This window comes from Struthio camelus, chromosome 28, assembly GCF_040807025.1.
Source record: "Struthio camelus isolate bStrCam1 chromosome 28, bStrCam1.hap1, whole genome shotgun sequence".
NCBI classification, from domain to species: Eukaryota; Metazoa; Chordata; class Aves; order Struthioniformes; family Struthionidae; genus Struthio; species Struthio camelus.
This window is the reverse complement of record NC_090969.1, coordinates 2,962,729-3,032,043: the sequence shown is the minus strand read 5'-3', so window position 1 is coordinate 3,032,043 and position 69,315 is coordinate 2,962,729. Positions and strand designations below refer to the sequence as shown.

General features: G+C 51.7%; 3 protein-coding genes across 11 annotated transcripts in view; all 3 read left to right on the top strand.

The window, feature by feature from the left end:
- The window catches only part of HOXC6 (homeobox C6), a 14,473-nt gene extending 11,154 nt beyond the window's left edge, over window positions 1-3,319 (top strand). For 2 of the 8 annotated variants that reach the window (XM_068921612.1, XM_068921616.1), the window contains 2 exons: window positions 925-1,149; window positions 1,888-3,319. In XM_068921612.1, coding sequence (XP_068777713.1) covers window positions 996-1,149; window positions 1,888-2,201 — 468 coding nt within the window. In that variant the 5' untranslated portion in view covers window positions 925-995 and the 3' untranslated portion in view covers window positions 2,202-3,319. Of the gene's footprint in view, window positions 1-38; window positions 1,150-1,863 lie in introns of those variants that run through there. The other 6 variants (XM_068921614.1, XM_068921615.1, XM_068921611.1 and 3 more) reach the window with 4 other exon arrangements.
- Window positions 3,320-5,213: 1,894 nt separating this feature from the next.
- On the top strand, window positions 5,214-7,953 carry HOXC5 (homeobox C5). Its single transcript, XM_009677046.2, has 2 exons — window positions 5,214-5,839; window positions 6,570-7,953. Exons 1-2 carry the CDS (start codon window positions 5,371-5,373, stop codon window positions 6,782-6,784), a joined length of 684 nt encoding a protein of 227 aa, XP_009675341.2. The 5' UTR covers window positions 5,214-5,370; the 3' UTR covers window positions 6,785-7,953.
- An 18,838-nt stretch (window positions 7,954-26,791) lies between these two features.
- HOXC4 (homeobox C4) lies at window positions 26,792-63,973 on the top strand. Of its 2 annotated transcripts, none has more exons than XM_068921606.1 (4): window positions 26,792-27,260; window positions 27,760-27,856; window positions 31,619-31,672; window positions 34,095-35,612. In XM_068921606.1, the coding sequence occupies exons 1-4, from the start codon at window positions 26,816-26,818 to the stop codon at window positions 34,096-34,098; spliced, it is 600 nt and encodes a 199-aa protein (XP_068777707.1). In that variant the 5' UTR covers window positions 26,792-26,815; the 3' UTR covers window positions 34,099-35,612. The 2 variants fall into 2 exon arrangements, with proteins under 2 accessions (XP_068777707.1, XP_068777706.1); XM_068921605.1 differs by lacking the exon at window positions 34,095-35,612 and adding an exon at window positions 62,444-63,973 and having other exon boundaries at window positions 26,799-27,260; window positions 27,760-28,096.
- Window positions 63,974-69,315: the final 5,342 nt, after the last annotated feature.

Genomic DNA, 69,315 nt, shown 5'->3' with positions numbered 1-69,315 from the left:
AATGTTATGTTTCTTTTATTTTTTTTTCTCTCTCAAAGACATACTTTAGGAATGCTCTGAAACACGTTATCAATTCAGAAGTCGCCATATTTCCCCCCCTCCTCTTTCTGCAATATTTTCTCATCAGGAACCCAACCATTTGATTCCGTAATATTGACCAATGCTACATGAGAACAAGAAAAAAAAAATCAGGATAATTTATGGCTTAATATTCTGTGGACATCTGAGATTTATGGCTGTGAATTCTGAGCTATTTTACTACAAGATATTAAGCAAGCGTTTCTTACCAAAAAAAATAAAAAAAAAAATCACTGTGCTTCCAAACCTTCCATTAGCAGAGTGAGGGGTGGGGGGGGAGAGAAAAAAGTTAAGGTTGGGTTGTGAAATTTCCAATTCCCTTCCAGCTGCCTCACCAAATAAATACAACAAGCGATGACTCTGGGACTTCAGCCTGCCCATGGTCTGACACTCCCCCCCCCCCCCCCGGCCTTCGGGGCTATTTTGGGGGGTTTTGGGGGTGCAGGACTTACTTTGAATGCCCACTTAGTTTCAACTAGGGAATCAACAGAAGCAAAAGCAATTTTTCCCTTTTTGACACCCGCCTCCCCATTGGCTCCCCCCGGGTCAGCTGACTTTGTCATTTTGTCTGTCCTGGAGCAGAGCCTTCCCTATAACAATCTAGTTCAGACTACAAACTGGAGACAGAAATAAATATTAAAGAAATCACACAGCCAGGTATAGAGGACGATATGAATTCCTATTTTACAAACCCATCTTTATCCTGCCATCTAACCAGTGGCCAAGAGGTGCTTCCCAACGTAGCCCTCAATTCAACTGCCTATGACCCTGTCAGGCATTTTTCTACTTATGGAGCAGCCGTTGCTCAAAACCGGATTTATTCTTCTCCTTTTTATTCACCGCAAGATAATGTTGTGTTTAGCTCCAGCCGAGGACCTTATGACTATGGATCTAATGCTTTTTACCAAGAAAAAGACATGCTTTCTAGCTGCAGGCAAAATTCTATGGGACATAATACACAGACATCAATCGCACAGGATTTTACCAGTGACCAAAACAGGAACACTTCGCAAGAACAAAAAACTAGCATTCAAATATACCCATGGATGCAGCGTATGAACTCCCACAGTGGTAAGTTTTACAGCTTGGAGATATAAATTAAATAAACTGAACCATCTTTACGACCTTCTCCCTAGCAGAACAGGCTGAGCGACTTTTTATGGCCCCATAAAAACAATAATATAGCTCCTTCACAGTTGCAGCTACAGGCCTTTTATTTGTTAAGTTGTTGCAAGCAAATATGGCTTGTTATGCTCTTTCTAATTAAAAGACTTCGAGAGTGTAAAATATCGATAATAAAGTGCAGCGAGCTCTGCTCGGGAGTTAAGCACCAAAATATTACTGGGGGTGAAATAAGTTTGAATGCTAGGGGAGAAAGTGGTGTACGGTGGTGGGTTCCTCGCAAAAACAGGAACCAAAAAAAAAAAAGAGAGAGAGAGAGGAGGGGGGAATACTCTTGCTCCCCCCTTCTCTTCCATAAAGGCTTCAATTGTGAGATTGGCTTGCCCTAAAAAAAAAAAAAGGAAAAAATAATAAAAAAAAAGGGGGGAAAGGGTGTAAAGGAGTAAGGAGGGGGGGGGGGGGGAAGGAGTGGGTTTAATCTTTTATTTTTCCAATGGGGGGGGGGGTTGTGGCAAGGCAGGGGGCAGGCGGCCGGGGCCGGGGGAGGAGTGGGGCGGGCGCGGGGCTGCGCGGGGGCGGAGGGGGCGCGCGCCCCCCCCCCAAAAAAAAAAAAACCCACCACCCTTTAGCCCCTTCCACGCTGCTCCTGCTCACGATTTTTAGTCTGTTTTGTCTCGGCTTCCCTAGGAGTGGGCTATGGGGCCGACCGCCGGCGGGGCCGCCAGATCTACTCCCGCTACCAGACGCTGGAGCTGGAGAAGGAGTTTCACTTCAACCGCTACCTGACGCGCCGGCGCCGCATCGAGATCGCCAACGCGCTCTGCCTCACCGAGCGCCAGATCAAGATCTGGTTCCAGAACCGGCGCATGAAGTGGAAAAAAGAGAGTAACTTGAGTTCGACCCTATCGGGAGCCGGCAGCGGAGCGGCCGCCGCCGCCGATGGCTTGGCCGCCAAGGAGGAGAAACGGGAAGAGACAGAGGAGGAGAAGCAAAAGGAGTGAAAAGGAGGGGGGGGGGGGAAGATAAAAAAAAAAAAAAGAAAAAAGAAAGAAAAAAAAAAGTGACAGCTCGGCACCCCCTCCCCTCCCCATCGTGTATTTATCACTGGCACAATTGAGATGTTTGGCTCCATTAAAAAAAAAAAAAAATCTAATGTGGACATCCTCCCCCCCTCCCCGTCTTCTGCTATTACAGTTCATAACTCCACGGGTTCTCCCGTGCGGGCTGTGCCCCCCCCCCCGCCCCTCCCGTCCCCCTGCCTATTTATCTAACTCGGAATAAGACTGTCTTGAAAGCCGCACGCTTCTCTTCCTATTATATTTAAAAAATAAAAACAAAAAAACAAACAAACAAACAAAAAGGGGCTCGCAAGAGGCGCACGCACCCGCCCAGCCGTGCTGCCTCGGTGGGTCGCGTCACCCTCGTAAGATGGACTCTACCCCGGGGTTTTCTCTTCCTCCAAGACGAGCGAGTTTTCCTCCCCGTGATGCAAATCTCACCCCCCCGAGAAAGCTCCTTCCACGTAAATAGAGGATTTTTTTTTATTATTATTATTTGGGTTGGTTTCGAGAGCATCCTCCTCGTATTTAAACCTGGGCTCATCGCTGCATACTACAAACTGTGACAGTTTCTGTGTGGATATTTTTAACTGTGTTCGTGGTACCTGTATTTATATTTATGTTTAGCACTGTAATGTTCCACGGTATAAAGTGAATGGAGTTCTATAGCGGTAGAAAAAAAAAAATTCTTGTGTTACACCCTCTCATGTATAAAGGTCATGTCCAGAGGACTATGTTGAGTATTTAATAAAAACTGAATATTATTTTTAAAGTTTATAGAATGGCCTCTGAGCTTCAGTCGAAACCTTTCGTGTTGGTAACAGCCTGTTAGAAAGTTCACTTAGCTTCTGTGTGTTGTTCCTAAAAAATCAGCTCCCTCTCTCCTTTTTCTCCCTGCTTCATACCTCTCCCATTCAAGAGTATTCCCAAAAAAAAAAAAAGGTGGGGAAAATACATTTTGCTATGTCTCCTTGAATTAGTCTTGTTACTGTATTGTTCGGTGGCATCAGGAATCTATGCCATACCTCTCGCTTCATGATTAAAATGGATTTCCAAAGTTCAAAACAGTATATATTTCTTATTGCAATCCTCCTCAGCCAAATACCAGGTCGATGGTTTTGAGTTTTTTATTCTGATTTAATCTGAGATATCCAAAGCTGCTAATCAGCCAGCTCCACGGAAGGACACACTTCTCCCCAGACTTCTTCCAACCTAATAAACCTTTCCAGGGAGGGGGGAGTCCCTTCTCTACAGAAACTGATATTCAGGAGAGCGGAAATTGTCGATATAACGCCAAGAAATAAACACTACTGATGCGAAAGTGCTGTAGGCTTATATATAATCTCTCACGAAGGCTGGATAGGAAAGCGCATTTTCTCTTCTCTTTGTCAGGGCTCTCATATTTGCTCGGCTGTTCAGTAGGTAGCGCTTAAACAGGGCTAATGCTGCCCTGGAAGCAGCTTAGTCCCCTTAAAGTTTTTAGGAAACAGGATTCAGTGTTAAGTGGCCATAACCAGGAGAGAAAAAAAAAAAAAAAGAAAAAGGAAAAAAAAAGCCTAGGAAGAATTTTTTCAGATCATCCTTTGCTCTTTTCCAGCCTGGAATGTGCAGGCGATTTTTGAAAGGCGCAGGAAAGATGAACAAAAAATCTACCTTAAAACGAAACAAAACAAGCAACCAGCAACAACCAGAACCCAGGAGCCAGGAGCCTTTTGCACGGAGTGTAGCGACCTGGAGAGAAAGCAGGAGACTTCCTGCGCAAACCGCTGTGTGCCCATTTTGGAAAAAAAAAAAAAAAAAAAGAGCCTATACCCCCCCCCACCACACATGTATATGTACATACAGAGAGAATGAATGCAGTCTGCAGTGTGCAATGCGTTCAATATATTGCCTGGCTATTGAAGGAATATCGGCTATAAAGAAATGTGCTCAAATCAGCGATTTAAAGCCCAAATGCGAAGCAGAGGAGGGGGCTCCGTATTGCTGCCCTCTCACTGCATCCCCCCCCCCGGGCGAAAGGGAGGGGTAAACATTCAGATCGGGGTGCATTTATTTAATCCGAAATGGCCTTTGAAAAGAGAGGGCTTATTTCTCCGAAAGCAGCAGGCGAGGATCTCCAGGCTTCTCCGAGCAATAAATTGTGGTGGTAAAGGCAAAAAAAAAAAAAAAATTGTAAACTCGGTCGTATTGGAGGAGCTACACGATGGAAACAGCCCGCGCCTACTGCTCCGAGCTCCCCCACCGCCAGCGCTCCCCAAAACCACCGGGGACAACGCGGGGATGGAGTTCCCCGGCCCCTCGGCCGGGCGATATTTTGGGGGAAGGTAACTCCACCATCCGCCTCCGCAGGGTGCGGGGCGCTCCGCAGACCCGCCCGGCAGCGCTCCCGCACCCCCGGAGAAAATTGGGAAAGCCTGAAAAAATTGGGAAAGCCTGAGGGAAAGCAAAAAAAAAAAAAAAGAAAAAGTGCGCGCTTCCCCCCCCCACCACCTCCGCCTTGTGTGCGCGCAAGCGTGTGTGGCGGGGGAGAACCGCGCAGCTTGCGCGGCGATGCGCGGAAAGGCGCTGCTGGCGAGAAAAGGGGCTGCGCGCTGCGCTCGGCCCCCAAACCTCCTTTTGGAGGGTTGGGGGGGGGAGGCGGTGCGCGGGGGCTGCGCGGGGGGGCGCGGAGCGGCGCTGCGGTGCCCCGGCGCGGCACTAGGTGCCGCTGCCGTCCCGCGGCGCGGCGCGGCGGGGCCGCGGCTGCGCGCTCCCCCGCGCCTGTGCGCGGCGCTTCGCGGGCGCCCATCAATAACCCGCCCGGGGTCATCAAGCCCCAAATTTATGACTGGCCGGCGCCGTCACGTGACGCCCCTTAAAACAGCCCATATTTGGGCAGCGCGAATTGGGGGAAAGCAAGAAGAATCCCCACCTATAAATTCTGCACTTTAAGAGGAACAAAACGCCCCCCCCCCCACTCCGAACTTCAAAGGGCCACAAATCAAGCTAATCAAAGAGGTGCAAAAAAAACAAACAAAAAAAAAACAACAAAAAAAAAGAGAGAGAGAGAAAAGAGAGAGAGAAGAGAAAAGAGCCCCCGTCCAAAAAAAAAAAAAAAAAAGGATTTTTTTTGATGCCTTCCGACATGAGTTCTTACGTAGCCAATTCGTTTTATAAGCAAAGTCAAAATGTTCCTGCCTATGCCATGCAAAGTTATGGAAATTATGGAAGTGTGGCTGAGGTTCAGTCCTCCAGGTATTGCTACAGTGGGTTGGATCTAAGCATCACATTCCCATCCTCGGGGGCTTCCAACTCTCTGCACGCTTTGGACATGGCTTCAACCCCCCGAGCTAACCCCGAGCGACCTTCTTGCACAGTCATGGGCTCTTCAGGGCATCCTTTAGCCAGAGACGACCAGGCACCTTTAAACCCAGGAATTTACAGTCAGAAGAGTGGTAACACGGCGCTGGAGGAGAGATCTAAGAGCTCTGGCGAAATCAAAGCTGAGCCCGTGCAAACAACACAACCAGGAGGACCACAACTGCAGCAGCAACAACCTCCACAAATTTATCCGTGGATGACCAAACTACACATGAGCCATGGTAAAACTTTCACTTCTTGATTTTGTTTCACAGGATTTGCCTTGGTTTTATAGGCCATACGGGGCAAATAATAAAAAACCTGAGGTCGTAAATTTTACGACTAAGGCATCAATTGCTCGTAAAACTGTCCACTAAAAGGCTTAGAGGCTATATACGCCCAAATTTATGACAGCATAATTGGATCATAGAAACAAAACGTGTATAAAAGGCAATATTCCATTTTTTTGGGGAAGGGGGGGTTAAAAATAACTTGAAATACACATGTTCTTTTAGGGTGAGCTTTAAAAAAATACACCAAGAAAGAAGGTGGAGGGAGAGAGTCACGGGCATATTTTTTCCCCTCCACCTTCCCAGGGCTGAAGAAATAAATGATCCCTCAGAAAAAGATGTTTCCCTCCTTTGTACACTTCTTTATTGTCTGAGAGGAAACAGGTTCACTTCTGACTAATCTACATGCGTTTGATCTTTTCTTTAAAAAGGAAAGGGGGGGGACTTTAATCTAAAGGTGTTTGAGAATGAAGGATTTCAGGCGAGCTCCCTCCCAACCTTCCTCTGTAGCCAAAAAAAGCAACTGCCCGAAGTGCCCAGCAAACTTCTGCCTATTCTTTCATTGTATCCCGATTTTATCATAAAAAAAAGAAAGAGAGAAAGAAAGAAAGAAAAAAGCAAAGGAAACAAAAAAAACCCCATCATTGCTTTGGCTTTTCATATGGTGTCTCTCATTTTCCAGAAACAGATGGCAAACGCTCCCGAACCAGCTACACTCGCTACCAAACTCTGGAACTTGAAAAAGAATTTCATTTTAACAGATATCTCACCCGGCGGAGGCGCATTGAGATAGCCAATAACCTGTGCTTAAATGAAAGACAAATCAAAATATGGTTCCAAAACCGGAGGATGAAGTGGAAGAAAGATTCCAAATTGAAAAGCAAAGAGGCTCTTTAAGGAGGAGGGTGCCTCTAGATGAGGGTCGAATTATTTACACCAGTTCTGTTGTAATCTACCTTGCGAAAACTTTTCTTTTTGGGGTGGGGAGGGCGGGGGATGCTGAATGGAGTGTGTTACATACCCTCACAAATCCATCAGACAAAGGAGTTATCTTATTAGTATGCAAAAAAAAAAAATGCTGTTAGCTTCATGCAAAATTTAGTGTATCGCTCTTTAGATTGTTACTAAGTGTCCTAACCTGTGCGTTCTTTGGGGGGGGGGTGAAAAAATTACCATGATGTTGCTCAAAAACAGCAGCAACAAAAAATATATATAGACATGTATATATATATATATACATATATATATGTCCGCAGGGTGACTGGGTCATAGTCAGCTCTAAAATGGCAATATTCATAGCAAACGTGAGCTGCCGAAGAAGAAGGAAAAGAAGGAGAGGAAAAAAAAAAACCCAAGAACAAACCCCCAAATGCCAAGTAAGTTGTCTAAAGTCACAGACTTTTACTGTCTGCTCGCCCTTGTGGGAGAAGGAAATTGCTGCTCTATTTTGCTGTGTGGAAGGCAACATCTGCCTACTGGAATTGTCCAGAAAAGACGCTCTGACACCTCCACTTTGCTCTCTGAAGTCGGAAAGAAAATGTTTACCCTTGCTGTGGGCTGGGAAAACCCACGGCTGGTTTCCTAAATGCACTTGTCCTCAGACCTAGCAAAACCTCCGAGAGGACTTGGTGGGGGGGAGGTTCGCGTCGTTTGTTTGCTCGTTTCGTTTGGGGATCTAGAGGGCATTATTTTTATTTTTTATTTGCATATAAAAGCAATGAATAGACTGAGAGACACCGGCTTGCGCGGATCCTCCGAAATCTCCGTGCAGGAGAGTGTAGCATGGGAGGCGGGGGAGGGAGAAATAGCCTCTGGACCTAATATTATTGTGTATTTATTTGTTGCGTAATTAATGTAGATTTGCTAAATGCTAAAATATATATTAAAAGAGGAAAAAAAAAAGCCAAGACGAACCCCTATTTGTACATCTTTGTTGAAATTCGGTCCATTGCAGTATTTTTTTTCCCCTGCAATAATGTACTTGGTATATTTATTGGTTGCCGTTTCGTGTGCGAAAGGACCAGGAAACTTCTATTTTGTCATATTGAATAAACAGCGAATAATCCAAAAGTTTGCGTGCCGGGCAGATGGCTTTCTGTGCTCGTTCCCCGTCTCGGAGCAGCTTCCAGCTCCTCCTGCTACTTTGGCAAACTATTGATTTTCTTTTATTTATTTATTTTTAAGCAGCTTTCAGGAGAGAAGTGGGTGGAAGGGGTCTTTTAGCTTAGAGCATCCCTTCTCCTTCCCCCCCCCCCACCCCGAAAAGGTACGTGCTGCTCCTATTTCTCAGAGCTGCATGGGGAGGGAAAGCCTTTTTTTTTTTTTCTTCTTTATTAACTCCTCTCTGGGCCTTTTTTAAGCGCTCCGGTGAGCGGCTCTCTCCAACAGACTGGTAATATCTCAGCTAAGACTTAGGCTTTTCACTCGAGGCTGGGGGTCCTCGGCTGGCAGATGGCATTTTCATAGGAATATCGGGTTAAAATTACCCTCTCTCTCCGTCTCCCCCCTCCTCCTTCCTCCCCCTCCCCAAATGTATAGCCGGCAGGAAACGTTTTCTGCCCAAAGTCTCGCAGCCGGTGCCTCTTTCGGCGGGTTGGGCAGCACCTGGACCCGGCCAAGGAGCTCCCAGTGTGGAGGTGACGGGGCTGGGCTGGGCTGGGGGGGTGGTCGGGGGGGGGTCCAAGCCCCGTTGCATCCCCTGGAGAGCCGGGGACACCCCGGTGGGGGGGGGGGCTCGCTGTTGCAGGAGGAAGAGGAGGAGGGGGAGGAAGGCAAGGTCTTCCTTCTGGCCTGGGGCACAGGGCTGGCAACCTGCTCCCTCCTCGCCTTTCTGCAGGAACAATGCCCTGAAACACCTTTATTATTATTATTATTATTATTATTATTATTATTATTATTATTATTATTTCTGACTTTTTAATATTATTATTATTTGTTCCCCTTGTCTTTCTAACGTGCAGGGCCTAACGCGGGCCGCACGGGTGTGCATCGCTCGCCGCCTCCGCCCGGGCCATATAGCGGCTGTGCATACGTCCCGCAGGCTCACGCTTAGGCACCTATAGACTTTCTCTTGCCTGCCGGCATATGGCACCGGCGCGGGGGTGAGAAAATGTGGGTGTACGGGCTGTGCGTTTACACACGTCCTGGCTGCACGCAGCTGGCCGCAGACAGTTATATCCCCACTTGCACCCCCTATAGAGGTGTGTGCCCACGTATATATGTGCACTGGCATATTTGCATACATATATGTACATATATAATGTATGCATGTGTGTATTTTACAGGCGAATGCCTCTGTGCACACCAGACACACACACTCAGGGTCGTTCCTCGTACGAGCTATTTACTGTAGAAGCAAACGCCTGGAGAAAGTCAATAAGCTCCATAAAACTTTATAGTATTTCCTTTACACATCGGAAACAATGGAACAATTTCCTGAACCGGGAAACAAAAGTTTCTCCTAGTAGCAGCCCTGGATGTCTTTACGGGCACAATTAGCCCAGCGTGCTCAAATGGGGGCATCTCGCTCTCTATTATCCGAGGCGTCCTGCTCTTGGAGGGCTTTTTATATTTTGTGGATGGTGTGTTATGAGTATTTGGCAAGTTGCGAGCTGCAAAGAATGTTTGCCCAAACCCAGGGACTTTTAATTTCGCTGTAATTTAACAGTCAGTCGAAAATCTCCATTTCTTTCATTTTCCTTTTTTTTTCCCCCCCCTGTCTGAACTGTCAGTTTTACATCCAGTTGGAGTGAAATACTGCAAAGCAAAGCCACGCTCGCGTTGTACATTTATTTTCTGCCTGAACCGGTTTTTTTGCTCACCGCTGGGGCTCCATGACTACTGGGGCCTGGGGTGATTTCAGCGAGGCTGGTAGGGCTCATAGCAATTCCAATCATTTTCTTTTAAGGTCTTTATTTTTTACCCATGCTGTGTAAATCTATTGACTGGCTGTTCAGGCACAAAAACCTCTTGGCGTGTACTGGTAAATGCTCATTATTCCATTCTATTTTCTCTTAAACAATGTATAAGCCTCACTCACTGTTCTTATTGCCTCATCACTTTATTATAATTATTTGCATTCCTAGAACATTTTGCACTGTAACGGCACCTTTCCTTTCCTTTCTAACTGGTAAGCTGTCAAGGCATACGGTTTTTTGGTAGAGGCAAGGGTTAATCAACTCAGAGACACTCGTGTTTTATCTGAGCGAGCAGCAGCCAAACTAACACTTTAAATTTCCAACTTTCGCATTTCCATCAGGCGGAGCGGAGCGGACTTACTTATGATTAATTATTCACTTATCCTGCCTTGGGGAGGGGGGAGAGGGGGGGGTCGTGGGTCTCTTTGAACCCCTTATCCCCGTCTTCTTCAGAGGATATTTTTTCCTCGGGACTGGTTTATGTTTGGTGGATGTTGTTGCTGGTGCTGTCTTGAAGGAAATTCCCTTTTTTATTTCCCCTCTCGGCTGCTCAATCCCTTCCCAAAGACCTCTGCAGAACAAGAAGGAAATATAAAAGGACTTACCTTGCCCCGTCATCCGTGTCAACCCAGTGAGAACTTAAAATGGCCCAAAAACAACAAACAAACCAAAGTTCCATGTTTTATATAAATCCAGGACTTTTTTGTTGTTGTTAAAAAAAAAAAAAAGCAACCGTCTTTTAGTTTCACTGAGAACATGAGAACATTAGCAGAAATACTCATGGCTTCTATGTGAATTTAGTAGTTTAAAACTTTTGAAGGTTATTTATGTGGATGGCCCTAAGCAAAAGCCCTGAATGGCTCTCCGGGAGCACGTGATGTCATTAAACTAAGTTTTATGGTTTGGGGGAGCTGACAAACCCACAATATATTTACATCATATATAATCTTAACTGTCCACCATCGCAGCTGCTAGAGCTGTTTAACGCCGGGACAGTGGGACAAGGCGCTTAGTGCGGAGCGCGGCGGCTCCGGGGCTCCTGGAGGAGGTGCATCTTCCCGCAGGATCCCCAGCGACCCTCAGTAAGTTGGTCTTGCTCACACTTCTCTCTGGGTTTCTCCCTCTTTTTTTTTTTTAAATGTGGGATATGGAAAAGTATATATAATATATATATGTATGTATCTACCTATGTCCCCCGCCAGGGAGGCTGGTGATAATAAGGGGCTGCTGGGTGGGCTGGGTGCGCAGGCGGGGGAGAGGGGGCCTAGGGTGCTTTTTTTTTTTTTGCTGGGGTGCGAGCAGTTTTGCAGGACGAGGGGCAAGTGTCTTATCAGGCAGAAATATCAGCTCCTCTCCCCTCCCCACGCTCGCACGCCCAGGGCTTGCAGGAAAGCAGATAAGGCCAAAGAGGTCTATATATGACTGGTGCAGCAGAATACCCCCCCGCCCAAGCCTTCCTTCCAAGCCCCCCTCCTCCACCAGCCCACTCCCCCCACCCCTCTTCTCCAGGCAATGCCAACCTTTGCTGCAAGGCAGGCGGCTGTTTGGTTCCCCCCCCTTCCCACCCCGCTTTTCCTAGGACGGCAACGAGAAAGTTGCAAGGTCTGCCGCCAAAGGGGGTGGGTTGTGGGTTTTTTTTTTTTTTGTACGTAGCATTTATTTATTTATTTATTTATTTATTTATTTTGGACGGAGTTTGGCTTTGCAAAGAGAGGAGGGAAGGAAAAGAAAAAAAAAAAAGAAAAAAAAAAAAGGAGGAGAAGCGGCCGCGTCGGTGGGGAAGGGCATGCGCGGAGGGGCGGGCGGGAGCGGGGCCGGTGCAGGTGTGCGCAGGGAGGGCGGCGGGACCCCCCCCACCCCGGGCCTGCCCCACCGTGTCTCGGTGTGTTTGGGGCTCCGGGGGATGGGGGTCGGGGCCGGGGGAAGCTCCTCGCTGCAGAGCTATAGGGAAGATGAAAGATCGGCAGGTCGGGGAAGGGGGTTTGGGGGGGCAGCCCCTCCATGGTCGGGCAAGGGGGGAGGACATGAATGCCCCCCCCACCAGGGTGACAGTGGTGTGACACATAAATTTGAGGGTGGCTGCCCATCCTGGGCCTATCTGAGGGGGGGTCCTGGGCATCACCCCCCCCCCAAGCCTCTCCTCTAAAGTGGCAGCGAGCGAGGGGGAGGGGGTCTCTCCGGGGCTAAACCTGAGAGTGGACCCCTGGGTGGGGTGGGGGGGACAAGGAGAATGGAAAATATGCTGAAGAGCCCTGCGTGGAAAGTGGCCTCACCCCCTTGGCCCCCACCCTGGGGTGCCCTGTGCAAGGAGCAGATCCCGCAGAGAACAATGGGACCCCCCCCTCCCCTCCCCCTCCCGGACAATGGAGAATCCCCCATTGTTCTCCGCGGGCGCCCTGGGTGCTCGCTCACGGCTTTGGGTGCTGAAGCGGGGAGGCGGGCAGATGCTAAGCTTTGGGTTAGCCTCCCTCCCCCTTTCCCAGCCCCCCCAGGTCCAGATTTGGTTTATTCCAGGCCTACATCTGTTTTATTCCAGGCCTAAAGGCCTGACCTTGCTTAGGGGATATTGCTCTCTGGCGGGGGACAGCTTGGGTCATTTATTACTTTTTCTGGGGAGGGAGACGGGTGAAGGGGCTGGGGGACACGGGCAGAGCAGGGAGCAGAGGCCCCCAGGTCCCCGCCAGGACAAGGGTTGTCATGAGCTTGGTGGCACCAGCCGGGACAGGTATGTGGCACTAGGACAGCGAGCTTGGGCTGTGCTTAGAAAAGAGCCTCTGAGGTGGCTGGAGGGGGGTAAACCAGTCCAGGTGGGGGTCCTTCTGGTGTGGGGGGGCTCCTTTCCTGTGCCTGGCAGGGAGGAAGAGTCACTCGGGGTTTCAAGAGCTGGGGGGGACACTGGGAAACGATTTCCACCCTGCGTGGCTCTTGGGCGCACCAGAGTCTGTGGGTGCCCATGCACACATGCACGGACAGGCACACGCGTGCCCACCCACACCCACGCACGCACAAATGCACGCACACACCGATGCAACCACAAACGCGCCCACACAAGTGCAAGCACATGCACATTCACGCCCATGCAAGCACACACGCACAAGCGCACGCGCACACAGAGGCACGCACCCACGCACTCGCAGATGCCACGCTGCTCCCAGTGGGATGAGGGCCCTCCAGGCCCCGATCCCCCCCCCCCAACCCAGGGACCCCTGTTACCTGCCTGCGATGTTTTGCTTGCTTTCATGCAAGAGTTTGCAGGAGGGGGTTGGTACCCCCCTGTCCCCTAGGGATGCTCCAGGGGCAGGGAGGCAGCCAGGCTGGACCCCACTTTTAAGCACAAAACTTGGGGAGAAGGTGGAGTGAGCGAGGCGGGGACAGGATGAGGCAGCCAGGGACCCCCCAAACTTTCCCTCCTCTCTCTCTTATGGGAATTCATACCCCCGGGTGACCCCCAAAAAACACAGACGGCTATCTAGCAGGACATATAGTGGCAGCCCTCTCGGAGCCTTTTGGGACACCCAGGTGGACTTTGAGACCCTCCTGGAAGTGCTTTATCCGGAGTCCCCCCCCATCTAGGGCTGTCGCATCCCGGGGGCTGAGCATCTTGGGGGGGGGGGAGCAGATTTATCCTGATGGAAGGGGGGCGATGGGGTCATTTGGGAGATGGGTTATTGGAGGGGAGGGGGCTGCTCTCCCGCATCACCTCAAGACTGCGAGAGGCCTTGTGAACACCCCCCCCGCCGCAACCCGCCCCCCCCCACCGTGGTTTGCGCCCCCGCCTAGGCACAAGCGCCGCCCTTTGCGCCGGACCCATTGCCAAGAGCATCGTTGCGGGGCGAAGCGGGTTTTGGGGGGCGGTTTACGGCCATTTTGCTCGTGATTTTTCAAGCGGGGCGGGGAAGGGGGGGGGCGCGGGGGGGGCACCCCCATTTTCCTCGCCTTGCCGCCGGTTTCGCCGTTGCTTTGGGCTTGGTTTTTTTTGCGGGGGGTGGAGGGGGGGGGGAAGGGGAAGGAAAGAACCGGCGCGGCGAAGGCGAGGACGGCGCTGCCTCCAGGAAGCGCAAATAAATCCGCAGCCCCAAACCGGATCTCGCCCGAGTCCGGAAATCTCCTTCGTTATCATCGTTATTTGCGTTTCCCAAGTCCGCTTGGACGCGGGGCTCCGCTCAGCGGGAAACCCTTCCCCTCGCCGACCCGTCAAGGTCTCATTTAGCTTCCTCCAGAGCTAAATATTCCCGAGGTCTGGCCATAAATACCAGGCTCGGGTTGGAAAGCCCCTGTTTTATTCTCTGCCGGGCCATTATTTTCCCGAGGCTCCACGTGGGCCGGCTCCCTGGTGGGAAACCTCGCGGGGCAGATCTACCCGCACCTCGGGCAACATCGGCGCCTATAGGGCGCTCTATAGGTTTATATATGGCTCGGTGGTCCGCCGGGCTCCGCGTCTGGGGCACGCACTCCCTCGAGGCACCCTGCTGCCCTCCGCCATCAGGCCGTCTCCGAGGATATGTCAAAAACTAGCAGGAGAAAAAATATATATATTTATATTTTCTTATTTATGTTTTCTTCCCCCCCCCCCTCCCCGCAGTGTGATGTCCCCAAGGTCCCTTGCCGGACCCCGGGTGGGTCCTGCCCCGCTTGTGCTCGGCGCTGGCCTCGCCGGTGCCCCCCGCCCCGGGGTGGGTGCCCAGGGCCGGGACAGGGCGCTCCGTGCACTGAACAGATCCGGCACTTGGAAGAAGTAGGGGAAAAGGCTGAAAAAAACACTGTCACCCCCCACCCCCCGGTCGCTAATTTTAAGTATTCCGTGCTGGGGAAGGCGTTATAAAAAAGCAATTTCGCGCACGACTTAGGCAGCTCCGTGCCCAGCCCGCCGAGGGTGGCGGCGGTGGGAGCCGGGGGGGGGCCGGTGCCCTGCTTCGGGGGGCTGCGGGCCCCGGAGCCCCCCAGTTCCCCACATCGCCCTGTCACCCCCGGAGGGTCTCATTTAAAAGGCTTGCGAGGCTCCTTTAGCATGTGTAATAAAGTCGCTCTGTGCTTGCGAGCATCCAAGGGGACAGCGGGCTCTGGTGGGGTGGCACCCCAAGGCTTCACCGTGACACCCCGAGAGCCCCCCCACCCCCCCGGGGCACGACTGGAGGATTTTCCCCTCCTTTTCGGGGATGAGCGAGGTCCCCACCACGCCTGGCTATGGCAGGGCTACGAGGGCTTCACCAAATCGGGAAGGCGGAACAAAGTTGGGGTTTTATTTTGCGTCCGGCGTGAAACTTGCCCGTTTCTTTCCATGCGATCTTTCATTTCCTAACTCTGCCTGGCGGTGATGGATGTGAGAGCCATTAAAAATAAATGCAAGGTAGTAGCTGGCGGACTATTGGCATTTCTTCAGGATATTTTGGGGTGTTAGCTGGAATATTGTTGGGTTTTATTTTCAATGCTGCTTGCGTTTGCCTACGACCAGGAGAAAGTCTCCCAGGTCTGTTTGTCTAGTCTGTGAATTACGAGATAAAAAAATATAGTTCGTATGAAATCCCCCTTTACGGTAGCAACAAAAAATAATTTTCTGCTTAATTGGACAGGAAAAAAAAAGGAGTCAAAAGAATGACATTGGGGAATATAATTTCCTCTCCTCTAGCTTGGTGCATGACTGGGGCTGGAAAAATGTGTTATTGGAGGGTGAATTGGGGGACTGAGGACCTCCAGCTAACATAGGTGTAGTCCAGGAGGGAGATCACTTTGCTTCCAGTTGATGATCTCGTTTTTTTCTCCCCGTGGTGGAGAAGAGAGTTTTTAAACCTCGTCTTCCATTTTCCCCCTTTCCATTTTCGAGGAGACAGGCTGCAGTGCCCGTCTGTCTATGCAGATTGTATTGATGGATTGATTTTATTGATTTATGATCCAGTGCTCAAAGAGCATCTCTATCAAATGATGTTTTGATCTGGGTTTTCCCGGTCAAGAGTTGAATCCCGAGTTATCGATTTCTTTCTCCCTTTTTTTGGTTTACTTGCGATTTTTCTCTTGCCTGGCAAACAGGAATGCTGCGATCCTTCTTTCCCCGGCAAGGACTAGAAATACCCATCCTTTCCCTTCTCTTTCTCTTCATTTAGGAAGGAAGGAAAGAGGGAAGGCGGGGAGGAAGGAAAATAAACAAATACACGTTACTTTCACTTCATTGTTCTACTGCTCCGGCACATGTTTTATATCTTTTTATTCCAAAGCTTGTTTCCTTCTTTGCAAACCGGGGGGAAAAGTAGCAAGGTCTGGACAGAAATGAAATCTCATTTCCACGCTCAGAGTTTTTGCAGAAATCCGTGGTCCTTTTCTTCCTGCTTGAGATGCGCCTATGTACATCTTCACATTGCATATAACCATACGCAGAGAGATTATGTTCATGCATAGTACACAGGTGAATGCCTGCATAGGGACACGTGCATGCACGCACACTTATGTAAACAGACACGGATATATTTAAATGTTAATGTTTTCCTGGCACTTAGCGGATTCCTCTGGTTCACGCTCGACAGTAAAATAATCACAAGGGAAGGCGAAGCGGCTACTGTTGACCTCTTGTATTTATTCGTGTTCACGGCAGGATTAGAGTCTGCTTGAGTTTGGGTAACATAAACTGAAATGTAAGCTCCCAGGATCCGCAGCGGAGGCTGCGAGGAATTGGAGCCAGCTCGCAAAGTGCCCTTAGCATTTATGGGTGATCCTAAGGGAAGAGCCTCTGTGTGCCTTTCTTAAACAAAAAAAAAAAAAAAAAAGGTGAGGGGAGCTTTCTTTCCTGCACGTATGGCCAAGGTAAAAAATTAGAGGGAGTCAGCAGTAACTAATGCCATTTTGTATTTTATTTGCAAGACACCGCTTCCCCGCTTCCTCCTGCCCTCCCCCGAAATCAGCGCCTTTGCTCTGTCACTTCAGGGGCTGGGGTGGCTCAGCGGCCGTTTCATCTCCCACAAAAGGGGCTGGCTGGCTAGACTTTTATTGCAGGAGGGTTTTTTTTTTTTTTTTCCTGCCAGGATGAGGGAGGGCCGGGCGGAGGGGTCGTAAACGCAGCTAGGTGGCCGCTGTGATGGCAGGAAGTGGGCAGGGGCCGGGGCGGCGGGGCTGTAAATGTCCCCGCGCTGCCGGGCGGGTCCGCACGGCCCCAAAAGTGTCTCCGAAAGAGGAAGGCGGGGGGAAACAAACCCCAAACCAACCAACAAACAAAAAAACCCAGCAAACGGCACCAAAAGATCTCTTCTGCCCTGCCCTGGGTATTGTCGAATACACCTCTTTCCTTCTTTATTTCCTCCTTTCCTTCTTTATTTCCCCCTTTTATTTTTTCTTCTCTTCTCTTCTCTTCTCTTCTCTTCTCTTCTCTTCTCTTCTCTTCTCTTCTCTTCTCTTCTCTTCTCTTCTCTTCTCTTCTCTTCTCTTCTCTTCTCTCTCTTCCTCCTTCTCTCCCTTTCTTTCCCCCCCTCCTTCTTCACTTCTCTTTCTCCCCCCTCTCCTTCTGTCCCTCTATTTTCTCTCTCTCTTTTTTTTTCTCTCTCTCTCTCTTTCTCTCTCTCTTTCTGCCTGTCTTTCTGTCTGTCTGGTCTTTCCCCCTCTCTCCTATTTCACCACCTTCCTTCCCCCACTGCCCTTCCCCACAAAAGCTAGCTTTCCAGCCCAAACCGAAGGCGCCTCGCTGGCAGCCCGCGAAGCTCATTTCTGCTCCCGACCGTAACGCGGAGCAAGGAGTAACCCCCTGGCAAAGCAGACCAGGTCAGCCAGGAGCCTTGGGATTTGCGGTTTTTTTCTTCCCCTCCTCTTTATTCCCATTCCCTCATTCCTGCGTTTATCTGCAAGGTCTCCCCACCTCCCTCGCCGTCAGTCCTTCAGCAGGTTTGTCCTCGGTGCGGACCCGAGGAGGCTTCCGCAGAGGTCACATCCGCGCCTCCTCCGCGGTGCGCGGAGCAAGAGCCGTCGCTGTCATTAGGGTTGGCATGGCGGGATTAGCTTGATGGGTTTCTGTCATTAGCAATGAACCAGCTACTCCCCGCTCGGCCCCCACCTGCCTTCCTCCCCAGCCCTCCTCTCCTCGCACCCTCGCGGCTGCCAGGCACCAGCAGGAGAAAAGCGCAGCTTGCCCAAACGAGCTGGATTTGGGATCTGAGGAGGCTTCGCTGGAGCAAAAACAGAAGAGCCGGCCCAGCGCCGGGCCCCCACGGCTCATTGACAACCAAACAGGTTGTCCAACAGAGCCGTTTTTTATGCCCCACGCAAAACTCCTGGGTGCGGGGATGCGCGCGTGGGGGAGGCTCAGCCTTCCTCCCCGGAGCAGCCCAGCCAGCCTCCCCCTCGGTCTTCCTCTCCGGTGAAAGGTCTCTTCTTTCTTCAGCAGAGCCTCTGGGCTCTCCAGGCACATGGGCCCGCAGGAAGCGGGGGCTGTTTTGTGGGCAAATGTCACTTTTTCACGCGTGGCTCTATGTGTGCCCCCGTGCCTATATGCGCCTCTATACGCGCGCTTTGTAGGCGGGTGGATGTATACGTGTGTTCATGTGTGTGCGCCCCTGTGTAGCGCGCTGAAGTCCAACCTCTTGCTGCAAGGCGGTGTGTCGTGGTGAATGAATTGCCTACTAGTGATCCTGCAATTTAAAAGCAAGCAAACAAAAATCCCTCTTTTTTCCTTTTTTTTCCTTTTTTTTTTTTGTCTCCTTTCCTGGCACTTTCGAGAAGAATAAAGCCCTTTGCATGTTGGAGGTAGGGAAATATTTACCTGCAGACTCGAGCTGACACTTTACATCTGTGTCTGCTCCTCTCCGGTACCTGTCTCTGTCGAAATTAATTCCCTGCAATACTGTGGAGAAATAGGAAGCTTTAAAAAATAGGCTCGGCTCCGAGGCGCTGGGTCATGCGTAAGGGAAGAAGTGGAGTATGAACAAACCTATATTTTACGGGCGGCTCGCAGCGTGCCGCACGACTCCTGAACCGCCGCCTAAGTCCTCAGCGCTCATTCCAATCGGGATGCTTAAAATAAGAGGATGGGAGCCGGGATTTTCTGCCCCTCGTAGGGCTATAGCGAGTCCAAGTCACCCCTGAGCGTGTCCTGCGGGCAAAGAGGCTGCTCTCCTTCTCCTTTTTTCCCCCCCTCCAAAAAACTCTCACCTTTCCCAGCTAACCCAAGGCTTGGCCGAGATCACCTTTTGGGGAGGAGGTGATTTCCCCCCCCCGCCGCCCCCAAGGCATCCGCGACCCAGGCGAGGGGTCTCTTTTTCTTCTTTCTTTCTTTCTTTTTTTTTTTTTTTCCCCCAAGAAAGCAGCCGATTTCTTATCAGGTCGGGATTGATGCTGGCGGCCTGCTTCTCTCTATCATCCCTGCGGCTCCTCTTGTTCAAGCCCGGCTCCTTTTGCTCCTGGGGCTTTGAGTGATGGCTCCTGCAGCTCCCCATGCCTCCGGAATCCTAATGGACCCGCTCCCCGCCCTTGGCCAAATTAGGGAGGAAGAGCCCCAAATCGGGGCCGAGCCCTGCCGGAGACCCTGTGGATGGAGGCGCAGCGCAGGACCGTTTTATTAAAAGGTTTTGATGGATTCGCCTTGGGGATTAACTAAGATAATAGTTTATTGCGCTGCGAAAGATTAAACTGAAAGTACCCTAGTGAAAATAAATAAATAAATAAATAAATAAACAAACAGCAGAAGTAACAGTGAGCGCCTTTTCTAGCATTATATCCGCTGTTTCCAGCCCTAAAAGGGGTCCCCGTGCTCCAGGGGACCGCTTAGGTTTACGTGCTGTCTTTCCGGGGCACGATTATTATTATTATTGCTGTTGCTATTAAGATTTAATCACTGATGGCTCGGCGAAGCGGCTCGGCAGGCTCTGGGCTCTGTTGGGGGAAGAGTTGCCCCCTCCACCCTCATCTCCCTTCCCCGAGTCGAGCTACGGGGGGTGCAGGACTAGCAAAATCCCCCCCCCCAAATAAAAGTTGTCCTGACTCCCTGCGAGCTGTCAAGGCTCCGGCGTCCTCCTCCCTGGGGAGCTGCATGTGTGTGCCGGAGCCAGCGGGCGTAATATCAGGTTGAAGAGCATGTTTACACCCCTCGGGAGTGCGGGACACGGCTTTCAACCATCCTTTAAAGCATCCCGCCCTTGATCCGGAGCCCCCGCACCTGCACGGCCGGCGCGACGGCGCTGTGTGCCCTCCCCGCGATGCCGCCGGGGCTCCCGCCGGGTTTCTATAGGGGCAGCCCCACATATGCACCCGCACCTCGCCTGTAAGCCGCCCGCACGGGCTGTCCCTCCGCCCGGCCGTCTGTCCATCCCTCCCACCGCCTGGGAGACCGCAATAGCGGAGGTGCCTCCCTTAACCCCCATCCAGAGCGAGGGATACCTGCAGGTTTTAATAATAACCGGCTATCGATTTGAGCTTTCAGCAGCGTATAAGGTGTATCGACGGGGACTGGGTATCTCATTAGACACCGTGCGGGGATGTATTTGCTAAGAGCGATGCGGCCATTTGAACAGGCGGGCGGAAAAGGGAGGGTTGCTGCTGCCCTTTGCTTAAAAAGTGCTCGGTGATGAGGTTGTGTCCCCCGAGACGGCCACGGCCGGATTGATTTTTAATTGCAAAGGGTGTCAAAAGGGACGAGCCCAGCCTGTTAAAGCCGGCGCTTCGTGTTTGCCTGGGAGGACTTCAAATGAGTGGAAAAGGCAGAGTTTTCGCTGTGCAGTGCGGGGGAGGGGTATTTTATTTTATTAGTCCCCCCACCTCACCACCACCACTACCAACTCTCATTCCCGTGCCAGGCTAGCCAGGAAAGAGGTCTGGAGCAGGGGATGGAGCTTTCTGCCTCCCTGCTGCACATGAAGCCTGAGAAATCCCCGGCAGGCGTTTGCTCTGGAGCTAAGAGCAGGACTTTTTTTTTTTTTTTTTCCTCAAATTCCCAGGTATAAGCGCCCAGCTGGGGCTGGATTAACTTTCTGGGCAGCGTGAAAGAAGTTCATCCTTACGGCCCTTCAGTGGCTTAATCCAGAGAAACTTCTTCCCTCCCCCCCTTTCCCCCCTTCCCTTCTTGCTCGGTCCCAAGCAAGCTTGCAAGAAGGGCTCGGGCGTTATCGAGGCTCCGAAGTGCATTTGTAAACACGAGGGGGGTCTGGGGGAGGCGGGTGCGGGTAGTGGCGGGGGCGACGTTAATTATTAATATTGTCATCCTGGAGGGAGGTTTCCAAGGGGTGAGCAGTAAGTACCACTCAAGTGGAAGCCCTCTGCAACAGGAGAGATCAGGGGCAGCCTGAAGTTTGTATATATTTACACCCCTTACAATAACAGCTATAGATCTGTTAATGGGCTCCCTTTAGCCTCCCTGACCACTTTCCCCTGCAACTTTCTCTTCTCCCTCCGACCCCAAACCGGACCAATGTTTTCTTTTCAACTTAACCTATGGTTCAGCAGTTATCCGATGGGTCACTATAAGTATTCTTTGTCTTGCAAAAGTCAAGGAGAAACCTTAGCTCCCGCATATATGTCACTTAAAAGGCTCCCTCCGGCAGAGTCCGGCTCTGCTTCTGCCTCTCCTTTCCAGGCTCGGAAACCCCTGTCAGCAGAAAGCCCTGACCGCAGTTCACATAAATGTTTTCAGGCTAAAAATGGATCTGAAGAAAGCAAAGGAGGCACCCCCTCCTTCCCAGGCCACCCCCCTCAAATAAAAAAAAAAATAGAGGGAAAGAGTCCAGAAGATATAGCTACATTAAACAGTGCAAACAAATGAAAGCCCAAGGAATAAAATTCCTACCGAGTTGAGCTTTATTGCCTAAATTCAATTTCTAGCTGCTCTTGAAGGGTTTGATTTGCTGCTTATCAGAGATGCAGCACAAAGAAGGGCCTTTTCAACCGCTTTGAAACCGCACGAGAAGTTAGAGAGACTCGAGCTACAACTTGATTATGGGTTACTTTGATTTATTTTAAACAATCCTTAAAAAAAAAAAAAAAGTAAAAGTGTGTTTCCTACCAAGAAGCAAGTTACACTTTTGCTGGGCTCTCCTCTCTGCCAAGTCCCAAAGAGTTCACGGGCTGAAACGCCAGCGCCAATTAAAATATAAATAAAATAGCAGATATTTATAACACAGACAAATCTCGGCTCAGCTGAAAGGGATCTTCGCTCAGACCAGATATATATATGTATTTTTTTCTTTTGGCGAGGGAGAGAGGGACAGAGCAGGAGGTGAGAGGAACAAAAACCAACAATTTCTCCAGCATAAAAATGAAACATCAAATTAGTTTGCCTCTGGGCTTCATTTTTCCCCTTCTACATTATAACTAGTTATTGAACTCGCTAGAAGATCTAAAGGCCATTTGTGAGGAGAGAAATTTCAATGGAGTTCCCCCATCAATAACTCCTTGGCAGTGACCTATTGGATCAAGTCAAACAGTTGAGGTGAAATTCAGGTCACGCTGTCTAACCAATATTAAAATGCGCCCACTTTTTAAAAAGCCACTTTCAACGAGATTTGAAGAAAATTGAATTCCTGGGTGGGGTGAGAAGGGGAGGGGGGAGGGAGGGGAGAGAGAGATTGAGAAACTGGTTTGCATCTCTCTCTCTCTCTCTTTTTTTTTTTTTCTTTTGCAAACAAACAAGAGGGATTCGTCTTTAATATTTTAAAATGAAGGGAAAAATATTTACATTATTCGTTTCTTTGAGACGAAAGAGGCTCACAAGAAAAATGTGAAGGCTAGGACTTTGGGTGACAGGCTTTGCTTATTAAAATCGTTTTAGGCCGATTCATTACTTTAACTGACAACAGATTTAAGAAAAAATCAATTAAACATTTGCATATTTCTTTGCATAAATTAGACCTGTCTATTTGCATTATGAAGGAACAAAAAGAAAAGGTCTCTTTGCACTTACTGCTTTCAAGTTGTGAGAAAAAATTAAAATTTAATTAATTACATGTCGTTGCATATGTTAGAGAGAACCCAACTATTTTTTTTTTCCCTGAAAAAAAAAAATCCGCCTTTCCTCCCCCTACTACCCATGTAGCCATAATGCCATAATCACCTCCAAACAAGCCCTTAAAAGCTCGGAATAAAACTCCACTCCAAAATTTATTTCCACCTTCCGAGTCTCGAGCAGGCAGAGTTCATACAACGCGAGGTTTTTTGCCGTTGTTTTACTATTATTATTAAACACTGAATAACAAAACCCCAGTAGATAGGTACTTCATTTTTTTCTAGAAAGCACAGATTGCTAATGGGCTGAGGTACAGGTTACCAAACGGTCAGTATGGTAATAGCTAACACAATGAATCCGGAGAGACAATGCATACTTATTTTTCTTCAGTACTGTCAGAAAGGCGCTTTGTACTTAAAAATGTTCCTGCAATGGGAACCAGATATATATTTTTGCAGCCTGGTTCCTGGGTAGTAAAAGGAAATAAAGCCCAGAAATGATTTTTTTTTTTTTTTCCGTCGAGGTGCTGCATTTCTCTTGGCATTGTCACTCCCAAACTGTTTATCGACATTGTGGTGCTGGTGGGGGGACGAGGGATGGAGAGCGGTGGGAGGGCTGCTTTATAGACAAAAGAGTCAGATTCTTGTACAACTATTCTTCACACGTCCTTACAGACTTATTTTATGGAAAGCAAAAGGGGGGGGATAAATAAATTTAAAAAAAAAAACAAAAATCGCCCAAACACTTCAGCAAAAGGCACAGCTCTGAAATCCAGTTTAAAAAGAGAGGAAAAGAGGTGGGGGGGCGGGGGGGAAAGCTTTTCCCCAGCCCAAAGAGAGGGGAGAAATGGGATTTTTGTGCACTTGGAAGAAATTTGGGGCAAGCCACACACACACACACACATACACACACACAGGGACTGAATGCAGACTGACAAGGGAGAGCAACAGAGAAGCGAGGCTCCCACTGAGACCTCCAAAATACCTATTTGGGTCTGGACCAGGGGGGTGGAAGAAGGGCAAACGGTGCAAATCAGGTTGCGTTTTCCCCTGGCTCATCCGGAGGAGGGAGAGCAAAGAGTTTAGGGACTTCCAGTTTGGGGGTTGCAAGGGGCAGGAATGCGTCTGGGTGACCTTCACGCCTTGCTTTTTGTTTTTTTTTTTTTTTAAAAAGCTTTTGATTGCTGCTGTTTTGTTTTGCGTTTTATTTTGGTTTTTAAACCCATCTACCCAGCCTATTCTTAAGAGAACTACCTGTGGATATTTATTTATTCTGCTGGGGCTTATTGAAAATCATATATTCTAAAGGGGGGGAGGGTGTGCGTAGGTAAAAATTACTTTATTAACTCTCCATCTTTATTCAATATTCCCTCAGCCTTGGAATAAAGTTGTTGCATCAGTCTGAACTATAAATGTCAAAGCCCTGCATGAGTCTGAGGTGTTTGGGCAGAATGAAGTATAGCTGGGGAAAAGGAATTTATTGGATATATTTAAATCAATGTTTTGGGTTCCGGAATACATTTCTATTCATGTCTTTTCCTTACCTCTGAGCTCCCATCCCCCTTCACTCCCCAGCTCTGAAACTATTCTGGAGCGAGCAGGAATTTTACCTGCCATGTATGTATATACATATAGATACCTAAAGTCCTCGATATATAACTTTAGGAAGGCATCAGCTTTGTCAGGGCACGGGGGGAAGCAATTAGTCAAGCCCTGCGAATCAGATGCCAATAAAAACAGGAACTGCTAAGTAACAACCAAGAGAGCAAACGAGTTATTCCCTGTCTGAGTGCCAACATATATATAGATACACATATATATACATATATAAAACGCACACACACACACATGCATATGTATATATATGGGGCTGGCTCTTTGCTTTCGGAGGGGATTCCACCATAAATATGCCAAGCCTCCCGAGCCTGTGGCCAGCTAAAGCAACGTGGTCAATCAGTGGCCTCTGCGTCCTCCTTCGGCCGGGCAGCGTGGTTTTTTGGCAGCCCCTTGCCCTGCTCAGCAGCCCTTGCCCCAGCCCTCCCGTCGCCTATATGTACCCTGTAGACTCGAATTTGTGTGAGCGTCGCAAAGTCACAAATTCGTCTCTAGGGGAATATATGGACGATGCCAGAGCCTTGTAAAGTTCTGCTTGCCTTTGATGCCTTTAATTGCAGCCGTCCTAATTAAATTCGCAAAGCCGGGTTATGTCATTTTAAAAGGTAGTTATTCAAGTGCGGAGCGGCGTTTGCCGTTTGCCAGGGCAGCGCCGGAGCTGGCTTGTTAAAAGGTAGAGTGAAATAACCGTGATGATTGGGGGGGGGGGGAGTGATAATAATCAAAATAAAATCCCATTATTACTTTTCATCTCCAGAAGAAACAGCAGCTACCGCAAACACAACTCTCAGCCAAGAGCACAAAGAGCCCCGACCATTTCGCAGTGACTGATTTATGGCGTTTTACAACCCCATAAAAAGCTGTAACAACCAGCCAAAAGCCTTCGACACCGCTGGCACATTTAGTCTAATAAATAAAACATAAACAGTTAACTTTATGTGTCACTTTTATTGTTATCAAGTAAAATATGGCAATGCCCTGCAAGCTATGATTTTCGACTATAATTGTTATCAAGCCCAAGAAGGGAATACCCCACCTCCCTCCTCGGCCCCTCTCTTTAGTGCTAGCGATAGATAAAAGCCCTAATTGAAGGAGCTCCGCGCAACTCCCCAAAATGTTGCCATCCATTTGCAGCCTCCCAAGCTGCGCAGGGCGCATCCCTCCCCCGGGCGCGGGGAGCCATTTTCAGCTGGGCAGAGCATCCCTCCACCTTGCCCCTTTCGCCTCCGCCCAAAAGGAAAAAAAAAAAAAAACACAAAAAGGGGAAAAAGGAAAAAAGAGGGGGAAAAAAAAAAAGAAAGAAAGAAAATCGGCCTCAGCAAAAAGCAGGTTGAATGCCCAGCCCAAGGGCAGGCTGGCCTGGGCTGCCCGCCGGTGCGCGCCCTTGTGCGTGTGGGTGGGTGGCACCTCCGCAAACGCAACCCCCCCCCAACTCCTTAGCCCAGGAAAGGAGAAGGGGGGGGGGGAGACAGCAGCAGTTTGGGGAGGTGCTGGGAGATGGATAGAGGGGGTGCCTGCTGCCCCCCCCCCCCCCGAGAGCGTGGGAAAGTCGGGAGAGCATCGCCTGGCCGGGCAGCCCCCACGGGAGCTGCTGGCGAGCCGGGGTGGGGGGGATCTCCCCCCCCCCCGGTAACTCTGCGAGGATTTAGAGCCCGGTAGATAACGCCTCTCTCCTCCGCAGGTAACTTCCCCCCCCGCCCCGCCCGCACCGAGAGATGCAGACAGTGTTTAACCCCCTCCCCTCCGTTTTTTTTTTTGGGAGGGGTGGGCTTTTTTTTGGGGGGGGTGGAGGGGAGTGGGCACAAGTCCTGGCAGTGCCACCAACCTGCCTTGTGTCCCTCCCTTCCCCAAATTTCCCACCCCCCCACCAAACACACGCACAGCCGGGGGTGGGGGGGTGCTGCTGCAGAAGGGGGTGAAGGGGCTGCGGGCTCCGCAGGGCGGGCGGCCGCGGCCCGCTCGCACTCACACTCACACTCACACCGGGGGGGGGGGGTGTGAGTGTGTTTGTGTGTATAGGTGTGTGTGTCCCTCCATGTCCCCAGCTCAGCCCCTCGCTGTAGGGGCGGTGGGGGGGGGGACACACGGGGGATGCCCGGCGCTGCTCGCCCCGCGCCCCCCCCCCCACTCACACTCACATCGGGGGGGGGGGATGGAGGTGGGGTGTCCCTCATTGTTCCCAGCTGAGCCCAAACCCGGGGTGAGGGGGGCGGGTGGTGGGGGGGGGACACCCCGAGGGGGATGCCCCGAGCCCGCGGCGGGGCCGCGGCGCCCCGACTCGCGGCCGCACTCACACTCACACTCACGGCCGCACAATTTGGGTACATTTTTGCAAAACCTTTTGGTTCCTTATCCGGGGACTGGGCTGGCGGGTGTGATTGGCCGGGGGAGTCACATGGTGAAACTAACTTTACGGGGTCGCCAGCTAGTAGGAGGGCTTTATGGAGCAGAAAAACGACAAAGCGAGAAAAATTATTTTCCACTCCAGAAATTAATGATCATGAGCTCTTATTTGATGGACTCTAACTACATCGATCCGAAATTTCCTCCATGCGAGGAATATTCGCAAAATAATTACATCCCAGACCACAGTCCGGAATATTATAGCCGGACAAGGGAGTCCAGCTATCAGCATCACCATCAAGAGCTGTACCCAGTGCCACGACCCTCCTTCCCCGACCGCCAGTACAGCTGTGCTAGTATCCAAGCTCCCGGCAACCCGGCCGCGCACCAAAGGGGACACGGGCAAACTCCAGGAGGCCAACACCTCTCAGAGAAAGCACAGCAGCTCTGCGAGCAGGCTGCTCTTTCCACCTCTTCCTCCACTCCTTCCCCAGCCCCTCCAGCCTGCGGCCAGCCAAACCCCGAGCATCCTAACAGCACAGCTTCCAAACAACCCATAGTGTATCCCTGGATGAAAAAAATCCACGTCAGTACTGGTATGCAACTTTTATTTTCCTCTCCGTCGCGCTGCTCGCTGATTTTTTTTTTTTCCTTCACCCCATGCTCTCTCTCTCTCTCTTTTTTTTTTTTATTTCCTTCCCTTCCATGAGAGTCTTTGGGTTAGCACAATTGAACTGGATTTACGACTCCGAATGGGTAATTACACCCACCATAAATTTTATAGCCGAGCTACTGTGGGCAGCCTTAGCCATGTGGCTCGTTCTGTTATGTATGTGTGAAACTCCGAAAGCTTTGTAAGGGGTGCATAAATAATTCAGTCTTTTGAGCCAGGGAAACCCCTTCCTATTAGAATAGAAACTCTTGAGCTGCCCAAAGTTCTTTATTACCTATTTAGCCTAATACTTTTCCCTCTCAGCTGCTCCAGTTGCCTCTCTCTCGTGTCTCTCGCTCCCTCTCTCTTCTATTCATGCTAATTTTGCTGTTTTGTTTTGTTTTTTCCCCCCCTCCTTTTATTTTTTTTTTTCCTTCTCCCAGTGAATCCCAATTACAATGGAGGCGAACCCAAGCGCTCCCGGACAGCTTACACGAGGCAGCAGGTTTTGGAATTGGAAAAGGAGTTTCATTATAACAGGTACCTGACCCGGCGACGGCGCATCGAGATAGCCCACTCGCTGTGTCTCTCGGAGAGGCAGATCAAAATCTGGTTTCAGAACAGGCGCATGAAATGGAAAAAAGACCACAGGCTGCCCAACACCAAAGTGCGGTCGGCGGCGGCCAGCGCGGCCGCCCCCGCCGCCCCGGCGAGCACGGCCGCGGGCGAGGAGCTGCCCTCCGCCGCCGCGCAGGACCCGCGCACAGAGGATATCACCAGGTTATAAACACCCGCACACCCGCACACAAATGACTCTGGATTATTTATAGAATCTAATATATATATATATATATATTTTGGTTCTTTTGTCTTTTTTTTTTTGGGGGGGGGGAGGTGTCTTCCCTTCTCTCGTAGTTTTATTATTATTATTATTATTATTATTATTGTTATTATTATTATTTCCTGTGCGTATAAAAAACAATGGGTCTCCGTAAGACCGCAGGCTTTAGATGCATGTCAGATAGCATGAGGCCAGGTGTCTGTACCTGCAGGTTTTTTTACGCCATTTCAGGGTTTTATTTATTTTTTAAAAGGGGGGGGGAGGAGGGCGGGAGGGCAGGGTGGGGGGGGGAGGAAGAGGTGAATGTTCTGTTCGACGAATTTAATGAAGAAATGCTGATAATATTGGCACCAGAGACAAAAAGCGAATGTAGGTATTTTTTTCCCCCTCTGCATTACAAATGCACAATGGTCGAAGGAGCTATGAAGTTCTTTTGTAGAAATGTGGAAAAAGCTTAAAAAATCACGATTTTAAGAAAAAGAACAAAACCAAATACGAGACAGCGTACAAGGGTGGACGAGTCTTTGCTGGAAAATTGAAAAGAGAAAAGGTAGAGAGAGAGAGAAAGAAAGAGCGGCATATTAAAAAAAAAAAGCAGAAGGTTTTAAAAAAAGTCAGTAGCTAGTTTTTTTTGTCGTGGTTATTTGTGTTTTTGGACTGATTTTACATGATCATTGTAAACTTGCAATAAAGAGTTTTAGTGTGTATGTGAAAGTCCCAGTGTTCAATAAACCAGTCAGTGTGAATTAGTTTTACTTTCATGTCTGGTGACTTATTTTATCCTCACATTTTCCCCCCTTCCCAAACTCGCCCAAAATAATAGTAATAATAATAATAATAATAAAATCCTGGGACGATATATAATGAATCCCATGTGCACGAGTTACTGCTCTAAGTTAAGTTTAAACAAACATAAAGATAACTCTGTACTCCAGATTTTATGACATCACGAGGCGGCCAGTGACTTTAAATCTCAGACCCTCCCAACCCTGTATTGGGGGCGAAAAAAAAAAAAAAATCTGGTTTTCAGACAAGAGCAGCGCTGCAGATTGGGATTAGCTTCCATTCATGCCTCTTTATTTTGTTCTTTCCATCCAATATGAAATTGCCTGTTTTAACCTCGTCTCCCTTCTTTGAACTTTCCTGGTGTTTATTATTATTTGTATTTCGCTGTCGTGGCGTGGTCAGGTCGGTTCGTTTACCCATGAAAGCCAAGAGGGCGTAGGTAATTTTTTAGAGGCAATGAAAAGGCTGTTAAATAATAATAATAATAACAATAATGGTAATAATGGTAGTAATGGTGCTAATAACAGTAATTCATCGCTCTTGGCCTTTGGAGGAAGTATGCAAATTGGCAGCAGTGGGGGGATTTTAGAAATAAGCTGTTTCCTCCCCCCGGTGCAGGGGGTTGTGGTTTTCCCTGGCAGCGCAGGGAAGGGGAGCAGCCCCGGGTGCCTGGAGGGGGGGGGGCTGAGGTTGGGCACCCCCTTTTTTTAGGCCCTGGCTTTTGGGGAACTTTGCTGCAGGTCCCTGCTGCAAATCCCTGGCGCAGGCAGAGAGGCAGAGCTAGGCCTGCTTGAAGGCATCCCTTCCCCAAGCCCTTGTGTGCTTGCTAGGTGAGAGCAGAGTCCTCTGGAAATTAAAATAAATAAATAAAAAAAAAGAGAGAGAGGGAGAATTAGAGTGAGGGGCTTTTCAGTCATCTTTATTTTTATTTCCCCCCCCCCCTCTCTCAAAAATCGATTTAAGCTGCCATTAAACAAATCATGGTCTCCAAACCCTTTGTGATAGCTGGGGACACAGATCTGTAAAGGGAGAAGCAGAGGGTTATAATTTATCCTGGGGAGTCTGTATGTAAAGCTCATCAGTTCCCTCCCCCCCCCCCCCCATCCTGCTTAGTGATATTAATATAAGGACGAGGCTGGAAAGATAAAACATATCGCCGGGACCTATGGCCATCAGTCCTCTTTAAACATATCCTCCACAGAGCAGAGCAATGTGGTAGGAGCCAGTTGTGATTTTTTTTTTTTTTTGCCTTTTCTAGTCACCTCCCAGCTCGCACATCTCAGGCACGGGAAGCCAAATAAAGCACAGCCCTATAAAAATGAAAATAAAATAAAAAGCCATTCAACAAACAACCCCCAAGGCTCGGCCCATCCCATGGCGTTGGGGCTTTTTAAAATATCCTCCCATATAGACAGGAAATAAAAGGAGAGCAGAAACCCAGTCTGGCCTGGAAAGGGGGAGAGGGAGGTTTAAACCAGCAGAAAGCAGGAAACCTGCTGGAAAACAAACAAACAAACAACCCCCCCCCCAAAACCCAGCCCAGAGCCTGGCAGCTGGGTGCTTCCCCAGAGCAGCTCCAAAAAGTTGAGCTGGTGCCTCCGAGCCACGCAACCTCCTGAGTATCCAAAATATCCTCCGGATTGGTGTGTTGGGGGGGGGGGGGGCAGGCTGGGCATTTGCACTCCTGCAGGCTGGAGGAGGAGGATGGGGAGGAAGTAACAGCGCCTGAAGTTTGATTCCCCCCCCCCACCTTCTTTTGGGGGGATGTGGAAGAGTTTTTTTTTTTGGGGGGGGGAGGAGTTGGAAGTGTGAGTTTTGTTTTGAATGTGTGCTGGGGGTCGCTGCGCCCTCCCCAAGCTGGGTGCCCCCCCCCTACACACCTCTGGCGGTGGGGGTGGTGGCAGGGGATGGCACCCGTGTTGGTCCCTTGGGTGTCCCGGGCGACATCAATCACGGCGGCAACTGCACCGTGCGGAGCCGGGCGGCGGGGGGGGAGCCGGGGCCGGCTCAACTTTTTGACTTCTTCCCACCTCTGCGCTGCTTTAGGACGGTTCCCGAGCCCCCCCCTTAGCCTGTAGACTTGGCCATGACACAACTCCGGGTACGGCGGGCGGATTATGAATGCGCTGTACAGCTGAGGCAGCAGGGGGAATAAGCCGCGGGGGGGGGGTTATATATAAAAAAGCATGTTCCTAGCTCCAAACAGCCTGAACCATGGTCTCTATATCTCTGTGTGTGTGTGTGGTTGGTTTTTTCTTTTCTTTTTTTTTTTTTTTTCCTCTTGACGCCTCCATGTAGAGAGGCTGAAAGCAACTTTATTGAAGTTGGGGTAAACGGCAAAAACGGGTTCATGGAAAGGCCAACTTTTCTATCCCAGCAGCTCTATTCGAGGCGAGCAAGCTGACCTCTGAGCCCTCCTGACCCGCCTCGGTCTCCCAACGTGTACCTTCTGTGTCTGCCGACATAGATTTAGAGGCACCATCGCTGTTTAGCCTCTTTGTAGGTTTTGCCATAGTAATGGATTGGGGTTGGGGTTGGGGGGGGGGAAGGAAAGGAGAGATGGGGGCAGATGCAATGCGTGTTATAGCATTGTGCTCTCCACCAAAATAACCCCGGGAGAAAAGGGGAGAGAAGGGTGAAGTGGCGGCCAAACTTCTCTCCCTCTTTTCCTCCAGAGCTTCTTGGCCTCCCGGCTGGCCCAGCATCGCCCCAAGAGCGCTCCCATCCACGTAAGTAACCGGCACTGCAAAGAAAAAAAAAAAAAAGAGAAAAAGAAAAAAAAATAAGAAAAAAGAAAACTCGCCCGAAGCAAAAAGACCCCTCCCTCTTTAAAAAAAAAAAAAAGTTTACAGGCCAGGGATTAAAATCAGGATGCAAATACAAGGAGACAGAAAATTAGGATGCAGGAGCGAGAAGAGCAGTAACCCGGAATGGGGTGGGTGGGGGGGAGAGATTTGACTGTGGGCAATGATGCAAAATAATGCAAGTTTTCTCTAGCAAAAAGTAGGAAGGCAGGTAGGGTGGATGGGCATGTGGGTGGGTAGGTAGGTGGGTATCTACATAGGTAGCTACATACATAGGTAGGTAGATAAATAGGTAGGTAGATAAATAGGTAGGTAGGTGGATGGATGGATGGACGGATGGATAGATAGAGGAGTGTTTTAATGAGCAAATAGTCCCCCCCGAGGACTGAGGGCTTGCTCGTCCCTGGGCTATATGCTCCAGCTCTAGCCCTGGCACATATAGATTTGGCTTCGGGGCTGAGCTTCCTCCCCACCCCCTCTGGCTGGGTGCTGCATTGTTCGCTGCTCGGATAATTCGCTCGACTTTGATTATTGGGCTATAAAACTCACAGCAACAACATGTTTCTGGAGGCTCAAATTAACAGCTGAGGTCAGTTTTTTTTTTTCTTTTATGTTCTTCGAGTCCGATTTGTTTGGAAGTTGCCTGATAAGTTTTACCGGTTCCCTTCGCAGCTAGTTTTTTTTTTTTTTTAAACCAGCTTCTCTAAGGACTCGGTCGTTTTACGAAGGGTTTAACCAGCAATAAAAAAGCCTGAGGAAGTCTTTGTACACAGGGCCTGCGAGGGATGGTAACCCCTCTTAAATTTAGAGCAGGAGACTGAGAAAATTAGCTTCCTGTATTGCCTGTTAAAAAAAAAAAAAAAAAAAAAGCTCCAGAGATGCTTTGGGGAGATAACTCCAGCCAGACAAGGGCCCTCAACAGTTTAAACTAAGTGGCTTCAGTTTTACGATAACTTTTTTTTTCCCTCCAGTGTAGATACATTATTCTCACCCTTTTTTGCCCCAGGGCTCTCCTGCATAAGTGGCGTGGTTTAGCTCGCAGTTAAAATAGCATTAAAGGGCTTTGCAGCAATTTCGTCCAGCCGCTCGGAGTTGGAAAAAATTCATCCGCCGCGTTAATTGTAATTAAAAGACAAACACGCACTCGGGGTTAAATGAGTGAGTTACTGGTTCGCCACAGACCTGACAGCACCGCCAACGTGTAACTTTTATTTATTGTGGTCTCGTATATCATTATCCAGAGATATAGTTTTATGCACTTCCTAATCTGTCGCTGTGATTAATTTTGATGGGCAAGGTACCAAACTAAACATTTTGGGTTTTTAGGGAAAGACTCGTATTTCCTTTCGAAACAGCCAGCAGCTGGTATGTTGTTGCTGTTAGCAATTTTCAAGTATCACCTCTTCCTAGTTGTTCGTGTGTTTGTTTCAGTGCAGCCGGATTCTTTTCTTTTTCAGAGGAAAAAAAAAGTGTTTTTTTTTTTCCTGAGCGTTTTTTTTCCTTCTGGAAAATAGATGCACACGGGACAAGCTCCAGGCTTCTGGAGTGAGAAAAATAAATAATAGGTAAATAAATAAATCATCCCTTTCTGTGTAGGGAATTAAATACTGCTTTGTAAATGATTAACTTTTCCTCCCATGTCGTAATTAACATTTTCCTTGCTCTCTAATCCAACATATGTATCGTATAATTTCTCGAGCCATGTAATGGATATGCTGGGATGCAGCGAAGGGGAGAGGTGGGACTGCTCCCTGCTTCAACAGGAATATTTAGCTTTATACCCCCAAAGGAAAGTTTTTTTCCCCCCTTAAACCTTTGGTCCAGATGCTTTAGCAGATATTGAAACTGTTGGACTGAAAATAGTCCAGTAGCTTCACCCCTCCCCCGTCCCTCGGATCTCTTGAGGTTTTTATATTTTTTGCCTTCTTCTCGAGCAGTTTGCCATTGCGCTGCCCAATGACACCGTTTAATATTTTGCCCTTCCTCCGAGGAAGAGGAAGCAGCTCCACCAGCTCGGGAGCAACCAAGGAAAATCATTTTACTCGGGCACAAAATGCTGTTTCTGCTGCCCCAGCCCTGCCGGGGCTAGGAGGAGGGTTTTGGCCAAGGGATTCCTCCAAACTTCTGCTGGTTTTGTCTCTTCCTCCGTCAAACTTGGGGGCTGATTCCCTTTTTTTGACAACTGTCACTCAGGAAAAAAACTCAGTTTCTCGGGGGGCTCCTCCTGCCCCGGACTATTCTGGGCGCTGCCTCCCTGCAAGGGGCAGACGGAGGGCAAAATGCAGCAGAAGGAGGTAAATTAACCTTTTGCTTGGCAACGACCGTCAATTCTTTTTTTTTTTTTTAGGTGAGAATCAGAGCAGAATACCCCGAAAGGCAACGAGCAGAGTTTCAAATAAAAAAGCAGCCCATAACAAATACCCCCTGCGACCATAAAACACCAATTTTAGCACCGAAAAGGTGCATACTCGAAAGTGGGAAACAAGAGCTAATTTATTGCAGGGCATCCCCACCAGATCCTTCTGCGATCCTTTTCCTTAGGAAGGATGTTGTTGCAACCCACCTTCACCCCCAAGCCAGCTGCAGCCCTTCTCTGTCCTCTCCTTAGGAGCTGCTCTGCATTTATTTCCAATTAATTCCCTGATTATGCAATCAGAAACTTAAACAAGCTGAAAGCGGTTTGCGATTCGGGAATTCAAGTCGTTTTTTCTTTTTTTTTTAATGAACAAACTGGCAGACGAAATTTTCGTGCTCCCAACTGTCCCCTCCCTGGAAAGAAAACTACAGGGCGAGTCGGAAATGCTTGGATGTGTCAACTGGCGGGTTTAGATGTGCGCACCTTTCCAAATATACACATATTCCTCTCCAAGTGGGTACTTTTAACTTAAGTACATGTATGCGAGTGCACATTTAGCTATGCCCAGCCATGCGCCCGCACACACGGGTTTATTTATAGGGACCACTGAGCGAATACGGGAAAATCCGAAGAGATGCATTTGTAATTATAATTTGCAATTATCCCCCGTGTTTATAGGGACGATTGCAGCCACGCACTGTCACAGATGCATAGAGCTCCCCACCGGCATGCCCGGGGAGAAATAAAAGCAGGGGCGTCCACGTGTGTCCGTGTGCATCGCTCAGGTACACACAAACACACGCGTGCGTCCAGGCGGGATTAAAAACAGCAACAACACTTTTTTTTTTTTAATGTCTCAAAGCTGATTCACCTTCGCCTAACCCCTCCAGATATATGTACTCCCCCCAGATATATATAACCCCCGATCTGTACCCATCCCGGACCTCTCCCTGTTTTATTTTCCGTGCATTCATTTTTGGAGGAGAGTGAGTGAAGGCGAGGGGGTGGTGGTGGGTCCTTCTGCAAAGGGGGATGCGAGATTAGAAAAAAAAAAGCCTGGACTCTCTGCAACCCTCCCACCCCCAAACCCCATTCCAGGTTTCTCCAAGTGCCTCTAAATATTTAAAGAAGAGCCCACAAAGTGTTTACGTCCAGGTTGGCTCTGCATTAGCTGGGTCATGACCCCGGCTTTGGACAGCAGGACAAAAGGGGCTTTTGGAGGGCCGGACTCGGAGTCTGGGCTTAGGGCGGCCAAAAAGCTCCCGGCAGGTTCATTTGCTGGTTTGGCACCAGCCCCCGAGTCTGGGGGGGGGGAAGTTTGTCCGGCTGAGTCCTGGGCAAGGGAGCAGGAGGGAGATCCTCAGCCGGAGGAGGGGTGGGGGGGGGTGTCGAAGCGTGATTTAATCCCAGAGTTGTTGTTGTTGTTGCTTTAATTATAGCTGAACTGTATCTAAATATGTGCAATATTAGAAGGATGGGTTTAATCTGCCGTGGAATAAACAGACTCTTAAAATACAGCTTCTGTGCACGTTGCAGCTTGATCCGCAGAGATTTAACGAAGAAATGCATGGATTTCTTCCCCCTCCAACGCTAATTTCGGAGGATGGACCCAGGTCTTCCTTCGCAGGGTATTTCAGGAAATGAATTTAGGGAGGGAAGTAAATAGACGGGAATTTCTTCGTGAGTCGCAGCCAAGCCCCGGGGTCTCCGGGGCGCGGGAGAGGGAGCAGCTCATCCTTCACATTTAACGTTTCTGGCCCCAAAATGGGCTCGGGCTTGCAGGAGTGCTCGCCCAGGCTGCTGCAGACGAGCCGGGATGTTACCGGTGTCTGGGGGAATTTTAATTGCAGCCGGGGAATGGGTTTATTACCCCTCTCTGAAAGGGGCTTTGACTCTCTGGCCTCTTTCTTCTCCTTTTTTTCCCTCCTCTTTTAACTTCAGTTTCCACCCCGCCGTCTTGAAACTTATCTTCCTAAGGGACAGATGCTACATTTCAGCTGGAAAAAAAAAAAAAAGCTGTATTTAACCCCGGCTGGACTGGAAAAACGCTGCGACTGGCCTTTATCTGGGCTGTATCTAGCAAGTTTGCTCCTGATAACAATATTTATATGTTCACTTTAAAGCCTCGCCCCGGCTGTGTGTGCAGAGAGAGATACCTTCGAGGCTGACACGTGCTTAAATATTTTACGGGTTGGGGTTAAAAGACACTTCAGCACTTCAGCGAGCATCTTTAATTATTAGAAATATTTATTAGCAGGATGCGGGGCATTTATCACTAATGGCTACCAGCATTTGCGGAGACGTAATTGCCCAGAGATGTAATTATGCGTACATTTGGATATATATGTGTCTATGTAAATATGCTTTTATGTATATATGTATGTACGCATATACACACATATATACGCGTAGAGCAAACTTTTTCTTGCGTCTTCGACTGAACACCCAACCATCCCCGTACGGCTGCTGTGAAGGAGAAAGTAAATGGTAATTCCTAACGTGTTCCTCCGCCCCCAGCAAAATTTGTTAGTTTATTGCAGAATTTTCTGCTTGCATTTCTTTTTCGCTAAAAAAAAAAAAAAAACTAAAATAGAATAAAACAAACAACTCCTCCCTACCCGAAAAGAAAAACAAACGGAGGAGGTTTCCAAGAGAAAGAAATGCAGGGAGGAAATAAGGAGAAAGGCAGGGCTCTAGGAAGGTCTCTCACCTCGCCTCTGCAGATTTGGGGGTGATACATTGCAGTTTGATTTGGGGGCAGAAACGGGGCAGGGCAGAGCCCTGGAAATCCTCTGCCATTTTTCGGGATTTTGGTTTTTTTCCCCCGAGGAGAGCCGCGCCCGCGCTGCAGCGCACGTCGGGGCCGTTCACGCCAGCAGGACCCGAGGTTTGGGGGTGGCTGGTGGTTAATCTAAACACCTCTGCTATCTGGAAAGCATCTTCCCGAGCGGGAAGAAACATTTTTTCTCCTAATATGGCTAGATAAGAGTGGAAAGGTCCCCGGAAAGGTCACGATCGGAGAAAAATCCCATCCGCGGCATGTGGCTGGGCACACGCGTGGCGGGGGGGGGGGGGGACAAGGTATGGGTGCCACCTCGGGAGGTGGCCAGATGTGGATGCCACCATGCTGGGGTGCATAGGTGTGGGGTGCCCGAGTGGGAGGGTGTCCAGATGTGGGATGTCAACATGCTGCAGTGTCCAGATGTGGGGTATCATTACGGGGAGGTGGCCGGGGGTAAGGTGCCACCTGGGGAGATGTCCAGATGTGGGGTGCTACCATGCTGGGTTGGCCAGGTGCAGCGCGCTGGGGTGGGAAGATGTCCAGCGGTGGGGTGCCAACTGGGGCGGTGTCCAGCGGTGGGGTGCCACCACGGCGGGGCGTGCACATGTAGGACGTCCCCGATGTGGTTGTGGCAGCCGCCGCGGTGGGGTGCGCAGATGTGGGGCACTACCTTGGGTGCTGCCCAGATGTGGGGTGCCACCTTGGGGGGGGGTGGCCAGGCGGTCCTGCTGCGGGGTGCTCCATTGCCACCGCAGGCTGTGGGATGGTGGTGGTGGGGGGGATGCAGCGGTGGGGGCCACGCGTGCACGCCGTCCTGCTGCGCTTGTGCGTGCACAGCCGCGGCCGGGTGTGCGTGCGGGTGTGCGCGCTGCCGGTCTTTCCCTCTTGCAAAGCGGGGATTCCTCGCAAAGCCGTCGCCCGGGCGTCTGGCAGGGGCAAGCCGTAAATCCAACCGCTTTATAAGCGTGGCAGCAGATGTTGCAAGGCGCGCGGCCCTCCCCCTGCGGCCCGGCTCGCTCCGTACCACCGACCTCGGCCTGCGGTGTATTCACCTTTCCGTCTTCCCCCCGCTAAATTTTCCCCATGTTCATCCCGCCTAACGGCCCCCTTTCACTCGCCGCTAAATCCCAGGGCCTGCTCCAAGCCCGCGGACCGCTGCCTTTTGCCTCCTTGGAGGAAGCCACTGGGTTTTGCAAGGAAACTTTAAAAATAAAAATAAAAAAAAAATCCCCCTCTCCAATGCCCACGTGCTTTTTGGGATCAGCCTTTTGCCGGTAGACCGGTGGCCGGCGCTGGACGGACAGAAGCTGTGCGGGAAGATAACTGCAAAAGCACGGGAGGAAAGAAAGAAAGTTAGTTGTTGCCTTTTCCGGCGGGCTGGCAGGAAGCGCCATGCGCCGGGCAGCCGCCTAAACACCCTCTTTTTTTTTTTTTTTCCTTTTTTCCATGGAGCAGCATGTGCCGGGCATATTCTCAAAGCACAAGGCTGGAGACAATTAGGCCCGAATGGAATCCATTGTTTCCTAGAATAGCTGCCAAAAAAGAAAAAAAAAGAAGAAGAAGAAGAAAAAAGATGTTTCTGCTCTGCTTGGACTATCCTAGAAAACATCCCAAAGCAAAAAAAAAAAGAAAAATAATTTTTTAAATAATTCTTTTTCCCTGCGTCATCCCCAGTCCTGGCCACCTCCGCCAGGGCTTTGCCAGGAAGCGGGGACCGGAGCGGGGCTCTCGGCCGCACGCCGGCTCCCGCATCCCGAGCAACTTCGCGCCCGGCCCGGGCACCTCCGACCCTGATGCCCCGGCAGCCGGCGAGCCCGAAAAAGCTCAGAAACGAGTCTCCGGCTCCTATAAACATTAAACTCCCGGCCCGGGTAACCATGGTGATGCAGATCCGGAGCATCGAAAACACGGGGCTGCTTCCCCACCGCCTCGCGTCTCCTCGTTAGCAGGGCCCGCCACGCTCCCGCGATGCGTGCAATATTTATCTTGATTAGCCAGACGCGGTTACCTACCATATTGCGCTCCGGCTGAAGGAGGGGAGCCCACTTCCCCCCCCATGCCCTCCCCAGTGGGCCGCTGGAGGGGAAAAAACGAGGTGCACTTGCCTTAGCTTTGCCTTGCGCGGGGCCAACGCGAGCCCAAACCTCCCAGTCGCGGTACTGGGAGGCTAATGAGGGGATGCTCTTAATTAAGGATGTTGTTGTTTTTTTTTTTTCTCCTCCTTGGAGAAAGGCCATTTGCCACGTTTCGCCTCCTCCCGCCGGTCAGCCCCAGGAGGAAGCAGAGCCCGGACGGACCTGGGATGTTAAATCTCAGGAGATGCATTGCGGGGCCACCTTATTTCACTAAACCACCCGTTTCCCAGGAGGGGAACAAAGCAGAAGGGACAGTTGGCTGCCCGGAAGGACTTCCCCGGTGTGTGTGATACCATGGGATGGAAATAACAGCACGGGCTCAGCCAAAAGTGCCTCCTCCGGCCCACGCTCTCCTTTCAGCCGGTCGAGCAGAGCGAGGCCATCCCTCCTTCCCATTCCCAGGCCCAAACGCTTCGTTTGGGCTAGCTTTTCATTTCGGCTCTTTTGTCGGGCTGCGCCACCTCGCCGTAACTCCACCAGCCCCGGGCTCTGTCCCGCCGTCAGCGGGTAAAGAGGACACTGACTTCCCGAGCGGCTGAGGACTGAGTGACCAACCGAGCTCTCGGGCAGCGGGATCCGGCCTCGCGCCCCGCGTTGCCAGCGGGCAACATCTGGAAGCGACGTTGCCGTTAATAATCTTGCATAAGCAGCTTTTGGGCTGGGTGGCGGGAGAGCTCACGCCACGGGGCGCTTGCAACGCGTGCAAGCGTCCGGCCCGGCAGTGCCGTTACAGGGTGAAATTTGGGCATGGGAAGTGACGGCGGGGCTTTGCAGGGGAGCGAAGCCCTTGCGAAGCGGAGGGGGGCCGATGCCTCCTCCGTCTCCGGGTCTCTGGGCCGGGTGCTGGTGGGTGGCAGAAAGCGTTTTAGAGCAGAGGATTGCGTGGGGAAGCGCGCGTGCTCCCTGCGCGCGCACGTGCGCCCGTATGCGTTTGCAAACCCGAGCGCGCGTGCAATACCGTCGGTGCAAACGTTTTGCACGCGTTGGGTGCGGGGGGTGTGTGCGCTGCCAACGCACGCCTGCGCCTGCTGCTGGGCGTGCGCACGGCCCGTGCACCTCCGCGCCCGCACGGGGTGCACGGTTACAGCGTGCAGACGCACGTGGGCGCGCGCACGAGCGGAGCTGAGCGTGCAAGAGGGGCTCGGAGCAGGGTGGGCGGCTGGGCCTGGGGGGCTGCGGCGCGCGTCGGAGGGCCGGCGCGGGCGAGGCGGCGGGTGTTGCATCGATCCCGGCTCTAGCGTAGACGCCAGGGCCGGATCCCTCCTTGAACCGGAGCCAGGGAAGACACGCTCGCTGCTGCAAACTTCGCTCCAGGCGGGCTTCCAAGACGGATTTCTTCATGCGCTCGGATTGCAGCGAGGCCCCCGGCGGTTCGCCCCTGGGGAGGCTGAGCTGGCGGCTGGGGAAGGCGCCCCCCCTCACCCCCCCCCCAGCGCCAGCCTGGGAAGGGGCCGCGGATGGCGCATCTCTGCGCCCGACTTGGGGCTTTGTCTGCCTGCATATGTTAACGAAGGGCACCCAGAGGTCAGGCTTTCTTGCCGAAAGCCCCAAGATCACCAGCTACGCTGGCACGCATTTATTCGGGGAGGGGGGGGAGAGCTCGGTCATGGTGGGGGGCAGGTATATAGGGGTTGGTGCTGCTCCCAGCCCCCCTCCCTCCCCGGCTGGGTTTGCTGAATTTGGGGGCTGGGGGCTCTAAGGGGGTCTCGAGGATTTGGGGAGACCCCCTTGGGGGTGGGAGCTGCCAGGGGAGAGGGGCGATAAAGGTGATGGGTTTGGCCAGGGGAAACGGCCCTGGGGGTTTGGTGGCCTGTTGCCCCAACATAAGGGGGGTTCTTGGAGGGGGGGCTTGCACTGGGCTCGGCACCTCGGAGGGGTTTATGTGGGGGGCTGCACCGTGCATGCACCTTGGCAGGGTGGTCTGCACCATGTGAGCACTTTGGGGGGGGGGCTGTGCTGTGTGTGCACTTTGGGGGGAGGTCTGCACCTTGCATATACCTTGGGGGGAGGTCTGCACGGTGTGTGCTTTGGGGGGGCTGCATTATGAGTGCATCTCGGGGGGGAGGGGTCTGCACTGTCCATGCACCTTGGAGGGGGGATCTGAACTGTGCGTGCACTTTGGGGATGTGTTGGGGATCTGCACCGTGCATGCACCTTGTGGGGGGGGTCTGCGCTTTGTCTGCACCCTGTGGGGTGTGTTGGGGGGGATCTGCACCATGCATGCATCTTTAGGAGGGGTGTCCACGGTGTGTGCACTTTGTGGGGTCTGCACCGTGCATGCACCTTTGGGGGGGGGGTCTGCACCAGGCATGTGCTTTGGAGAGGGATTAGCACTGTGCAGAGACCTTGGGAGAGGTCTGCCCTGTGTGTGCACTTTTAGGGGGGATATATGCACTGCATGTGCAATTTTGGGGGGCCAGCTCTGTGTTTGGGCCTTTGGGGGGGGGTTCTGCCACTGTGCATGCACCTTTGCAGGGGGCTGCACCATGCATGTACTTTGGAGGGACATTAGCACCGTGCATGGACCTTGGGAGGGGTCTGCACTGTGTGTGCACCTTTTGGGGGGGGACTGCACTGTGCGGGGTCTGGGGGTCTGCACTGCATGTGTGCGTTTGAGGGGTGTTTAGGGGGAGCCTCTGTGGCTGGGCTGCATGCTCCTCCTGCGTTTGCGTGTGCGCCGTGCGGGCTCGTGCGGGTGCCTGTGGTTGCACGCGCGTTACGCACGTGTCTACACGCGTGACTTTTGTACAAGGGCTCAGCGACACCTTGGTGCATTTTGCACCTCTGGCACGGGAAAGTCTCTGCAAAGGCCTGGCGTTTGTGCACGGAGGAAGCTCTGTGGCTGGTTCGGGGCACAGATGTGCTTTTTTAGTAGAGGGATGTGTGTGTTTGTAGGCGCTATCGGGCACATTTTATCCGACGTGAAACCAGGGAGGTTTCAGACATATGCTTGCAGGCCCTTTTTACAGCCAACATCACCGTTTCACGCTGCTTCCCGGAAAAACCCCAATTTCTGACTTGCTCCCACCGAAGCGCTGAAGCGATCCCCACGACGCCCTGAGCGTTTTGGGGGTCCTGGAGGGAAGGAGCAGGCAGGGCGCCGCGGAGGGCCCCTCGGGCACGGGAGCGGTGCGTGGCTGCGGGGATGCCTTTCGCAGCCCTGTGTCAAGCTCGCTGCATTTTGTGGGTTCCTGTGGGGTTCCCCCTGGCCCCGCCGTGCAAACTGCAGGGGATATTGCTGCAGCTTTGTGTCCCTTCGCCGCCTCTGAAGCCATGCCTGCTGTTTACCTACAACTCTTAAAAAAGCGCCGTAAGCAAACAGCAGCCGTGATTCGCCTCCCGGGAGCCATCGGAAAGGGCCTTGGCGGCGCTTGATTAAAAGTAACTTTGGTGGAAAAGCTCCTTCGAAAAGCGGTCCCTGGCGCTGGAGACGGATCGATGCAGAGCCCCGTGCCGGGAGCTGGGGCGCTGCGCGTTGTGCACGGAGGGTGCGGGCGCGTGGTGCGTTTGTGCATGTTGTGCACGGGCATGTTGTGCGTGTGCGCTGCGCGCTCGCTGCTGCCGCGTGTGCGTGTGGACGCGCGTGTGCCGGCCGTGTGTAGGCCTATTTTGCACACGCGTGTGCATGCACACATGTGCCTTGGGGTGCATATCTGCACTTTTATGCCAGGGACCTCCTGGATAATACTATTAATTCCCCCTTCAGGGAGGTGAGGGGGACACGTGAGTGGGTTGCAGGGGGCAGCTGTGGCTTTCGTGCTGCTGCTTGAGGAAGCTCCGTTTGTGGTTTCTTCTTTCTTTCCTTCCTTCCTTCCTTCCTTTTCTCCCCTGTTGGTCAGGGCCTCGTTGCCATCGCCTCCATCACTCCTCCGTGTCCCTGCTGTGGGGACCCCACGGATGCTCCGTGAGAGCTGGGGGGGAGATATGCACACCTCCCATCACTCCTCCATGTCCCTCCGTGAGGCCAGCCCAGCCCCTGAGCCCCAAGTCCCCCCGGCAGCACTGCGATGTTCCCGAGACCCTGAATTCCCTCCCTCCGAAAAACAGAAACTAGAAGGAGAATGAAAAGTCAGCAGTGCCACAGCCCCCGGAGCCCCCCTGCATCCCCCTCCTCAAGAGATGCTCCCAAATTCCCAGACTCGAGCATGTTGCTTTTAAAAAGAAAACAAGCGCGGGAGCCACCTTCCTCCAAAGCTTGGCTCCAAGGAGGGAAAAAATAGTAATAAAACAAGGGGTGAAAGTAAGGACAAAAAAAAAAAAAGACTTATAGGCTAAAAACTTCTCTTCTTCCCCCTGTCTGCCCCCTCACGCCGCGCTGCCCGCAGCCCCGCGGTCTGTGTGAGCCCCCCCGGGACCCGCTCCCGGCGGAGCCGGGACTCGAACCGGCCACCGGGCGGGGGGTCACGTGGGAGCCCCGGGGCGGGGGGTGGGAGGGGGGGTCCGGAGTGTGGAAAAGGCTAGGAGAGATATTTAAGGCACTCCAGACAATTGCTCATTCGGCGGTGAGTTATTACAGAGCCGAGCCAAAGGTTATTAGAAAGGATAAGGGCAGCCATAAAACCAGCACAACTAGCATGCTTTTCCTATAGAGATTATCATTATTGGCTTATTAATACACGATAATTTTGAATTATACACTGCAATAAATAGAAAAGGCTTGACTCGTGGCTTTAAATATTTTATGAATCTCAAAGCGAACATTTTAAGTAGCACCATGTGGCTCCGACCCATCACACGGACTCGACTTTCTTCCCCCGTCCAAGTTTTTTTCTTTTTTTTCCCCCTCCTCCCTCTGCCTTCCCCTAAATAATAAAAGAAAAGTGGCTTTAAAAGAGCAATCAGATTAAATTGGCAACATGTGAGTGAGGAGGAGGCGTGTTCTGCATATCCCAAAATAAGCGATTTGGGTCTTAAGTGGATATTAAAATAACTGGAGTGTCTCTGCGTGCGGGGAAGGAGGAGGGAAAGTCGGAAAACTGCGAGCTGCCTCCTGCCACTGCCCGGGCAGCGCCGAGCAATTTTGGGTTTTCAGGTGCCTTCTCAAAAAAAAAAAAAAAAAAAAAAAAACTGACCACGAAGAGAGGGAGGAGAGAAGAGGGTTTCTTGTGCGTTGCTCTAAATCCCGGCTCAAACAGAAAGGTGTTTCCAAAGCGAATAAAAAATTGCAAGTCACCACCTCTCCTCGGAGTATTTTGGTGAGTTTTTTTTTTTTCCTCGATACAAAGCGAGCAGCTATCTGATTTTATATATATCTATCTAACTGCGTGTATATATATATTACATACGCTGTGATGGCGAAGAGCCCTGCTGATGAAATACACTTTCTGAAATGCCCCGAGAATCATAACTCTGCCAAAGCATCTAAGTTCATTTCCTAAAGAGCCAATAACAAGAACAATAAAAGTAAGTAGAAAACTGAAACGGTGTTTAAATTCCGCTTCGCTTACATGGAGCCTCCAGTTATTTCCAGTGCAGTGCATATTTAGGGCCTTACGGAGTCCAAAATAATAACCAGGCTGCCTTTTCCAGGACACGAACAAACCCAACGGACACGTTAGTAAAATTGCACCGATTCTCAGGACACGAAAGCAGCATTCACCTACCGGCCGGCCGAGCGCAAGAAACATAATTCTAGCTAGCAAACTCTTCCCAAAGCTTTTGAATTTGCACCCAAACTCCGGCGTCTTCGCCCAAATCCGTCGGCTGCAAAAATCTTCACGGCGGTGCTGCGGCCGGCTGTGCTGCCGGAGCTCCTCTTCCTCCGCCGGCGCCGGGGAGAAAGGCGCCGAGAGGCGAATATTTCCCTGAAATTGCTCCTTTTCGTTGGGTTTGGGGTGTTTTTTTTTTTTTTTTTTTTAAGCAACAATCTCTTCCGGGGGCACCGGCAAAGCCTGGAGAAGCAAAAAAAAAAAAAAAAAGTGACAGAGCCGCACAGAGAGCTTTTGCTTTTCGCTCTGTAAATATATATTAAAAAAAAAAAATCACGGCACCGCACTGAGCTGCGCTAAACCCGCCGGCGCCCACCCGCCCGCAGCCGCGCAGCCACCCCAGGCGGCTCCTCTTATTTCCCCCCCCCCCGCAAAGACCCCCAAATTACCCCCTGACACAAGGAGGGGGGGGTTTTCCCAGGAGGATGCGCCCCCCCCCCCCCTCCGCGAAGGGGCCGGAGCGGGGCCGCTCGGCTCCGCGGCGCTGCCGGCTCCGCGGTTGCGGGCGCTGCGCTCCGCCGCGGCCCCCCCACCCCGGGGCGGGGGCGAGGGGGGGGTACCCCGGGCCTCTGCTTCCCCCCCCCCCCACCTCGCTTGCATCCCCAGAGGAAACTCCCCTCGCTCGGCCTCCCCTCGCCGCCCCGCAGGGCTGAGCCCCCCGCTCCGCCGCGAGAGATCCGCGGCGGCCGGAGCCCTGCGCGGCGCCCAGGGTGCGGAACGGCACCACCGCAAACCAGAACACCTCAGAGAACCGAAACGAACCCCCCCACCCACGCATGCATTTTCTTTCTTTCTTTCTTTCTTTTTTTTAAGCTTAAAAGACTAATAAGAAAAATAAAAGTTGCCTGCTCCGAAATCGCCCTCCTACAACCTGTTTTTTGTTTTTGGGTTTTGGGTTTTTTTTTTTTTTGAGGCTCCTTCAGGTAGTAAGTGGTGCATTGACTGTTTTTTTTTTTTCTTCCTTGTTTACAGCTACAGAAGGCAAAAGAGCCATAAATCTTGGGGCAGCCTACAGAGACAAGTACATTTGTATGCATCGTTAGAACCAGCTAATACCTCAACCCATTAGCAAAGCATGTAGAGTTGGAGTTTCCGGTGTACATTAACTTACAGTTAAATTCTGCAGGAAAGGGCATCGTGAATTAACATAAACTATATCCATCATATTGTTTGTCATAGGAGATTAGCTGAGCGTGGAGCGTGCGCGCGAGCGAGGGGAGGTGGGTGCGTGAAACTTTCTTTGGGAGCATCCCCACACTTTTGGGGCAGCCGGGGGCCGAACCAGTGACCTGAGCAGGGCACCTCTTCCCTTTGCTTTCCTTAGTGGGGTTTAAGAGCAGTGGGTGAAGCCCAAGAGATGCCCCGCTGCTGCGCAACCAGCTTTCTAGGGAGGATAAAGAATTATAGGTGAGAAGGGCACCGCACCAAGAAGCAGGGGTACACCCATCCTTAGGGTGCGTGTGCACACGGACGGACACGCGTGTGCATGGAGGGCCGCGGGCACACATGTGCACACGCACGCCGATGGCGTGGGCAGCGCGGTCCGGACCGCATCATCCGACATCCTGCTCTCCGCCGGGCGAGCGCGCCGGCAGGGAAGGTCGTCCGCGTCCTGCCTATATGTATGCAGTGCACACTCCTGGGTATTTCTTAATAGGCTTTTTATATATTTTTCTCGCTCCCATTTGCTTTCGCCCATTAGTGGATCGATGTCCCCTCCGCAAAAGAGACCTCTCCTCTAGATCCATTACACCAGCTATTTCCTTTCACTAATCAATGCTTTTTCTCCTCCAGCTCCTTTTCCTTCCTCCCCCCGCAACCCCGGAGCCATCTCCCTACAGCAAAACCTGCACGGCACCCCTGCCTGCCCCCCCCCCCGCACCCCCCAAAACACCCAGCACCACCCCTCTTTGGGTGCTGAGGGGCGTCGCACACCGCGAGGACGATCTCTCCGTCCTCCCTCCTGCCTCGCCTCCCTCTTCTTCCTCGAATCCCCCCCCGCCGCCGGCCCCAGCAGCACGTAGATAATCTGAACTTTTGTGGTTCGTTTCTCCCCCCCCTCCTCTTTTTTTTTCCCCCCCTCCTCCTCCTTCGCCCGTGAAAGCGTTAAAGGTAGGAGCCCGGCACCCGCATCCAACAGCAGGCTTTTGTAGCGCTGATTTATGACTTCAATCTTGGTTCACCCAGAGTTCACGGGGATTTGCTGTTCCTGAGGGCTAAAAGATGGTCTCACTTGACAAGTGTGACTATTGGAAATGCCTCTCGCGCTCGCTCTCAACCGCGCCGCTTCAAGAGCGTAAAAGGCTTTCTAATTGAGAACGAAACTCGGGGTCTTCGCTTCCCCCCCTTCCTTCCTTTCTTTAAATACAGCCCTCACAGGGCTCCCTGCCTCAGCCTGGGATCGGGGCAGCGGGTGGAGGTGCAAAGGGACCTTCGACACCCATAAAATCGCGTTGCTTCCCCGTGGGGCTGGCGGGGATCGGAGGGAGACGGCGTAAAATTGCTCCCGTCTCCTTCCCGCCGGCGTCTGGGCGAAACCCGCTTCGCCATATTTACAAGGGAAACGCAAATAAGCCTATTTTCCCTCCCTGCAAAATTCCTTTCTACCCACCCCGCGCCGGGGGTTTTAAACAAGTAAAATAGTTTATGGAAGGCATCGAGGTCTTAAACTCCCGCAGAAGCATCGTCCATAAATTACTCGACGTGACTCGCTTCCCAATGCGCCCAGCCCGGCGTCTCCCACCGCCGGGGGCCTGGTCCCGCCACCCCCTCTCTGGTCCCCGCGTCCCCTCCCTGGTCCCCACGGCCCCTTTTTCCTGCACCCCCCTCCCATCTCCCATCCTCGGCGGTGAAGCATCGCTTTTCGGCGTTGCGAAATCTGGTTGCGAACATCCGCCCGCGTTGGGCTGTAAAATAACCCTGGTGGGAATGTTAATAAGATGCAAATTTGCACGCCAGCTAATCGCTTGCGGGGCGAGGGCTGTGTGTGCGCGCGTGCGCGCCCGCGTGCCTAATTTATGCTCCCGCTCGCCAAATGGGTAAAACCGAGGGCGGGCAGGTGCGCGGGGCGCAGCAGGCCGTCGCGTCGGCCCCCTCCCCAGCCCTGCTTCCAGCCCAGCGCCCGACGCAGGATGCGACCCGCCACCCCGCGCCGCGGCCGGATAGATACCTCACTTGATATTTATACCTATTGCCGCCCCAAAGAGCGGCACGCAACAGCTGGATTTGTGTGTGCGTGGACACCATCAGTTCAGAGCCTGTATGTATGCGGGGTGGTATATATAGGCTTATGTATATATGCATAAGTGTTGATGCAGATGGTCGCAGGCTTGCATGCAGCAAGAGGCATCCAGGGACGTTGTGCGTTTGCTCAAAGCCACCCACGGATGTGTGGTGTGCCTCCGTCTGGCGGAGATGGGTCTGCGTCGGCTCTTCCCAACCTACCGCCCTCACACGTAGAGCTAGCCCTATATATGTGCAAACCGTGGAGAGGTATATCAGTTTATCGCGTGCACAGAAAGAGCTACAGAGGGATTAGAGGGTGGTTTATTGGGATGGAGCTATAGCAGGTCTCTAATTCTGTATATTCATATTTCCATATGTTTATACGTTGTCTGTAGCCTCCTCATGGGAGGTCTATGGAGCGGGTGTGCATCTGGGGCCCGGGACACCGTGGGGCAGGTATCACCCAGCGTGGCTGGGCTCACAGGATGTCACCCTGCCAAGGGGTGCAGCACCCACCACTCTTTGGTCTTACCCTCTGGGGTGGGTTTCCCCATGGGGTGTCCAGGTCACCCCCAAAGGAGATGGACTCAGCCAAGAGTGGCCGGGAGAGGAAAATCTTGGGGTAGAGCAGGGGGATGCCCTGCACCGATTGTCGCGCTGCATCCCCCAAGGGTGGGCGGGAAGGGTGGATCAGCAATGCTGGGAGCTCCAATGAGCCCAGCACCCTCCTGCCCATCTCCTCGAGCCACCTTTCCTCCAGGTATGGGGTCCTCAGCAGGATTACATGGGTGGCAAATACAGAGAGGTGAGAGCTTAGTCCTGCCTGGATGGGGATGCAGCAGGAGCTAGGCGGCTGGAGCTGTTTCCTAGCTCCCCTTGAAAGACGGCTGTTGCAGCCAGTGTGCGCGGCCCAGGGCGCAGCTCTTCACCCAGCAAGTGGGACTGTGCTTCCACCATCCCCGGTACCTGGAGCAACAACTTGATTCCGATCCGATGTTGCAATGTGTCTGGTCCTGGCTCCACCGCTTCCAAAAATGGGCCGGACCGTGGGGAGCGCAGGGAGCACGTGTGAGGACCCCGTGAACATGTATATGCATTCACACTCGCACACAGGCACTCTCACACTCACACTCACCCCTTCCAGGCCCTGTGGTATTTGCCCACCCCATTGCTCCCTCCCATGCACACGGATGACCTTGAGGCTCACAGCACCTTTGCGGCTGGCCCCATATCCCATCCTTCCCCACTCTCGTTTTTCCCCATCGTTATTTTCTCTGTCGGCAGGTCTGGCGTGTGTGTATGCAGGACAGCCCCAGCGGCCGGTGGCAAAGGTTGTTGGGTGGAGCGGAGTTTACTTTAGGCTCTTTCCTCTCTGATAGCCATGGAGAAACCTCTCCTGCAAAGAAGGTGCCTGCTGGGAGCTGGGAGGTGCCTTATGAACACAGAGCTTGAGGTCGCCTTTCTGCGGCCATCTCCCACCAAGTTGTGGATGGTGCATGAGGCTCTCCCAGGGGATGACTTTTGGAGGCTCTTCATCCCAAGAGCTCGTGAGCAGGAGGCCTCTGTCACGTCGCCATGGATAGCCTCCGCCTGAAACTCTCAGGATGTCTTCCATCATCCGGCATCTCCTCTTGGTCTCCTCGCTCTGCATTTTGGGAGCCCTCGGGATTTGAGACCCATGCCCCAGCAAAGCTGCAATTCCCAGGGACGCTGCGAATGAGAATGTGACCCTGAGCGGAAAGTATCTGCACCCAAGAGGCATCACGATGCTGTTGATCCAGCATGTCCTTAGCAACTCCAACAAGCCCTGCTGCCACCAGACTTTGCCAGAGCTTGACGCTGCTAGAGAAGCATCCAGGGCCCACTCCAGCCAGTTGGGCGGTTGCTTGCCTGAGTTAATTTTGTTAAAACGACGTTCCTTGACTGGAAGTGAGCTTTAATCCCGTTACCGAATAGTCTGCACACTTCTGCGTCTCAATCCGTTATGTGGTAGGCCTCACACTTTGCTGTAACTTTGGTTATCTACATAATAAAGAATCGATAGCTGGGTGGATAGATAGGGAGATGGAGAGACATTGAAATGCTGAGGGTGGGAGATAGGAAGGAAGGAAGGAAGGACGAGCAGACTGGCAGCCACATGGGGAAATAGCGAGGCCACAGCGCGAGGAGGGGTAGTGAGGTGCCGGCATCCAGTCCCTTCCTGTGCGCCCTCCCAAAAGTTCCCCAAACGCTTGGGTTTAAATCATCTGGCGAGTCCCCGGGGGCCCTGCTTGCTCCTCACCCGCCATCCGTTGCAACCTGGGCTGCAGCTGCGCCAAGTCCCGGCTTCACCTTCACGTTTGGGACCCCCCCCCAGCCTCCGGCTCTCCCTCGTCCTCCCCCCAGCCCAGCTGAGATTTAATCACATATCCTGTGCCTGGGGGAAGTTCTCAAGGGTCTGCCCGGCTTCTGCATCTGGGAAGGCCTTCTGCCATGGAAACCAGGCTGGGAAAATTGCTGCAGTCCTATTATGTCATTTAAAAAAAAAAATAGTGCTAAGAGTAACCAATGGTATCTTGCATTTGTCTCCCCATCACCTTCCCTCTGGCTCCCGATGTATTAAATTAGGGGGAGACAGCAGGGAGGGATCCAGCGTCGGCTCCGTAGCCGGCGACGTTGGCTTCCCACCTTGCTCCAGCCGTTTCGGTGAGTGGCAGGGAGGACAGCAGAGCTGCCATCACTTTGCGCCCGTCCCTTCCACGGGGAGATTTTTGGGGTCACCCTTGCGGCACCTCAAGACAGATCGCTCCCTATCAGCCTCCCCCGCCGCCCCATAAGACCTTCGGGACTGAGCGGGCTGTGGGTGGTTTGGAAGGGGCAACCGAAAGAAACGCATCCATCCAAAGACCTGAGCCCTGAAGCAGTTTTGGAGGTCTGCGGGTCTAAAAAGCCCCACATTTGCTGCTTCTCGTTGCTTTGCAAAAATTTCCTCTGGGTCCCGGCGTTTTGTTTTTGCCAGCGGGGAAGGCAGGGTCCCCCTTTGCCCAGTGCCGGCCCCCCAAACCCGTGATGCACCAGCTCCGCCAACGCCGCCCTTCTTCCTCCCAGTGGGTTATTGTTTTCCAAGCAAATAGAGATGTAAATACAGGGCAGCTCCCAGGCGGCTCTGACCCGGCGGCACGGCGCAATTCTCGCTGCCATTTACACGTCTTCGTCGTGCTTATTTATTTTTATGAAAATAAATTAGAAAAAAAGAAAAAGAGAGAGAGAGAGAGAGGGGAAGAGAGCAAACCCTCGGCTCTCCAGGCTTTTTTTAACGCGCGGTTTGGCTGCTGGGGAATAAAGTGGCTTTTTGCAGGAGGGTCGCTCTCGCGGCGAACACTGCTCTCTTGTTCTTCGAATCGCTTTGCCATCTTGCAGCGCTCGGAAAGGAGGGGCCTCACCCTTCGCTCACCCCCATTAATCACCCGGACAGCCCGCACTTCAGAAGGCCTCCAACCCTTTTCATCTCCCCGTTTGCATGCAGCGGCGCGGCGCAGCCGCCCCGCGCCCTCGCACAAAGCCCCGGCCGGCAGGTCCCCGCTCCGCAGCCGGGTTATCGCCTTCCCCCCAGGGACCCGCTCAGCCCCCCCGGGGGCAGAGGGAGCCGCCAGCAAAAGCCGGAGGAAGGGGGCCAAAACGAGCGGGCGCTCGCCCGCCCGCCGACGGCTTGGCAAAGGGCGGCAAAGCCCCTTTGTTCCCGCGGCGCCGGGCGACCCCGAGAACGCGACTTCCCGATATATTTTTATTTGCATACGCGTCCTCCCCCAGGATGCGCTTCCCGGCCTCGACATCTACAGATTGTAATTAACTGATTAATATTTCATAAGGGGAGAGAACTTCGCCCCTTCCGGCGCCTCTTCGGCACCAAACTTTAGGAAGCGAACGGGCAGAGTTGTATTTTCTCGCACCGCCAGTTGCCAGGCGTCGCTCGCGGCTCCTCTTTTATTCCCGGAGAGGTTCCCGGGGTGGACGGGAGGTTCATTGAAACAGGGCACCAGCAAACCGACTGCTGCAAGGGGGAGAAAAAAAATGAGGGAAGACCGCATAAAAATCCCTCTAATTGCAGACTGGGCAGATTTTTCTCTCTTTTAGGACATGTTCATTTATCTTCTGTGTGCCGGTGTGCGGTGGCGCGAAGTTAGATGGTTAGGCGCTCGCTTTGGCCCTGTGTGCAGGCGTGTTTCCCCACGTGCGGGGGTTTTTTTCCATGCCCGCCGACGCGCGTGTTTCGGGATGAGGCTTTGTGCCGCATCCGAGCGGCGTCGCGGCCCTCCTCGGAGGCGGCGGGCGCTCGCCGGCTGGCTGCCCGCTCCGGTGCCGCAGGAAAACGGCTGCTCTAAGCGAATTACAACTCCATTCCGGGAATTAAATCAAAACTCAGCACTAACTCAATTGCACCTCGTACGGCGGAAAGGTCAAGCGGGACTCGGCGGGCTCGCCGGGGCTCGGCGTTACGCTAACCAACACTTGCAGGCAACCTCTGCAACGAGCCATACGACGCCTCGGGAACCTCAGCGTGGGCGGCCGGTGCGGGTCGGGGCCGTGAGGGGCGCAGGGGTGGGAGAAGACCCTCGCAGGGGAAGCGCTCTGCCTGCGGGAAGCACGGGCAGAGGATGGGAAGGGAGCAAATCCTGCAGCCGTGGGGCGGGGGAAAGCCCTGCGGAGGCTGGCGTGGGCATACGAGGCACGAGCCAGCAGGAGCCCGCGACTTCACAGGCACGCGTGCAAGGCGGAGTGGGGCAAGCTGGGTTTTGTTTTGTTTTGTTTGTTTTTTCCGGCACAGATTTGACACTATTTGGCGCAGATTTAATGCGTGGATTTAACGCCACTGCCAAATTCACTGCTGAAAGCTGCGGTGAGGGGAGCCACAGAAGCGCGTCCATGCAAAAGCATCGCCCCAGCTCGCTGGTCTGACCATGCACCAGCCGCTCTGGGGGAGGGGGGGGGGACAGGGGGCACTTTTTGCTGTTCCCACCTGCACCCGGTTCAAAGCTTGCACGAGGTCGGGCTGGTTCAAGGGGACCTTTTGCAAGCTGGCTCCGGCAGCGTTAGCGGCAGCGGCGATAACGGCAGTGGCCACGTCGTCGCCGGACCAGAAACTCGTGGCCTGGAGGCTGCAGAAAATAGCAGAAAAACGACGGTCCCCGCAGATCGCACCGACAGCCCTGTGCTAGCTCCAGGACTTGGAGAGCCTCCACGGAAAGGCGGGATCCAGTGCGCCCCGACACGCATTTCGGCTCCCTCCGCAGGGACTGTCAGGGCCTGGCCTCTCCGCTGTAATGAAATAACCTGATTCCACCTCAATTCCTCATTATCCAGGCAGAGCTGAGCCTCCCCCCGCTGCAGCCACCGTGAGCAGGAGGGCTCCAGCGGCCTGAAGCTGATGGAGGGTTTCCAGAGGAGCCTTCCTCACCCCACGGCCCGCAAAGAATCCACTAAATGCCTGTGCAGATAAATCTCCTGCTATATATAAGTCTATCTAGATGGAGATATATGTCCCCCCAGGACAGCTGGGCATTTCTGCGGCGTAGGCCAGCGTGCAAACGAACCAGGAGAGGATGTCGGAGCTGGATGTGAACATGCACCGTTTACCTTCATTATTATTTGATTGCAAACACGGCGGAAGGAGGAGCGGAGCTGGATTTCCAGGAGGTTTGGGGTCAGAGAGTTTGAGAAATCCTTGAGTAGAAACCCAGAGTCGGCTAATCTGCAGTTCTGCTTAGGACTGTTATTAAGTGCAGATTATAACAACGAACATTCGCTTGAATTTGCTGGATTCCGATAGAGCGACTCCCGGGTTACGTCCCGCCGGTGGTGGGTTTGGGCCCGTTAATTCGGCAGCGCAAGGGAAAGCTCTTTGCCGCGTAAGCCCGTGGCGTTTACGCTGGCGTCTCGACTGCGGAAAGGCGCTCCGGCTGCGAGCCCGCCAAACCGGCGCGGGCAACGCGCGATGCACCGGGAGGCATCTCGCGGGGGCTGCCCCGTCCGAGCGAGCAGCGGCGAGGACCAACGGGCAGTAAATGCATAAATACATCAGCCGGGCGACGATGGGCCGAGGGAGCTGGGCGAAGGGTTACGCGGGCGGCTTTCGTTTGCGCCGTCTGCTCCACCGAGATCCCCCCCCCCCCAAAAAAAAAAAAAAACCCGCAAGACCCAACAACAACAAAAAATCCCGCCTATTGCCGCATAATCGAATCGCCTTTGAGACGCTCTTCTGAATAAAGCAAGATGGATGTGGCATCCCTCTCCCCGTCTGCGGAGCAGAGGCGATCGCCTTCCATCCAGATATTAATTCTCCTATTAAATTAAATAACGCGTCGGGCTGTGTTGCTTTCATTAAGCGTCGTGGGCGAAACGAGCTCCCTACGGTCCCCGGCTCTCCGTCTCCCTCGCTGCCGTTCTCCGAGCGGCGCACTAATTAGCAACAGGCAGCAGAAATGCCCCGCTGCCTCCCTTCGCTCCCTTATTAATCGCTGCGAGTAATAAACAGACTTCTGGGGGCCTCGAGGCGGGGACGTGGGTGCTCTCGGGCCGCGGGGGTGCTGGCAGAGGGGAGCGACGGCATCCGCGAGGCCCCCGCGACTCCGATTTGGCAGGGAAGGGGAGACGGAGCTCGTCGCCTCTTCCTCACCGCTGGGGGTAGGAAAGGAATAAAAGAGAAAACACACAAACAAACAAACAAACAAAAACCCCCGGCACCATCCGCAGGCGGGTTGAATTTATCCGACCAAGCACGCCGGGATCGGTAATTGCAGGTGCGCAAGTGGTACGGGATTTAATTCGGCCGAACATCCCCTTTCCCGGAGCGAGCCGCTTTGGGAGGGCGGCGCGGGGACCTCCAGGCACGCGTGGTCCTGGCCTCAGTGGCGAGGAGCGGGTTGGCTTGCCTTGGCCATGGACCGTTTCGGATGTAAATGCCTCGTCGGGGTTTGTCCAGGCTCCCTCTGGAGTCGGTGGAGAGAACGGGCACGGAGCAGGACTTCTGCAGGCCGGCGCGGGAAAACCGCCCCCAAGAGCCCCATCGCTCTCCATCGCTGGAGCTGGGGCTCGCGGCTCAACCGGCCACTTTTAGGCAACGAAAAATAAGGGGAGAAAGAGCTGTTTAAGGATGCGGAGCGAGGGCTGCATGCCACGCAATGCTGCAGATACCGCCACCATAACAGGTCAGGCCTCTGCTCTCCTCCTTCCCCATCACGAGCCGAAGGGCGTTAGCTTAAATCACCGCCGCGAAACGGGTGGTCGGGCACCTCCGCCCGGCCGACGGGCAATAGCTCATTAAACGCTGACGGCTTTCCTGGTTGGCCTCATCCGTCCGTCTTTTACTAGGAGGAGATTGATTTAAAACCTCCAGCTCGAAGCCAAAGAGCTTTTTCGAAAACGTGGTGCTGTTCCTTATGGGAATTGCTCGCGCTTGCTCCCAGAGGCCGTTCGGACTCCCAGCGCACGGCGCCGCCACGCCAGGCAGCGTGTTTTGGGCTCACTGGAGGACTCAGCCCAGCTCTAGGATTATTCCGTTTCACGCTGAACTTTACGTTAAACGTGCTTGGGTTTAGGAGAGCTCAACTATTTTCCACCCTTTTACTCCCCCTGGAAAACCAGGGGGTTTTCGATTACGTTTCCGTGGGAAGTGTCTCATCCGGGCTGATCTTTTTTTTTTAATTCTGTTTGCTCATCTTTTTAAGCCGTGCTTGCTTTGCACACAAACACCAGCTTTTCCAGGGCTTTGCCTGAATATCAAAGGGGATTCAGCAACTCGCACCAGCAGTATTGATGGCTTTGGCCTTAAAAAGGGCCAAATTTCCCTTGAAAATTCCTAGGAAAGTTGGCAGTTTTGCCTCATTTTACTCCAAAGGCAGTTCTGATCCAGGCAATTTCAGTGAGGCTGAGATGTGCTGAAATCTGCATGTTTTAGGAGTCAGCTTGTTTTAAGCTCAGTTCTTTGGGCTTAAAAACCTGGGCCCTGCGTTTGGCCCTTGGTTTTTAATGGTGTTGATGGCTCGGGTTGACTTTTATTTTGCAAAGCAGCACTTCCCGGCTGCTTCTCAGAGCCGCCTATTTGGGGATCCTCGCTTCCCGTCGCGATTCATGGGACCTATAAAAACATCAGCCCGCCTTTCGAAACAAAGCTGTTGCACGCCACTTTGCAGGGAGAGGGAGCGAGGCTGGAGGAAGGGAGGGTTGGAGGGGTGGGCGGACGGGGCGAGGATGCTGCACATTTTTCCGAGCTGGCGCCTGGTTTATTTTGGGGCCGTAAATAAGCAAGCGGCGCTGACGGAGCCCGTGAATCAGAGGCCAGAGTCCCACTATCACGAGCTTGTCTCTCAGCAGTTTGTCTCCCGTACTCCTTGCTTCTCCCCCGGTCACGTAGGTGAGGAGAGATGGAGACGCCGTGCCTGACCGGGCTGCGCAGGGGTGTTCTGCCCCAGCGCTGGGGCGGACGAGAGGGTCCGAGTGATGCCTCTGGCTGAGCTCGCTCCTCCTGGCTGGCTGTGAGGGATAAGTCTCCTTTGGAAGTGCTCTGGCCAAAACCTCCCTGCGAAGCGGGCTCATTGCAATCCTGGCTGCTGCTCTTGCCTTCGGTGGCTGGTGATTCAAGGTTGTCTCCCAAGGAGGCAGATCCTCACCTCCCTGTCAGTCTTGAGTGCACCCGATTTGGCAGGGACTCAAGATCTGTCCCTGGGTGCATTTCTGCAGGAAAACTTTGGGTGGTCAGCCCAGGTGGTCACTATAAAGGTGGGATGCTCCTCTGGCATTGGACGTGTTTTGATTACTCACTCCACTGCAATGAGGTGTCCAGTCTCCTGCCAATCCCAGTGGGGGAAGAAAGGTAGCTCCAGGAAGTGATTTGCTGAGTACCGTAAGCTAAGGATCCTGGTGGGGAGTTGCCCATGCCAAGGGAGATGCTCTTCTCTCTCCCACAAGCCTGGAGGAGCTGAGATGACAAGCTCTTCTCAGCTAACCTGTGGGCATCTACGGTAAAGAAAGATGGATCCTGACCAAAACACCAGGGGACTGGAAGTAAATTATGTTCCATTGACAGCGGAGCACTTTTGTTCTTAGCAGAGTGCACTTTGCATGCATTTTACATGCACTTCAAATGCACTTTAATGCACTTTAGACTCAAACCCTTCGTTGATTCAGATTTGCCTTCCTGAGTGTTCCCTTGTAGACAAGTCCCCAGTGTGGGACTCAGTCCACAGCCCACTGAAGTTATGGGGAGGAACCTTCAGGTTGGATTAATCTCGTGTCCCAAGTCTAAAAACTCAGTCTCTCGTCTGGTGTCCCTCTTCTGGCCCTGGAGAGAGATGAGTGCTTGCATGCTCCTCTTCCAAAGAGACATGTAAGACAGGAGAGACGACCCACTCCTAGAGTGATCCATCTTTCTCCATTGACTCTGGGGCTCAGATAACTGATCCAGGACGACATTTTCCAAGTATTTAAATCAGCAAAACCCATCAGTGCTGGAAGAAACCCTTCTGCCCTCCCCAGACCTTCCTTCACTTCAACATCGTTCCCTGCCTGGAGCTAGCCAGACTCAGTGAGACTGTGCAGAAGACAAGGACATGGCACTAGACAGGCTCCAATAAACCCTTGGGGTTCTGGTGGGACAGAGATTTCCTGAGCTAGCTTTAATGTGAATTTTTCACTGGATCCACTTGGTGCATAGATACATGTGAGGTCATGTCAGCCTACAGGAAGAGGGAAGAAGCGAGGAGAGAACAGAAACGTCCTACCTGGCTCCACCATCTGAAAGGCTGTTCTACAGATCAGCCTAGATGGTGAGGGAGATGGTTCATCCCGACCTTTGCGCCTGGGAAAAGCCCATCCCCAGGGTGCAGGGTGGCAAGGTGCTCTGCTCTCTGCTGTTTTCATGTTCCTTCCCAATAGGAAATCATTTTTCTTGATGCTGTCCTACCAGCTTGCCCTGTATTGATCCATTGCCAATTGGCTGTTCTACAAGAGAAATGAAGCCGACAGTCACAGGATTAGCTATTAACGCATCAGCAGACTCTAAAAGGACAAAGTCAAGGGGATAGTCTCATCCTCTACTACGGAGAAATGTTGCCAAGCTGTTTTTAGAAGGAGGTAAGGCTACTTTGGGTTTGGTTCCTCCAAGGTCTCATGCAAGTGGTAGGACGTGTGCGCATAACGGTATCAGTGTGGGAATTTTTTCATGTTCCTTCGCTCCTGCCTTGCGCATACTGCTGTGGCATTGCAAAGGCTGAGAGGGAGCAATGGATGCCTGTTGCACCTGATTTCATTCTGGGCAGGGGTTGTGATTTCATAGTATTAATTTGTTGTGAGGACACTTTTCATCTACCTTACATTAGTCATTTGACAGAATCACCTAAATTTAGGAGCTTCGTGCCCAAAATCTGCTGTATGCTCAATGGAGAGAGACCAGCACCTCCAGGTCTTAAGGGCAGGCTAAATTCAGGGGTTCATTGCAAGTCCTCTGGGAATCCTTTATTGGGAACGAGAAATCTTCAAATCAGTGTCCAAAATATGTGTACCGGGTCCTGCTCCAGATCTGCTCATCTCCTTCCACTGACTGGATGGGAACGGAACACCTGGCCAAACCTAGCACCAATTAGTTGGTGAAGCCAGAGGACCCCATCCTTCGAAAGTAGCCAAATCCCAGCCTCAGCACCTCCTGGAAGGATAAGGCAGCTCATGCTCTTGGAGAGGGTCCGCATGGGAGATTGGTACGGGGAGCTGGCGTGCCGTAAACCAGCTCACCGCACGTTGCGTCTGCAGAGCGGGCATGCCCAGCAGCACTGAGATATATCTATATGGGGACATTCATCAACATTAATCCAAATCAACTTTTCAAGTGGATTAGTTAGAGCACATGAAGCCCCTTTCTGGATACTTATTCAAAATTAGAGTTGGTTTAATTCAGTTTAGTTTAATTCGCAAAGCTAAACCGAATTAAAGTAGGTTGAATTTTGAATGAGAAGGTCCATGCACAGGTTTAATATAATTTAACTCACCTAATTTAAATTCACACCTTTAGCTGATCTATATGCCACAGGGGAAGCCACTTGGCAGGTAACCTCAAGGTAAAAATTACAGTATCTTTTCTCTGCTAGGTTTTCATTCTGATCTCTCTCAGCGAATCACCCTTTTTCTGTCAGAGCCATATGCTCAGCTGCCAGCCTGCCACCCAGGTGAATTGTGGCCGCTCTGAGAGGTCTTTCATAATACATTCAGCAGTGAGACGTGAGACCAAATGATATGCAAGGACAGGGCTGTGAGTGATGCAGCTACGCTCCAGGCTGAGCAACTCAGAAAATCTTGCAGCATCCATGCCTCATGGCACCCGAGACCGCCAATGCACCCCATGGGTCCTCGAGGGGAGAAGGTCCTTCTAGTGATAAATGTGTTGTCTTGAGGGACTTTTAATCTGCCAGGGAAAGGCACAATGGGATGCACAGCCCTTGGGGTGCACTTTCCAGCCTGGGTCAGAATTGGGAGCTGTCTGGAGAGGCTGGAGTCAAATGTGGGGTTGGTGGGACGGCTGATGATGATCACTGTGACTCTACAGGGGTGAGCAGAGGATGCAAAGGCCCCAGGGATGGGTCTCCAGACACAGGCACCAGCCTTTCCCCTAGCCTGTCCCAGGGCTCAGCCCAAATGCACTCCACAGCTCCATGGCTCTGTTCTGTTCCCCTGTCATGCCCAGAGCAAGACCCTGGGAACCAGCCAGGCTTTTCCCTGCCTGACCTGGGAATTTAACCCCACTTTGGTCTCCCACTCAACAGATGGTGGCATAACTGTCAAAACACGAGTCTAGTGTAGACAGAATTACTCATTCTCGGTACACCATTTCCATGAGGTGACTGTGTCGTGAGGCCCTGGCTTCAGCAGGGTTCTCCTTAAGCCATGTCATTTCACCACCCTCATTTACACTGTGGGCCTCTGAACATTTTACCAGGGTCATCAAATTTTGGAGCAAGCTGGAGGGAGAAGACTTTTTTGGCCTCCGTTGCCACAGCAATCGGTGGCTCATGCAGCTACAGCCACCGATCCACAGGAGAAGGTGTGGCCATCAACGGGGGGATTTGAATTGAACCACTCCGGATACTGAGAGCAGGATGGGACCCTCCAGTTCTCCAAGGAAATGATATCTAGGGCTGAGATCACCCTGGAATTTGACTGTAAATGACCCCATCAGATTGGGTACCGAGAGAGGAAATGCCTCCACAAAGGCTTTGTGGAGGTTTCTTGTCTTCTCTTTATTAATCACGGAAAGGAAAACAGGTCCTTTCCTCTCTCATAAATCTTGCAGCGGCGTCAGCTCTGTTTGTAGAGCCCTTGGCTCACGCTGCTTCCCTGCTCTGCTCCTTCTGCAATGGAGAAGTAGGGGAGGAAAATCTTTCCTTCCCTGCGTTCCTGCTTAGCAGCACTAAGCTCACGTGGGGTGTTAAGCACATGTGTAAAGTTATGCAAATGTTTCCGTGCTTCACCAAGCCCAGACATTAAAATCATAAGATTTGCTTTAAATTCTTTAGATGAATTACCTGGTGCCCCCGGAGGGTCTTTGCCTCCTTGATTTTGAGGATTTAGAGACGAGTTTTCTTCAGCTACAAGGAAGAGAAACCTCATCTTTTCAGGGAAATTTGAGACTCTTGTCCTCCCTCCCCTGTGTCTAGGCAGGGTCTGGTGCCTCTACTGCAAGGTTCCTGATAACTTGTCAAGAAGCTCAAAATACTGAACTTAGGATGAGTTATCAACATTTTAAAATTAATCTAAGCTAAGAGCCAACTCAATGTCTTTGCTAACTTTAATGGACCACCATTAGGTCTCTTTCATGGAAACCCAATGATCTCCAGTCTAACCTCTCTCTTTTTGCTGTTGGTGGTGCAGATGTAAGGTCCTTACTGCACTCAGAGGCCAGTCAAATATTTCTGATCAACTTGTTGCTCTTTCTTATGATGCACATGACTCTGATCTCTATCCATCCGAGACCAAAAAAGATAGAGGAAGGTCTGGGATTTGGAATTAGTCATGGAGCTGGCACAGCTCCTTACACAATCCGAGGTATCCTCCAAATAAGGTCAAAATATTACCACTGTTTTCACTTTTTCTAAATGTCTTGTTTCCATTAGCTGATAGACAGATATTGAAGTATCTCAGCAGAGGGATTTTAAATCGTTTTAATATGAACCACTCTCAAAGTAACCATTACTATCTCTTAAAAACATTTTATTACAAAGGCACAGGCATGTTTTAGCAATGCTCAGATGGCTACTTAACATCAAGTTTATCCCAGGCCAGACACTTCTTAAAATGAATGAGACTTTAAGATCCAGGTCCTCCCTTTGTTTAATGGACTTAAAGTTGTTTAAAACCTCAGCTTACGTGGAAACGTTTCACTTAAAATAGGGAGGCCTATTTCTCTCCATTAAAAATTCATTCATCACAAGTAGGGGTGAGTCTTTCCAGAAAGCCCCAATGGAGAACAAGAACGTCCACTCTAGGCCATGGCTGCGATTTGGTCATTTCCTGGCAGGAATGGGCCGCTCGTTGGCAGGACAAGCATAAAATCTGCTGAGAGGTGATGGTGCAGGTCATAATGTCTGTCCCCCTATCCGTCCTGCCTGGGATGGGTGCTCTCTGGGATGGGGTGCCCAAGGCATGTGGTTAATTCCTTAGTCCTTTTTCCTTCTCCCACAGCTCCTCTTTAGAGCTGAACACCCTGACCCACTAACCCATGTCTCCTCATTTCCCTCCCAAGACACTCAGCCTCCACAGTCCACCTCTGGGCTGGTGAGATGGTGGAAAGCTATGGATGGGGGACAGGCTGGTGAGACAGGCCACTACCAGTCATCCACGTCACCACAGACCATGAAGAAGGACCATGCTCGCCCTGGAGAACAGTCAGGCAGCAGAGAGCAAAGCCAGGCAACGGGGTCAGCGTTGCAGAGCCTGCAGTGATGTCGGATCCTGCTCCTGCGGTTGGGTTTTTCAGGTGCTGAGAACTGGGAGACAAAGGTGAAATTGGAGAAAAAAAATCTCTCACAACATGTGCAACCAGCTGCTGTGAGGACCCAAGAGCTCTGATGGGCTTGCCATCCGCAGCAAGTACTATGTCTCAACATCTGGCTCTCAAATGTGTCCTCTGGCCCAGATAGGAGAAACCCTGCAGCATAAATACGAACTTAACTCTAGTGATTGTCTATTTTATTTCCTTTGAACCCTTAAAATTAACAGCTGCCCCCCAGTAATTCACAAAGCCCACCCAAACTTGCTGACACAAACACACTGAAGCTCTCCTTAGCAAACCAGCTTTCAGTGACTTTGTATTCTCCTTGCAATATTCATGCGTGCGTGGTACAAATGTAAATACATCTAGGCTGTCCTTCTTTGATTCATGCTTTAGTATCCAATCCCACGTGCTTCCCCCATATGCAATAAATCTCCTTAAGGTAACTCCACTTGAATTGTTCTTTGTGTATTTCTCAGATCCAGATGAGGAATGGCATCTCTGTGGCAACGGCAGACCCGCTTGCTGCATACCGTCACAATATTTCCAAATGCACGTACAGACTGGCGTCGTCTTCGACGGGAATGCAGACGTCACCAGGCTGGATCGGATCGCCTCCTGGCTAGTCCGGCACGTCTGGGGCGGGAGGTTCAGAAAAAGGAAAAAGCTCTTTCCAGGGACTTTGTGTGTTATAAACTGCAGATCCTGCCGTCCCACATTCGTCTCAGCTAGTAGAAGGGATGTGGTCAGGGCAATTTTGGAGCAGGGTCAGACGTCGCTGTCTCTTTGCCTTCAGCCTGGCCATTATCTTGAGACATTTTGGTTGCCCAGAAGATAGGGTCCCACTTAACCGGCTTCTCAGGCTCCCCCAAAAGTTAATGGAGAGGATTAGCACTTCCAGAGACTGGTTCCTTCCAGTGGAGACTGATGGCTGAGGCAGACCCAGTGCATTGCCCTTGGGAATGTCAATCTTTTTGAGAATAAAGAAGCTCTGAATGCAGGTGAGAGTCATTTCACTTTGCTGGGACCACTGAGGAGCCAAGTGTTGGACTAAAACAGTCCTCAGATAGGGCTTGCTCAGCTGCCAGGGGAGAGAAGGGAGTGCATCTTGGGAGCAGTTTGGCCCGTTCTTGGGTGGGCACAGGAGAAAAATGGGCTGACTTGCTCCCCAGGTGCAGCGATCTCTCAGTACGAGAGTTGAAATCCTCCCATCCAGAGGGCAGATTGGTGAGCAAATCCTCCTGGAAGCTACTCTGTTCTCCCTAAAGCCCTGGAACAGGTTGCCCAGAGAGATTGTGTAGTCTCCCTCCTTGGAGCTATTCAAAAGCCATCTGGACATGGTCCAGGGCAACGTGCTGGAGGTGACCCTACTTGGGCAGGGGGGTTGGATTAGATGATCTGCAGAGGTCCCTTCCAACCTCAACCATTCTGTGATTCTGTAAAAATGGGACAGCCAGGGATGAGGGCGGTGTGATCCCAGCAAGGGGCCGGCTTGGCCCCTTTGACTTCACCCTGGAGCGGGGCAGGAGCGAGGACGCGCCAGGTACCGCCCCTCGGCCGAGCTCTCAACTCCCACCACGAGTTGGACGGCCTCACGTTCAGCTCCCCGGAGACCTGTTCGCTCCCTGACACGGGACGTTTCACATACCAGAACTTTCCCTCTAATTCGCTAAGATAACACTGAGCAAAGTCTCAATGGAAAACGCTCCGGATGGATCGGGCTGAGATCACAGTTCAGGCCAGATTCCAGGAGAAGGCTATTTTTTTCCACACTCGCCTTAATCATGAAGAAAAGGAGTGAAACACGCATGTACTTCCAGGGAGAGCAAGACTCGCGCAGCAAGAAAGATTGGAGACAATTACAGAGCCCGGCATAGAGCCTTCCACATCTTTCATTATATCTGTAAAATTAAAACACGCGGAGCGAATGTCGAAAATTCGCTGGCTAATAACAGAAGTAAAAAGTTGTTAATCAGGCACGTGACCCTATAAAATAAAGGGAATAATTGAAAAGATATCTAATTTATCTATTGAATGCCTCCAACGCTCTCTTTATCACTTAGATGGACAGAATATAATTGGTACGGTGAAAGCCATCAATCTTAGGAAGTGGGCTTTCTGTACAAGATACAACTATTACTGTCATATTATGACACCATAATATCAAGATCAATGACATTTTAAATGCACTCCAGTTATGGGCAATTGGTGACAATAAAAACAGTGACAAATTGATGAAACAAGCGCCAAATGATCTGGTGTCTAAAATAAACCATAAATAATCTTCTTAAAAAATATATATCCACCAAATTCACAGTCATCGGGGGTGGGGGACATATGACTCCTTCAACTGATCAATTTAGCCAGAGTGTGTTTTCAAGTACTGAATTATCCAATGGTCTGCGATTTTCTTGAAGGGGTAACTTTCTGATTTGATTTAGGGGTCATTCCCATGCAGTTTAATAATGTTATCGTTAGCATAATTGTTGCTATAAAAAGAAAGGTTATCATTCAGAAACGAAAGTTCCTCCCAGCTGAAGAGTCAACATGATTACACAGTAAACATCAATGCATTTTTTAAATATTATGGCACGAGGACTGCACTCTTCCCCTGTGGTGTCCATGGCCCTTAAATAAGAATAATAACAATAACAGCAATAACGTTTGGCTCTTTATAGAGCTTTCCGCTTGCAAACCTGGCCATGCTCCTGAAATATCATCTTCTTCCTATTAACGGAGGGGGAAAACTAGGGGGTAAGAGTGTGCTATTTTGGCTGTTGCTTTGATTTGGCAGTCTCTTGGGCCAAATGAGCCGAAATCCCAGCTTTTTCCTGTCTTCCTGTTGTCTCCTATCAAAAACTAGGTTGCAAAATCCCTTCGGCTGCAGCCCCCTGGGTCCTGGCGTCTGTCCCATCTGTGGGCAGCTGGAAAACCCACCCCCAGCCTGTGCCACCTCCATGAACCCGGCCCGATCCCCATCGGCTGCTGTGTCCGCTTAAGAGGGAATAAAAGAGCACTGAGGATGACTATAGGAAAGGAGAATGGATCCTATAGGAATGGATCCTATAGGAAGAGATTGTATAGATATCAATCCTATAGGAATGGGTTGTATAGGAATAGACTGTATAGGAATAGATCCCAAATGAATGGATCCTATAGGAATGGATCATGTGGGACTAGATTATATAGGAACAGATCATGTAGGAATAGATCCTGTAGGAATAGATCCTACAGGGAGAGATTGTACAGGAAGAGTTCATACAGGAATAGAACCCATAGGAATAGATCATATAGGAATAGACTGTATAGGAATGATCCTATGGGAACAGACTGTATAGGAATAGATCCCATAGGAATGGGTCCTATAGGAAGAGACTGTATAGGACCAGACTGTAGCGAAATAGTTCCCAATGGATTGCATAGGAAGAGATTGTATAGGAGCAGATCATATAGGAATGGATCCTATAGGACTTGATTCTATAGGAAGAAGCTCCTATAGGAAGATGTAGTAAGCTACATCAGCAAAGGGGTAAGTGCAGCGGGGAGAGGCACTCCTGGTGTTAGAGGACAAAGTTGGCTCGGGAAGGCAGAGGATGAATTGAAACGTGGAAGAAATTGCACCTGGAGCCTCCTGGCTGCCTGGTGGCTGCAGGTCCCCCCGCCGCTGTCCTATCTGGCCCTGGAGCTGGTGAGAGACGATGGGCAGAAATCGCACCTCATTCAGCTGCACAAAGTCTAAACAAGCCGTCAGCGCTCCCGCCGGAGGCGGCGGCGAGAGCTGGCCCCTTGCCTCCCCATGTGAGCTGCTCTCGTCCGGCGCCGTGCTGCCTGGCTGAGCTGAAGACCGTCCTGGTTCAATGCCTGGAATCGAGCCCAGCTGTGTCACTGGAGGCTTCAGGACCATGACATGCAGGTGGAGCTGCCTCCGTTAAGGATGCTGAGGTCAGGATGCTGTGGTCATCCCCTCCCTGAAATCAGTGGCAAGGTGGAAACAGCCCTGGCACCCTCAGCCACCACCTCCCTCCTCTGTCCTTGTCTCCATGCAGCCCACATCGCTCCCTGAGCCCTGAAAACCACCCACAAGATAACTAGCATCCCCCAAACAGCTTGGAGGCTTTGACATCCTCCAGCCGCTTGTCTGTCAGGGCTGGGAGGTGGCAGAAAGTCATTTGTCTGCAAAGGTGGACACCACCACCTGATTCCGGAAACTTCTCTGAACAAAAAATATTTTACATCCTTCAAGGCTGTTTGAGCAGCGCTTATTGCATTTGGCTCCAAACAGCTCCTGCTGATGTGCTTTCGAGTCCCCTCTTGCTCCATCTTCTTGACAAATACGAAACCTGAAGGAAAGCTGAGGAGTGTGAAAGTTTGACGGATCCTTTATGGGTCTGAAGTAGTTTGCTGGAAGGCGTTAATGGCTTTGCCTCACTAGCTGTAGTGCTGCCGTGGAAAGGGCTGGGAACAGCAGCTTCTTGCGACTTGCTCCATGCTGAGGAGGAAAGACTTTCTCAAAGAGTGGCAGGGATTGCTTTGCTCTTCGTAAGAAGCAGGGATATGCAAGAAGCTTGCTTTATCTCCATGACTTCCCAGCTCCAGTCCCTTCCCCAAAAAGGCCGAAAGAGAAGTCCTTACAGCATCACTTGGATCCAGCAGCACATCTATTCAAAACAGAAAATATTCAGGGACACCCGTGCATGCAGGAACATATGCCAGTCTGATGGGACACAGGGAAAAGTTTCCGTCTTCAAGTCTTTCGGAAGTCCTAAGCCCATTTTAGGCATTGAAAGCACCTAAAATCCAGCCCGCAGGTGAGGCTGACCCTTTAAAGACACTATTTTGGGAGAGCCCCAGCGATCTGGGGAGCAGGTCAAACCCAGAAGAGATCATGATCATCTGGAGACGATGAATGGGGGTTTCACCATGGTCTTGGCAACGTGTCAGTTGGGACAGGGCTGAGGCTGGGTGCTACCATCTGAAGGTGGGACATTGAGTGAGCAATTTGAAGACCAAGATGGGGCATCCCTGGCCAAGTTGGGCACCTTGAGAAAAGACACGGGTGCCTCCAGGGAGGATTCATCCGTTCCATAAGTACATTTCGCCCGGGGGACAACTCGGCCCCTGGAACTGCTGATCTCTCTCCAGAGGCTACATACTGGCTCTGACCTGACTCTCAGATATGGGGCATCCTGTATTTCTGCTCATGAGGATTTCCCCCTCCAGTTTTGCAAGGTAGACACCAGCATACGAAGCCACCACAACCAGAGCTGTGTCCCGGCAGCATGGAAACAGCGATTCTCTCTCTCAGGTTTCTCCGTTTCGGGATACCAGGCCAGGGTGGGCTCGTTGTTACCACGAGGTCACGCTGGGAGTTTGCTGGTCTTGCTGGTTTTTTCAGATGCTGAGATGCTGAACTCACCAGGGAGCTTCAGGGGTTTAGTCACGGTTTCAGATGCCTTAATATGGCCTTGGATTCGGGGAGCTGGCCCAGCGGGGAGCTCGGCTGGGAGGGAGCCAGGGAACAATTCGGCAGCTCCTGCATCCAGGCGATCTTGGAAAATCATGTCCAAGGGCCAGCAACTCCTCGTGGACCCCGTCGATGGGACGGGGCGCTGCCGCCCCGCGTGCTCCTCGACACGCTGCGCCGGCTCCAGAGGGAATCCTCGAGGTGTGCCAAGCCTCTGAGCCCCGACCAAGAGCTGCCCTCAAGACAAAAAAAAAAGGCAAGAAGAGAAAGAAAAGGGGCCTGCGCAACATTCACAACCCGTCGCCGACAGGTCGGACCCTCCCACATCACAGGGTTGGCTCCCGGCCCGGAGAACCCACACTTCAATCCCAGACCGGGACGGGTTGAAGGTCCCCATGTCCCACGACCCACGGCTGCTAGAAGTGGGACGTTCCTGCTGAGGAATTGAGTCACGGCTGAGCTTTTGGGGCTGTAATGAAGAACAGCTGAGGGCACTGGAGAAAAGAGCACGGCGAGATTTTCTGAGGCCTTAAAGAAGGAAAGAGAGGGAAAAAGGAAGGGAGGGAGAAAGAAAAAGAGAGACAGAGAAAGAAAGAGAGAAAGAGAGAGTAAGGGAGAGAAAAAGACAGAGAAAGAGAAAGAAAGCAAGAAAGAAAGAGAAAGAGAAAAAAGGAAGGAAGGGGGAAGGAAGGAAGGACAGAAGGAAGGAGGAGAGAAAAAGAAAGGGAAAAATAGAAAAGAAGAAAAAGGAAGGAAGAAAGGAAGGAAGGAAGGGAAAAGAACGAATAAAGGAAAAGAAAGAAAAAAGCAAACAAGCAAGCAAGAAAGAGAAAGAAAAAAGGAAGGAAGGGGGAAGGAAGGAAGGGCAGGGAAGGAGGAGAGAAAAAGAAAGGAATGAAGAGAAAGGAAGAAAAAGGAAGGAAAGAAGGAGAAAGAATGAATTAAGGAAAAGCAAGAAAAAGCAAGCAAGCAAGAAAATAGAGACGGAAGGAAGGAAGGTTGGTTCAATGTTTAGAAATAAGAGGAAAAAAAAATCTCCCTTTTGTAGTAATTTCAGGCAACTAAAAAAAAAATCTTTTTGTTTCCTCTCTTCTTTTTTAGGGGGTCTCAGTTGCGTGGGGTTTTCCTCCTCCAGGAACAAGAGAGAAGAATGAAAAGCGGTGCTGGAAGTTGCTCAGGGCACCCGGGAGGGCTGGGGTGAGCGTCCCCCACCAGGCGGGGATCCAGACTGGGGCCGGGGGGGATATGCAGGGGATGTAGTCACCCTTTTCCTATCCTCTTCCTCCTCTGGGATGAAGCTTTGCACTCCCTCCCCGCAGCTGCTCTGCTGTCCCGGAGACTGCAGCAAGCAGGCAGCCGGGCAGGAGGGTTTTGACATCCTTCCCCCAGCACGGCAATGTCCATCCGGGCTGATTTGGGATGAGGGAGGGTTTAATTTAATAGGAGCTGCAAGGGTGCAGCCCTCCCCGCAGCTGCATCTCCTCCAAAGCGTCGCCCAGGCTCTTCTCGGCAGCCGTGACCACCCCATGGTGGCTCAACCCAAAAGTAGCTGGGGAGAGAATTCATCTCCTGAGCAAACCCCCCCCAGATGTAGGTGTTCCCATCAGTGCTGGGGTCCATGCTGGCACCACGCAGGGTGCTCAGCACCGTCTGAGATGCTGCTGTTCAAGACTCGCCCGGCCTCCGGGCTGGGCTCCCTGTTGGTGGCTCACATCTGCCGTCTACAACGCTGGCCAGGTCTCTGTTGGCTCCAAGAGGAGCCTGGCACCTACGTGGGCATCTCCAGACACCTGCACCAAGGCATCAGTCTGGAGACCTCTGTGAAGACTTGACCAACGGAGGAGGGTGGCAGAAGCATGGCAGGACTCAGCAGTTGTTTGGCCAAGC

Bases quoted from the DNA above. Each gene is read 5' to 3' on its own strand.
- HOXC4 (XM_068921605.1), top strand. From the start codon at position 26,816: ATGATCATGAGCTCTTATTTGATGGACTCTAACTACATCGATCCGAAA. The intron at 27,261-27,759 runs GTATGCAACTTT...TCCTTCTCCCAG, and splicing joins AAAAATCCACGTCAGTACTG to TGAATCCCAATTACAATGGA. The intron at 28,097-31,618 runs GTTATAAACACC...CTTTTCCTCCAG, and splicing joins CGCACAGAGGATATCACCAG to AGCTTCTTGGCCTCCCGGCT.
- HOXC5 (XM_009677046.2), top strand. From the start codon at position 5,371: ATGCCTTCCGACATGAGTTCTTACGTAGCCAATTCGTTTTATAAGCAA. The intron at 5,840-6,569 runs GTAAAACTTTCA...CTCATTTTCCAG, and splicing joins CAAACTACACATGAGCCATG to AAACAGATGGCAAACGCTCC.